This window comes from Anser brachyrhynchus (genome assembly GCF_964034855.1).
Source record: "Anser brachyrhynchus genome assembly, chromosome: 2".
Lineage (NCBI taxonomy): Eukaryota > Metazoa > Chordata > Aves > Anseriformes > Anatidae > Anser > Anser brachyrhynchus.
Window position 1 is genome coordinate 34,884,206 of NC_137695.1, and position 72,089 is coordinate 34,956,294.

The 72,089-nt window shown below is 41.8% G+C and overlaps 1 protein-coding gene and 1 long non-coding RNA gene across 4 annotated transcripts; both read left to right on the forward strand.

Moving 5' to 3' along the window:
- Nucleotides 1–1,719: 1,719 nt before the first annotated feature.
- Nucleotides 1,720–11,427, forward strand: LOC308190889. Of its 3 annotated transcripts, none has more exons than XR_013947553.1 (3): nucleotides 1,720–1,780; nucleotides 9,172–9,352; nucleotides 9,761–11,427. It is a non-coding gene; the product is annotated as an uncharacterized lncRNA (long non-coding RNA). The 3 variants fall into 3 exon arrangements; XR_013947554.1 differs by lacking the exon at nucleotides 1,720–1,780 and adding an exon at nucleotides 8,451–8,831; XR_013947555.1 differs by lacking the exon at nucleotides 1,720–1,780 and adding an exon at nucleotides 8,452–8,938.
- Nucleotides 11,428–30,406: 18,979 nt separating this feature from the next.
- Nucleotides 30,407–39,231, forward strand: NPY (neuropeptide Y). The gene is made up of 4 exons (XM_080582689.1): nucleotides 30,407–30,564; nucleotides 30,751–30,938; nucleotides 35,841–35,921; nucleotides 38,942–39,231. Exons 2-4 carry the CDS (start codon nucleotides 30,751–30,753, stop codon nucleotides 38,964–38,966), a joined length of 294 nt encoding a protein of 97 aa, XP_080438815.1. The 5' UTR covers nucleotides 30,407–30,564; the 3' UTR covers nucleotides 38,967–39,231.
- The last annotated feature ends 32,858 nt before the right edge of the window (nucleotides 39,232–72,089 follow it).

The window sequence follows — 72,089 nt, forward strand, 5'->3', positions numbered from 1 at the left end:
TTAAAATGGCATTTAATGACTTCTTTAGAAAACCTGCTGTATTTGAAAGAAGCTCAAGGTGGACTTAAAGATGCTTAAAGAGGTCACAAAAGAGGGAATTAGTAGCATAACTGTGTTGTTCAAGCAGGTTTTCAACTCTGTAGCAGAGTGAACTGTGCTGAACATGCCAGTGTAGGTTGCTTGCTTTGGGGCTGTAACCACAGACAAGAAGATGACTCTCTGAGGGCATTACCAAAATTTTCCTTGAAACACACTCTGGTCTTTTCATGCAAAGTTTCATCCATTAGCTCAGCTTGTAAACTGTTAAGCTCCATGGTTTGCTAATCTTTTCCCTTCCTTAGCTTTTTGTTTCTTCAAAGTAGTGGTTACAGAGTGGAACCTGCAAAGTGCTGAGTGCTGTATTCCACATCAAGCAAACCTCTCAATGTTAATCATGCTCTGAAAAATGCTGCGAGATTAGAGCTAAATCTCTGCACAACCCCTACATTTCTCCAGCTGGGTGCCTTTTTCATTCCTGTGAAAGTACAGCTATGCAGTTAAGACACTGAGCTTGGGCTGGGGGGATGCTAAGTCCAGTTTAATCTGCTACAGACTCCTTTAATCGTGTCTTATTTTACAAAACGGAGATGATAAATATTTTGTCCTTTTTATTCTAAACTCTTGGTATGGTATTTATTTCTTAGCCTTATGAGATCGTTAATACCTTATTTTCAGATCTTACACAGTGCTGTAAATGACTGCTATCACCTGTGGGGCAGACTTTCAAGCCCTGGACTGGCTCTGGTGAGGATTCCTGTTATCCAGCTTTGGAGCACGAATGTCATGGGAGGGCTTCTTTTCCCTGGCTCTGTGCAGCACTGTGCAATTGCATAGAAAATAGCACTGATGCTTCAGACAAGATTTTCTTCAAAGCCTTGTACTTCCAGATATGTAAAAGAATGTAAATTTCACATTGTCTTTATGTTTTCAGAAAGGCAATATTTTAGACCTTTTGAAAGATGAATTCAAATAATGAGTGTTCATTATGTCTACATTTTAAAGTGCCAGTTTCCAGCATCTGCATGAGTGAAAGTATATCTCACTTTGTCTCTCTACCTTTGTTAGTAATTGTTGTAATTGTAGGGTAACGTCTCACTTTTTGTAATTTTGTATATTATCTCTGTACAATTCTCCCAGTTGAGCTCCATACTGCCCCTGTGTCATTCGTTTCATTAAACATTAAATCAATGAACTTTAAGCATGCCAAGGTTAGTAATGTGGTAAAATAGTAATCCATTAAACATCTGGACAGTAAATATACTACCTATCTCTTTTGAAGAGGTTATAATATGCCATACAATTAATTATTCGGAGCTGGAATACACTTAATTTCTGCAAAGTGCAAAATGGAATTATTATATCTCCATTACGAGAAGAAAAGCAACAGCTTTTTAAGGCTTCAAAATCCTTTTAGCAGTATCTGATGTACCTTGTCTGCACAGCACCTTCTGTGAAATGTTTCTGCTTGTAAAGGCAAGCTCGTACCAACCGTTCTGGTAACAATGATTTACCGTGTTATCTATCTGTCTATCAGCGTATCTACCTAGGAGTTAGCCTCAAAGCTCTTCACAAACTCTACTTCCTTTTTCAAGCCAAGAGGCAAAAGCCTGATAAGCATCACATGAAGCAGCATGCTGCTAAACTGATGATGGATGGGTGAAGGCTGCAGGGCAGAGTTGAATTAACTCTCTGCTGGCTGACGTTTCTGGAGGCGCTTCCTCACCACCAGCAGAAGTCAGTGGTAAGAGCCCCAAAGACATCATTTTGCAATTGCTTGTGGTACTGCTGGCTGTGCTTACGCTGTTTTCCCCTTCATGTTATGTGAATCTGTGCTTGTTCGATTCTATGGTCATCAGAGGAGTAACGCTGCATAAAAATGGTGAAAAATAGACCCTGGAATTACGGGCATATCTTCACCATCTCACAAAGCTGTTACTCTGCAGTATCCCAGGAGGACAGTAACACTTTGTGGGTAGTATGTGAAATAATAGTTGTAGATGCTTAGCCTTTGGAAGAATTAGGACAAAGCTTGTAAGCAATATTGTTGCTTTAAAAGAAGAAAAAAACCAAAAACAACATGTGGCTTTCCTTGACTATTTGTCTGTTAGTTAATTCACACAAATTGTTAGATAGATATATAATATAGACAGTCATAAATACCAATGTATAAGAAGGCAAAGTTATTAAAATTATAAAATCATTTACGTTAAAACACATAAAAGAATATTGTTGTAAATGAAAAGTGAAATGACTCTTCATTCTTGTCAGGATTTTCTATAATTCACTACAGTCCCTACAAAGATCCTAAAGGAGAAAATGCGTTCTTTTGATGATGCCATTATGGCCTTTTTGAGAAGGTTTTACAAACCTGAAGGAATCACTTCAATGTATTGTTATCCCCTCTTTGTTTCAGAGTATATATCCCAGATTTTCTATTATTTAAATTTCCAGCAAATCTCTTGTCATTTTTTTTTTCAAAGGAAGTGTCCATAAACTATTTGAAAACAACATAATGAAAGGCAGTGTTGCCTGTGATATCTCTTACATGCATACACAACTGTTCTGTTGTTTTTGCTTGTTATCATCTGTTACCAGATGATAACAAAATAACTCTGGAGGTACTGATCGTTTAATTAGTTGGAGTTCTTTTTTGTTGCTTTTCTAAGGTCCTGGTTTGTAGTGGCAATTGCAAGAAGCAACAATATAATACATCTTTTATGGTCTTAATGATGTGGGCTTTTCTTTGCCACACATAATTAAAATTCATGAGGTGGTGGGTTAGGAGATATTAGAAGAAGGTCTCTGTGCAGAAATGTTATATACTACAATATAATTAAATAAAACAGTTACTGTTGTACTTCATTTGGCCATTTAATGATAACTTTCAAATAGAACTGCAGATTGCTGAGAATAGTCTGCTTTTAAAACAAAAACATTTCTTTTAAAACAGATTCTAAACAGTTGTAATTATGGATAAGAATAATTAATTTTGTCTTTAATAAGCAATTACAACTCTATGAAAGTCTCATTCTTAACCTACAGTGATAATGTTTGTTAAAAAATGTACTATATACTCTGTGAACTGTTGTGATTTTCCCAAACCTGAAAATATGTTCCCCAAAATAATAAAAATGTTAGGAACATCAAATACTACAAAAATCAGTGAGTCTTGCTTATGTTCTAAAAACATGTATTTACTGTTTGGTTGTGATACATTTAGCATTGTGGCAGGTGATGTGGTTAACGATGATGAACCAGACAGAAATTAGTCATCATCAGTTGAGGGAAACATGATAAACTTTCTCTTCACTGCAGATGTGGGGTAGAAAATGGTCCATTCACCTTCTGAATGGTCATCTGTTTGATGTGACTGGTTTCTAAGTTTCACAAGTTTCCAGGACAGAGGTGCCTCCATAGGCTAATTTCTATTTCTCACTCCAAAACTGCAGGATCTGCTCTCTACCTCAGATTGTTTGTTGGTCATGCTGAGACCATGAGGAGAACCAGCCACTATGGACTGGTACCTCAGCAGAGATTTCCCAGTGCGTCCCACCCCTGAACCCTACAGAGTACACATCTGTCACTGCAGGCACCTACTTGGCTAGGGAATTTCTGTGCTGGTAACTACATAACAGAACAGAAAAGATGCTCTGTGCCACAAAAGCATTATGCTTAAAGCATTGAGGGTTATATAGCTTTGAAAATAGCAAGAGATGGGACACTAATCTTTCTAGTATTATCTCTCATTTCCTGAGTGCCTAGGCGGTGCCTCACCTCCACATCCCTCCAACACGTGGCAACTGTGAGCCCTTCTAGCTCAGGGTAGAGATGTACGTGTAAGCAGGTCTCTGACTACCTTACATGCTCCTCTGGAAAGCTCCATTTCCTGCCCCTTTTTCATGGGGGAAAAATTATTCCAGAGGAATGAGAGTAATTTGAAGTAGCTGATGGTTCTCAGCTGCTCTTAAAAAAAGTATTTCTGTTTCCACTAGCTTTTTTGAACTGGATAATCACCTGGAAGGCACTGTAGTAGGTTGCTTTCAGGTGACCTTAGGCATTTATCAAATAATACAGAAGTATTTTAATGTCATTTAAGTTTTTATTTTGTGTATTCTGAAAGCAAGGGAGTAAATAAATCAAGTCTTATTTTGGCATGCTTATTTTAGCTGATCAGAACTTCAGACCATCTAGATGTTTAATGTCAAAAAGCCCCAGTTCTGTGTTATAGTAGGAGAGGGAAAAAAGCTAATAACTTGGTAGATTATGTTAAAATGCTGCTAGGACAGCTGGATATCTTGTCACAGCCCAGGGCAGAGCCTGGCTTGCTGCTGCTGTTTGAAGTTGTGTGTATGTGTGGTGGGGTGGGAGATGTGCTGCTACCGCTGCAGGCAACCTGCTCCAGCAGCAGACTTTCCCTGCTGTTCCCTATTTCTCCCCTGGCTGGTGCAGGAAGAGCCTGGGCCAGCAATCCCCTTCCCAGAAGCAGTGGGATGTCTCCCACCTTCCCCTTCCCAGAAGCAGTGGATGTCCTGGGAGGTCTCCCACCCTCCCTCACCATCCCCTTCTTTTTTTCCCAGGAGCTGCTGGGCTGAGGTTCAGCTGGTCCTTCAGGCATCCTAGGAGAAAAATACGGAGCACCCCAGAGAATTCAGGAAATAGGATGTGTGTGACAGTCAAAGGAGTTGTGCAATTCAGGTGTATGCCAGCCTGTGTTAGCAGATCTCTGAATTTTACAGTAAAAGGAATTGCATGAGCAGTTCACAGTACATTACGTACCCCGCACCATGCACCAAAGCAATCTGGTACCTCCATCAGCCACTGACAAGTGGTTCCTGCACACTAGCTACTGTTAGTTCAACACGGAGACTGAAGTTAGATCGGTGCTATAGCTCCTGGAAGAGTCTAATGTTCTCCTATTTTTTTTCCCCTTCAACTTTCTTTGTTTCAGTGTCCTTAACTGAAGTTTTCACTTATGAATACGTGAGCCAAAAAAAAGAGAGCCAAAAAGAGCCAAAAGCCTGTCAGGTATGAGGCATGATGCTAGTGAAGACATTTTGCTGTGAGGGAGTAGCACGGTTAAGAGTTTTAGAGAAATAATAGTGCATCTTCCTTTTAGGGGAAAACAAGAACAAACCACACACACACACGACAATAGACAAGATCTGTGCCTGGAAATATCTTTTATCTTCCCATGGAGCTCTCTCTCAATTCTTTCTGAAGAGTAATAGAATTAAATTGATCCAGGAGAACTTTGCTAATGATATAATCAAACTTGCATCTGTACTCCGCATTTCTCAGCTGAACTAATTTGAATGCTAAATAGGAATCAAAGAAGTGACCATTATGCATGAGAAAGAATGAGTAGTTTTAATCTTACTTGCACTGCATGTTTTTTGAGCTATTGATGTAACCGATCAACAATCTATATTTGATTCAGAGCAAAATGCCAGATTTTATGACACATGTCACAAGTCAGATTCTTCGGCTGTAATTTCTCACCCCAATTTTAAATACTGTCAGCATCATCTGGAATTAAAAAAAAAAGCAACTCATCACCATGCCAATTGAACAAAAAAATGCCGTATGATTTAAATACCTATAGCTTCATCATTTACCCAGTTTCATGCTTTCATTTTGCTAAGCATGAGGTTGGTGATTAAACTGGTGCATAATTATTAGCAACAGAGAGACTGTTGTCACATCTCACAGTTTTCTGACCAGGTGCAGGCTTCTCAGATTCAGTCGGAGCCTGTCTGTCAGTTTTCTGAACAATCCAGCAAAATAAGTGACTGATTTCCTGTTATCATCACAGAGGCAGTTTTCAGCAGATTGTCACAGTAAACCTCCTTTTCTGAATAGTGTAATGAACATTCTGGTGTTTGCAAAAGCAGTTTTTTATATATAGATGTGTATAAAGTGTGAATGTAAAAACATTAGAAGTCTGATCCCAGTTTCTGTCTCTCTAGCTCCTTATCTATATCCTTTCATTAATATCCATCTATTTTACTCTAATGTCAATCAAACACTTGTGGTAATGCAAACAGAACAGGAGCATGGCCTGCTAAATTAATCCAATGCGATGAGGACTTCAAAAGATTAAATTTCTTTGCTCTGCTTCTCCAGCACACTTTCATGTTTAGATGGCTGGTTTACCAAGCGTGCACCCAAATCGTGACTTTATTCAGGACAATGTGGGCTGTGCGTTGAAAGAGCGACAACTTCTTGCATCAGTTCCCTGCAAGGACAAGCTCATTCTGGATTTTGAGTGTCTCTGTGCAGCCTGAACCTCATCTCCCCGCTGGTGCTAGCTGAGGCATCGCTCACTGACTGAGCAGGTAGATGCAGAGCAGGGAGAGAACTGGAAGATGTCTTCTGTTCCTCCTGACTATGGGCTTACTTATGCTCAAGTCTCTTCTGAGTACATTTATCTTCTGTGTTTTGTACTGGCCAGCTGGTTAGCTTGGCTTGGACAAACTGTTTTTAGAGGACAAGGCTTTGTTTTGTTTTTTACAGTGTTCCCTCACCTTTTCACTTTCTCAACATAATTTTCTGCCTAGTTTTGTTGGATCAGTCTAAACAGATGTATAGAATAAGTATCCAATCTAAAAATAAAGGCTGTTCAGTGGGAAGAGAAACATTTTGTCAGTGTGCTTTTAAAGTGTTATTCTGCAGGATAAAAAGTACCATGCTGGAGAAAACAACCCATAAACTGTGCTTTCCTCGTTCACTATATTGCACTATAAATTCGTTAGTGGAATTGACATTTCTACCTCGCCTTGAAACTATTTATCTGCTGCACCAGTATTGGAGCTGAACTGGTGCTGAGGCTTTCAAGTGCATCCTGTGCAATAGAAACAACTAACCAGAAACTCATACACAATAATTACGCAGTAACAAGCCTGTTTATTCTTCATCATCTTTCAAAATCTGGCTATTACCTGTTATTCACAATTTTATAAACACAACAGTAAATAACTCTGAGTGTTTTAAAAATAGGTCATAAAAGCAGGCTGATTTCACTTAATGCATATATATACAGCCGTATCGCAGAGCGGGCTGCCATCTCCATCACTGGAGGGAAGCACAGCCCTGACAAATATGACTAAGACCTTACACAAGAGTCAGGTTTGCCAGGTGTTGAGGGAGAACATGTTTGGACTGAAAATGAAAGACTGAGATGTAAAGTCAACTTGATAAGAGGGGAGGAAATAGTTAAAAATACATTTTTATGAAATTCATTAACCTTTTATTACCAGTGGCAGATTCTAATGGAGATAATTTTAAAACCCAAATCTATGGTTTATCCTTACTTTTTCCTTTAATAACAGTGTCACATTGTTAGTTTTGTGGTATTGTGTTAACAGAGCAATGTTTTAACTGCCAGTAGTACCACTGGAAGTGAATATTCGCATTTAAACAAGGCTTCCTTCCTTGGTAGGAACAGGAAACCTTTTCAATAGGAGTGGGCTTGCAAAGCCATAGCCGTTGTGGCTATGAACCTCATAGCCATTGCAAAGCCCCAAGTGCCTTTGCAAGCCCCAAACCAATTCAGCCACAAGAACAGAACTTGCAGCTGGAACTGCAGCTTGGGAAGGGGTTGTGTGTAGGAATCACCATTTTAAAAGAAATGGCTTTGGCACCTTGTTAAGGGAAATATATATCAGCTACAATTTCTGCTTCAACTCATCAGTAATGAAAACATGAAAGGACAGGCTAGACAGGGAGCAGGGAGAGCTGCATGCCTTCTGATGTTCTCCTAAATACTCATGTTTGTAGTGCTTCACAGTTTTTCATGCAACATCCTTCTGAAGTGGAAAAGAGTCATGGCTCTCATTTTACCAATGGGAATCTGAAAACAGGGAAGCTAAACTCTTCTGGTTTGGATCAAGCACCTCACTTATGGACACAGAGAAAGTTTGTGGTGAAATGGGGAGGGAAGACGAGCTATCCTAAACCCTGGGCTAATGCTCAGGTAATGGGGCCATCCTGTCTCTGGGAAACTGTTGATTCTGGCCTTGGGCCCTAATTCGTTCTTATTACAGCCAATAATTTCCACCACTAACACAATGACTTCTCCTGGCCTACACTGAGAACATTAAAAAAGCCCTGGCAGATGTTGCCCTGACATAAGATGCCCTGCTCATAGATGGCTAATCCCCAACATACCTCAGAAAAGGTGAAGGAGAGCAAAGATTTACTTTATTAGAACAATAAGCCAGGTAGTCCAGTTTCATTAAATTCTTACTGAAGTTGGAAGATGGCAACCTCAAAGCTAACTTTAGCTGAAATTAACCTTATTTTCTCCTGGTCAGAGAAAGCTTCTGGGAAATTCAGAGCAGTTACTGCCCTCTCAAAGGGCATCTCTTCTTTTACTTGCTTTGATCAGGGGTTAGAGAGACCAGCTGTTAGGTAGCCCAGGTGCTGTTGATCTTCCTCAACAGAAGGCTGAAATCCAGACTTCCCAGTACTGCCTAACCCAGTGGGAAGCCAAACTCACTCACAGACTCTGTTTGTCCAGCAAAGTCCTGTGATCTGGGGCTCTAGGTGCTACCCCGTTCTGCTGGATACCCAAGCTCCTTTGTCACGCAGGCTGAGGCAGGGACCTACTTAAATCCTAACTCCCATAGGGTCATATGCATGTGCCATGGCACGGTCACCTCGAAGGGTGCAGCTGCAGCTGCTGTCACCACCTGCCTTCGGCATTAAAGAATGCTGGTCTGCAAAGGGCAGAGCTATTCTGACCTTGCAGCTACTTGGGCTGGTGGCAATGCCTCGACCCACCACCAGTTCAGGTAGGAAGCTCACAGGATCACCACGCTCCTGTCTCCTACTGACACTGGGCAGCTGGGCAGAAGACTTCTGGCTGGGCACACATGGGAGCCTGACTCTGCCCTAGAAGGTAGTAGAGCACGGAGGCGATTGGGTAATTCTGGTCCTTTTCTATTCTATGCAATGATGGACTAATGTGAGAAGTATTCTTTTCCGGGGGCTGAATTTGGACCCCAGTTCTGTACCCATGAATGTGAGAGTCTGGTCACCTTATTGCCTGGCTCTGTGGGATTTAAATTCTGGATGCACAGTGGTCCAGCCTCAATGGGAGGGGTGGTAAATGCCCCTCTCCATTCCTTCCAGAGTGCCTGGGAGCCTAATTAGGACATGCACTGAGAATGTGGGAAATGTAGCCGAAGAGGATCTTCAATTCCTTGACAAATGCTCTAATGGGACACTGTTGTTACTGCTACATAAAAAGAGCTGAACATCTGCACTAGTGTCTTTCTGCAGAAGACTAAGTTTGGATGCCAAGTGGAAGCAGGTATTTAATTTCTGCAATTTTTCTCTATAAGGTCAGCAGAGAGAGGTGAACCTTTCACTTACATAGCCGTGACTACTCGCAGACGTGTCTACCTTTTGCCATGGAGCCAGTAGGGAGTCTGTGGCCTATGTAGACCACTGTATGGCTGTGACAAGGCCCCTGCAGTGCAGACTCCACTGAGCTGAGCCTGAGTGTCTGAGTTAGGTGTCTAAATACATTAAGATGGATGTGATATGTCTTTCCTTTCCCTGTTGTGTTACATAGCTCCCTCTGGGATTTGAATTGGAGAGATGGCATGAGCCTGTGGCTGTGCATAACCTTATTGCTGAGGTATCCACAGTCAAAATACTTTGGTGTCTCTTCTTCAACTGAGAAGCCAGTTCCGATTTCTGATTCTCCTGTTTTCAGGGGTCCATAATTAGCAAGCATGCTGCTGTCCTGTCTCCTGGGAATGCAGACATCGATCGTCAGCCTAGCACCTTGCCACAGATGCAAGAGGGGAGGCCTTCACTCAGGTGTTCCCTGACTTCCAAATGCTGAACAGCCTCATCTTCCTGGTACAGTAACATTTTCTTTCCAAGGGATACTTCGTATGTTTAAAGAAAATGTGTAAATATTTTAAACCAAGTGTTGAGAAAACATAGCAAGTACTGGAGGAAAAGTGATTGACTTAACACTATTACTATTATTTTTATTCCAAAATCAGCATTATAAACAGAAGGTTTCACTCATTTCTTGGTCACAAATTGGCTTCCTCATCATCATTTCTATTCTGCTTATTCTTTGCTCTTAAGAGAAGAAAGCGGAGAAAGTTGGGAAGAGAGAGGGGAAAGAGGTTTGCAGTTGACTTGAACTGTTTTAAAGGATGTTTTCCTTTCCCCTGCTTGTCCTCTCTTGGAAAGACATCAAACACAGACAATCCCAGTTACTTTTACTGACTTGTGCCAAAATACTGGGGTAGTTGTACCTGAAAGGGGAGGGGTTGACATCACACACGTTTGCAGGCAGACATGCCTGCTCCACACCAGAATCCACACCTGTTCTTCCTTGTTCAACACTAAGTTTTAAAGAGATTATGAGAGCAATGCTTGCTTTAAAATATTTCAATTTGTCAACTCTTTTTTTTTTCTTCTCTCTTTCTAGTGCTATCTTTTTGAGATGTACGGTGATACTCACAGGTTGTATTGGGGGTGTGTTATGGTCTTACTTTAAGCCAAAAAAATAGAAAAAAATGACTGCAAACAAAAAGGAAGGTGATAATTTTTCTAAAAGACACCATCAAGCAATCAAGAAATTCAGTTCAGTTTTTATCTCTTAGTGCCAGAAAGCAGGCAAGGATCCATTTGGGTCAAATGTATGAGCTTCCTGACTGGCACAACAAACAGAAATTTTCAGTGGATTTGTAATTTACCCTGGAAACTGACTGGTCTGATTGAAAATAATGATGTCTGACTGTGCAGGGTCAGTGAGTTGCCCTTTGTTAATGCACAGCTAAGCAAGATCTACCATACACAGAGGCTGGAAAACCAATTAGCTATTCTAAGAAGCACCGGCAGATAAAATATCCCGATTAATCACACAAAATATGCGTATTCCCTTCATTCTCTAACGCCTGTTTGAAAATGATCACTAATAGTTCTGAATGAACTCATTTAGCTGCTGAATATCCCAGCAGGGTTTTTTTTTTTTCTTTCTTTCTTTTTTTTTAAGCCAGATATAATTTGAATATCATTTGATATATGAATCCTTAGACAAGAACATAGCTGTACATATGAACTCATGTCAAATATATTTGTACATATAAAATGTGTGTGCGTAAGCAATAAACGTAGATTGTTTACTCTGGTGTATATCATAAAAAGCTGAAGATTATTAAATTAGAATGGCTACAGTATGCTAATTTATTATTTATTATCAGCCTACTAGAACATTTTACTGCCGAATGTACTATTTTGCAGACGTACTAGTATGCTAATGCACTAGTGTTTAAATAATTTCAACAATAGAATTTCATCCAGAATACTTGTAAGAGTTCAATTACTCTTTCAGTGAATGGATGCTGAAGAATATAGAATATTTTATTTTTCTTCACAGAGTCAATAGAAAGTGCAAGAGAAATATTTCCTTAAAATCTGCAGTGAAATCATGCTCAGTGTTTGGGAAAGCATGATTATGCAGCTAAAGGTGAGAGAGCTCAAGAGGGATGTGCAGACAAGAGGCTGAAAACCTGTAGAAAGTGATAGCTAAGGAAGATGCACGGATGTGCTTGCTGTCAGCCTTGGACCAGAGAACAGGTCTGGGCTGTAGGGTTTGGCTCTCCAGCCACTCGGTTGCAGTCCAAATAAGCAGATAGGGAACAGGTAAGACTGGTGCAGAAAGCTCACAATGGAAACACGTTGATTAAGACCAAACTTCTGTGGTTTATTCCCTATTCTTGTGCTGAGGATTTGGCCATTCATGCATTTGTCTGTGGATGCTGCTGCCCCGTTTCTCTCCTTTATTAGGGCTGAACCTGGAGGCACACTGGGCAACCACCCAGCAAACAGCTCATGAACACTCACTGAAATATGTTCTGGTATCGTTATAGCCAAACACATCTGTCCTGCAGATACTGTTGAGTAACAGAAAGAGTTTGCTGTTTGCAGGCTGCCAGTTTCAACTCTGGACCCCAACTGTTGTCATTAAGGACTTGATTAAAAGGGTAATGTACAGTCCAGAGAAGAGAGAATGTGGGGAGCCTGTGGTGTCTGCGATAGCCTCCCACTCCCCATGTCTCTCAGAGAGAACATGAAGAACCTTTAAGCTATGACTGGGAGTGAGCAGATATAAAAATCCTAAACCCACCTCCCCTCCGCTCTTGCAGGATGCCTCCCAAGTCTGTCAGGAAACGTTGAAAGATACTTTGGGGGGTGGGAGCCAGCATCTAAAGGTACAAATGCAAGTGGGTTCCTGCAGCACCAGGACCATCCGCAGCCTTGTTTTCATCAGTCTTGCAGGTAGATGGCAGGATACAGTCACTCATGTGCCCTACATCTTCATGAAGTGTCACAGAACTTTGTTTGGATAAACAGTGCTATAATGTAAACAGCTCTCTGCCCTGGAAGCCTCTCTGCCTCTGTTTTGCAAACATAGCTGTTTTCCAAGCTATTGCTTAACTATGTGGGTGTCTGAGCTCTGAGGAGGAAAAAAAAATATCAGAGAATTTGAGCAGGTGTACATATGCCTCTATGCTTGGCCATGGCTTTAAGACATTAATGAAGTGATCCTTGTTTTTGGTTCAATGAAAACCCATTCTTTGTATTTTTGCTATATAAAACAATGTACAGCATGAGAGAAAATGTATTCAAGTACTCCGCACTCTACCTTAACATGAAATTGCTTAGTGTTATCTCTAATAAACCTAGAAATGAAGAAGGAAAGTACAGATTGCTCTGTGCAAGGTCTAATTTTTTTGTGTGCATTATATTAACCATGTCTGCCCAATTTTGTGATAATAAGGCAAATAAGGAAAAAGCCTCAGCTGAAAACCCCAGGATATAATCAGCAATTGCAAATGGGTAGTGCTTCATTGTAGGTGGTTTTTACAGTCATTATGGATGGTAAGAGTCTTGTTTAAATATTTGAATATAATTTCCCAGAATCAGTTAGGTACCTCATTGTAATGACTACTGATGGAGTTGTCTATACACTCACCACCCTGTTTTTTGAGAATGTGGCCTCTGAAATCTGTAATGTTAGCTTATCATCTGTCTCAGTGTCGGGCAGCTATCAGCCACAGGTAGATAATGAAGTCCCAGGATGGCAGCAGCACAGAGAGAGCTCAGTAGGGCTATAGGAGCAGTGATAATCTTCCATGGGGAGACTACAGCTTTATCTACAGCTCCTCAGTCTTTCACTTAGCAAGAGACGTGAAGGATACGACTTATTCAAAGTGACTCCCTTCCTCAAATGGGAGGGAGAAGGTTTGACTAACCCATGTTGAACCGAGGAAATTTGTGTGCTGCAAAAAGAGAGAAGAGAAAGTCCCCTACTTGTTTCACATTCATATTTTCTAAGACTTAACAGACCACAGAGAAGTTTATATATACTTTTAGTGTAGAAAAGGATTAATAAAGAAACTATCCAAAGTTTGAATAGAAAAGACTTGTGACTAAGGACTACATATGATCTAAGAAAAGAACGTAGTACAGAGAGCCACATCAGTCCTCAGGATCTCAGAGCATTAACAAACCTGTCCAGATTATGAAGGAGCTGAACCTCTGGTAACTATGAACACTGGTAACTTTGAATTACCAGATAACGCTGTGGAAATTGATCACTCCCTTAAATATCATAGCCTTTCTCATCCCTGCCTCAAGCATTTAAGAGACAGTACTATTAGTCAAAAGATAATTATTCATTAATTGATTTTGTAAAATTCTCAGCCAGAAGGTAATTTATATACTTGATTGGACTAGGGAAAAAAAAAAAAAAAGGAAAAAAGCAGTTTCTTTATACTAAATGCATAAATACTGAAGAAGAAAAAAAGTTTAATTTCTTTTTCTTTTTCATCAAGGATAAAGAGTAAAGTTGTCAAGAATGATCCTAAAAAGTCTAAAGAATGAGCTTGTGCACCAGGGGGAATCATGGTACTTTCATGCACCTAGGAAAAATTTTACGTTGTGTTAAAGAGTGCACACTCATGTAATATATAAGTCCAGAAGTCTAGGTAGATTGAACATGATTAAAATTGGCTTTGACTTTATATGATTGATAAAGACTAATTAATTTTGCCATATATTCTCTTGGTATCTTTGCATTCTGGCTGTATTTTTGCTTGCATCTAAGCATTTGCAACACCTTTCATCTCAGACTGAAGCTGGAAAAAGTCATGTGCTTCTGGGTTGGAGGACACCTGTAGCTAACCTCATTGTCTGTATGTTTCTGGAGTCTGGTGCTGTTATGAGAATGTCCGTCTGGGGGTATCCACCACCTATTTGTGAATCACATTATTCCTGCTGAACACCACCAGTTCAATGATTATTTTACTCTCATCAGCCATCTCAACGAGCACAGCTGTGGCAAGGGTAGGGGAGGCTTTCCCTCTAGTGGGGCCACAAAAATAAATAAATAAACAAACAAATAAATAAATATCATCAAACAGAACCAAAAGAAAGAATTCACAGTTGTAACTGGATTGTGCCCAAGCACTGAAGCCTTTAGCATGAAAGCAAAAATCATCTGCATATTGACTGAAAAGACCCGTACCTATAATGTACCTGGAATTAGCAAAAAAATCCATATGTTTCTCATAAAATGCTTTTGTTGGTTTTTAATGTGTGTTCACTTCCTGCATGACAAACCCAAAAGGAGACATGCACGTGAGGAATACACAGGCAATAAGCCGTCTGGGTTGAATTCATCTTTTGTGCAATTCCAGCAACATTTCGCTGTTGGATTTGGACTCTCAGCTTTTACAGAAAAATCTGGATTGAGTTGAACTTGCATGAACCAAGCCAAATATGTAATTATAAGGTCTGGCAAGGAATGTGTCTCTTTTCTGCTTATTTTGTATTTGACATTGTTAATACCAAGTGATTGCCTCAGTTATTCTCACGCCAGTCTTGAATCTATGGAGAATTCAGAGAGATGAAGAACTTGATCTGAGAGTCTGAAAACATAAGGCTCAAATTAAAGCCCTCTGCAAGTAAAGTGAAGGTTTTCAACTATAGTAATGCAGGAAACAGTGGGTGGCAGATAATATTTTCCCTCCATTTAATATGACAGTTTGGAATATCACCTATTGTTTTGTGAAAGAAATTGGTACATTTAGATTAGATCTTGAATTATATACCACACAACACAGTCTGTGGATATGACTTTTCCTTTTATTACCAACTGTTTCTATCAAGAATTACTCCTCCTACTGCTTCTTTTTGTTTCTTTTTCCATGATTCTTTTGTCCACACCGTTTCTACAAAAATCACCCTATATTTTTCAGTGCACATGCATTTTGACAATAGATACAAGAAATGTTTTAGTAATTTTTTGTTTATTCCTCTCTGCTTATCTGCTGCATATTATTCTCACAGGGCTAACAGTATTTTCCCTTCGTCATATAGCTGTGCTATGAGGGTAGTGGTAACAAGGACATAGTAAGGAAGGAATTGCACCCAGAATTCACTGTTCTTGTAGGGGAATGTGTAAGGATGAGTGCCCCATTGTAGCATCACTTTCCAGGATGGCGTAAAGACATCTTGGGGTCTTTGGATGCCTTAAAAACAGAAATAATTGAATACCTTTCTACAGCCTTATTTGTTTCCCCAGTGTGCTCTGCCACCTTGTTGGGGAGGCAGGTCACTGCTCTCCAGCAGCTCACTGCTTGCACAGCCATCTGCCGCACACCAACAGGAGTGTGGTCTTCTGTTTCACTCTTTCTTTCTATCAGATTTAAAACCTTCTGCTGGTGTTGTGCTGGAAACTCCAGTTCAGCGAGCCTTGGCATTAATGTTACTGAGCCTGGTGGCAGTGCTTGCCTCTTTGATTTCTTATTTCAGACTCTCTGCAGACTCACAGAGACATCCCTATGTCAGTTATGCTCAGTCTTAGCCCATAAATAGGTAGTAAGGAAAGAAATAGGTCCTAGGGTTTGACCTCTTATGTATCACAGGCTTCAGTACTCTGCTAAGTTGATTTGCATTTGTTCTACAGTACTGGTTTTACATCAACGTTCAGTCTTTGTTTAGAGATTGCTATTGCCAGAGATTGTGCTTCAAGAACTGTTTTCTACCAAAACAGTTCTTCCTGTTTTGCATCTTGTTTCTATTGTAAATATCACCAGCCTTAGCTTTCTCTGACTTGCTATTCTTTGTCTGATGAACGAAATAACACATTATCAAAGTTATGTTCCTTTGCAGGTGCTTACAGACTCATGAAAATATCTTTTAACCTTTTCTTTCATTAATTAAATAGATTGAGTTCTTGCACTGTTATTAATAGATGCTTCCTCTATTTCTTTAATCTTTTTCAGTGCTGCCTTGATCCATCTCAGTTATTAATGTCCTTTCCAGGTCATGATACTCCAGTCATGGCTACATCGATGTTCAGAGCAAAACCAGGACCAGCTCCTCATCCTTTTGCTAGATGTGAGGTTCCTTTTTTGGCTGTAGAACTGAGCTAAGAACTCATGCTTCTTCCTGACTAATGCTCACACTTGGATGAGATCTCATATTCTTAAGGGACTCTGTTTCTCCAAACTGACTCCCCAGAGATGCCCTCCTTTCTTTGTTTCTAGACATAGGACTACCAGATGGACTTAATACTGTATTTTCTCTTCTGTTCACCTTGCCATGTGGTAAAATCTGGTTAAGCCCTGAGTGTTTGCTTTTATGCTCCCTGTTTTACATGCTTTCCTGCTGGCCTATATGTACGTGCAAGAAAGCATGTGAGCATTTTTTATGTGCAACAACATACACCACCTCTGATGCATCATAAAGCACCATAAATCCCCCTGCATCAGTCGTCTATCATCTTAATTACATACTTCTCACCCAGTCCAAAGACACACAAATGTTATCTACAGTTCTCATCAATGATGACTTTATGTTTCCTTCCACATCTCAGGCAGAAAAGTTAACTGATGTAGGACAAAGACTGGATCCCCACTGAACCTCACCAAAACCACACATCTTTACAGTGATGTTCTGGTATGTAGCTGTTTGCCAGTTTTAATCCATTTAATGTTTGCAGTGTTGATTCATAGCATTCTTCAATCAATGGTTTTTTTTTTGCAATATATGGTACTGACTGCATTAAATGTCTTGTAGAAGTCCAAATATAGTGATACTACTACCTCTATCAGCAAATTTGTAATCTCATCAGAGAAGGATATCAAGCTAGTTTGACAGAATCTATTTGCCAAAACCCCCGCTGAGTGACGATAATTATACTAACTCCCTTTTATTCTTCATTAACTGGGTCCTGTATCAGCCATTCCTTTATTTTGCCTGGGATTGATGTTAGTCAGTCTTACAAATCTTGTAATTACCTGAGTTGTATCCTTTATTCTCTAATTTATTTTTTATTTTTTAAATACTATCATCACATTACTTTTTCTCATCTTCTGGAACTTCCCTGGTATCACAAGTGTTATTGAGAAATCAACACTAATGGTTTAGAGGGTTTTTCGTGTAGCTCCTTTTAAACTCTCATATGCTAGTTTTGAGACTACCTGCTGTAAATATACCTAAAATCAGTAGCTCTTATTTGACTTCCTTCTGATATACTGCTGAAGTGAAAATTGTTCCATGATTTTCTTACGAAATGGTTGCATCACCCGATCCTTGGCCAAATACACAACAGTTACTTATTGAATACTTCCGCCTTTTCTGGATTATTTTTGGCAACATTATAATTTTCAGTTCTACTCTTAGGATTCCTTACTCCCTAATCCCCTGAAGTTCAAAGTGTTCTTCTGACTATTGTTAGCCCTATTTACCACAGATTTGCATATTTTTTCATCACCAGTTTTCTTGTGTTAAAATTTCTAGTTTATAATCTACAATCAAATCTACATATTCACCCATTTTCTTTCTTTTGGCTTTTCTTTGCTTTTTATTTTTTTTTTCAGTCGTGGCCTTCACTTTTTGTAATAAGCAAAATTTGATTTTTAGCTGGTGTAATCTTGAACATCTCCAAGTGATCATTCACATTTTTCCCATTGATCCTTTTATCCTTAGTGATATGGACTCAGGAGGCCTAACAGCTTCCTTAAAAACTAATCCCAATGAATAAATGAAATGATAAATGAAAATAAATGAAATGAAATTAAAGCTAAGACTTCTGTAAGTGGCTTCCAAGAGGTGGCACCTGTCAGAGACTACCAGCACAAGGGAAGACTGTTTGTACAAGACTGCCCTGTTTTAAGGATGAGGAAACAGTTCAGCTGTGTGGACAAAAGTTGTGCTGTCCCCTTGGTTTCATAGCCAGAGAATTGCCCCCTGACCATTGTAGTTACTAATACAGATGTGGCCACTTCTACTATGTGGCTGTAAGCTATTTCCCTGCATGTGTCCAATGCCATTAATTGTGGGCAAGCAACTCTCAAAGATAAGCTTGCTGGATCTCAAAAGACATGACTTCTTCATAGGGACACCCCCAGTGTCTGCTGTCTAGGTAATGTCTGAGGAGAAACTCTCAGTGACCACATCCTTGCTGTTCCAGTCTGGCAGCCAGAATTTATCCTCACAAATTAGTATAGAAATTTAAATAGCAGGGTTTGTTTGAGCTTACTGTGTTTTGTCTCTACTGGTTTGTAAAAAGAGGAAGAGAAAGGGTGTTGATGTTGAGGCTTAGCTTGGCTTGTTTCTCTGTCAGAAGGGTCCTTCTTGGTAATGTCCTAGCAAGATTTATGCTACCACTATAAAAACAGAGACAAAAAGCAACATGGAGGTTTGCCTTCCTCTGCTCCCTCCTCTTTCCAGGAGCACGTTCATCAGTGCCTCATGGGAGTGTATGTGGAGGTGACATTATATACTTTAATAAAAGTTAAATGGGTCCAGGCCAAACCCCTGGAGACAACACCTTCCTGAGGGTTGCTAATCAGGCCCAGGCACAGACTTTTACTGGTATAAATGATGCAATAACTGTTTTAATGTTAAGAACAGAACAAAAACCCAATAAACCATGTTGGAATGATGAGAGGAGCTTGGGATTAATTACAAAGAACCCATACAGAAATTGAGAAAAGTTAGATGGGTGTTAGTGGGTGTTTACACAGACACCGTGACTTGGAGAGAGGTGCTTTGGGATGCTATCGTGTTGCATCTCAATACCAGTGGAGCCTGAACACAGCGAGAAGAAAATTCATCCATACTGTCACATAAATATTATTTCAACTGTTGATGATAATATTTTAGACCAAAGAAAACCTCACGTGTTAAGCTGGGAGTAATTCTGGATTCACCAATGGGGACAGCTGATCTCAGGTGTAGCTTTAATTTAGTGGGCTGAAAAAAAGCAAAAGTCTTGGTGCCTCAGTACCGCCTAAACTGGAACTGAGGCGGGATATGGGGGGCTAAGACATTGGTTGAGATTTAAATTGTGATTCTTTAGCAGTGGGGCTGAAAATGCTAAGCCGATCGGTGGCTCCATTTCAGTAACAGCAGACTTGTCAGTGCCCCTCAAGTTCCCCTGCAATTTGGAGCAATTGCAATTTCGTTGGGGTGGTGGTTAAACTCCTCCTGAGTCCTAGAAAGTTGGCACAGCGGGAGTATGCTGAACATGTTCACGTGCAGGTTCACTGTGATGACCAGATTTTTAGTTTGGCCACTGCTCAAAGCAGAGTGAGTGAGAAAATTAAAGAATTTGACTCTCCAGCTCAGTAAGAAAGGCATTCTCTATAGGGAGAGGGACATCAATGTGTTCTGGATTTTGCTGACAGTGGATCTTTAAAATGCAAGAGGCATTTATATTTTTGGCATGCAGAGCATAAACCATCCCTGGAGCAAGGGTCAAGATCGAGAACTCTTCACATGTGTCAGAAGAATTTCCTCCTCCTCGGGAATGCCATTCATCCTGCTTTCCTCAGCAAGAAATGAAAAATTCTGGTCCTTTGATATCACCCGCTATCTCACAGTAAATCAATCCCAGCCAAGGGATTGCATTTTTACTGCATTCCAGCCCAGGGCAATTTGTTTTGGGAGCAAGTAGCTTCTTCCTGGCGCTGGTGTTTCCTGGTGCACCATCACCTCCAGGCTGTGCAGTTCCTGTGGGACCATTCATTCACTCTGGCAGTGACAGTTTCAGGGGTTGTGCGCTGAGTTTCTAGTCCACAGAGAACATGGTATAGCTGGGGATGCCTCTGAACTCCTATGGAAGACATCACAATTTTTTCTTCAAAAGGCACTGCTATTTGACTTTATTAGAGTATTTGCTTTTGATGGGGAGTGGGAGCATATTTTCCCCTGGCTAATTAAACACTTGGAGTTGGCATTTCTATTTTCATTCCTGCCAGGGCTCTGCAAAGGTTTGCCATCTCCCTCAGTTTTAGTTACTTATCTGCCAAACATAGGGCTAGTTGTTTCCCCCTTCACAGGGTATGGTGGAACTGAATTCATTGCTGTTTATGGGATGCTTGGCTACTTCACTAATGAGCAGCGCAGACAAGCCAGCAGAAAAATATGGTTTCAGTGAAATATACCCAGAGTCTGATGTGTACCAGCACTGTTTTATCACATCAGCATTCAAAGCAGTTGATTAATGAGACTTTGGGAGTCCATCATGGGAATAATTTGTTCCTAAAAGCTGCACAGAACTAGAAAGCCTCCCCAGTCAGATGGTGATGCCACACAGTAATGGGGATGCTTTTTTTGCACAGATCCTCTTCAGTAGTTTACTTGGCTTAGGTTACTTTTACTTGAGCTCTCTAGAAGGGCAGGGAGAAATTCTATACATTTATGAGTTTTAGAAGATATGTAGAACTGGACAATCAGGCTCTGAGAGCCCCCTTTTTGTTTGTTTCCTATACCATACTTTTATCATCCTTCTTAACATCCTTATTGGGCCTAGATAGTCCGAAGGTGGAAACATGCTGAAAGCACTGGTTTCAAACACAGTAAACACTAAGATTAAGGCTGCACCTGAAAATATATCTGAAACTATTTTTTAAACATAGTTGATAGGAGTCTGCCCCTGATATGGGCTGAGCAGGTAGCCATGCTGTAATTAAACAGGCTAACTTGTCCTGTTACACCGTATTTAAAGCTATTTCCATTAGCAGTTGCATAGTCCAGGTGGCAGATGAATTAGTACGGTCTTTTCCAGTAGCGAAAGCAGCTATAACCACAAAATAAGCTAAAGGTTTTTCTGTGTGTTTCTATCTGTCTGCTTGGCTTTAAGGGGGATTTTCTTTGACTTTTGTCCACATATTGCTGCTACCTTACTAAAAAAGTCTAAAACATGATAATACAAATTCAATAATAATATCATCATGGCAGTAAAAAAGTAATGTCATATTAATTTTGCACTGCAAAGTCAATACATTAAAAGCAGATGTGCTAATCCATTACGATGGTGAATCTGCCACAATTCAATAGCACCGCTGAGTTTGAGGAAGTTACAGTAGGGACTAGTTTGATCTAACACCTTTAAATAATAGACCCTCTTTTGATCATGATTTTCTTCTACTCTGTAAAAAAAAAAAAAAATCATCTGGAATCTGGAAACTTCTGAAGAACGGGGAACCACTACTATTCTCTGAAAAATTAAGAGCAGAAGAAAACTACAGAAGTTATCCAAGCAAATCCCAGATGTATTTAGGGATCATGTCAGTTCTTATAACTGGAGAAATTTTGACTGGTTTTCCAAAGATTTATCCGGTCTGCTATGAACCAAATAATGTTTGGAGAATTACATTGTGCAATTGAGATTGTGCTTCTTGGGAACAATGTTTTATTGGTTCCATTTGAACATACTGTAGTGTGCAAATGATCACAGGTTTGGCAAGTTCTTCGCAAGGCTTTGTATTTATAAGCCCAGAAACAGATGTACAGATAATTTCAGAGACATGCATACTTTATATGGTTGCGGACAAATACTGTGGGGACGGGTACTTTAGAAAAAAATCAGATCTGTGAGTATCCTGGACATCTTTCCTCCAACCTCTCTTCTTATGCTGGAAACCAACAGAATTCATTAAGAATCACTAAAGTATACCGATCTGCACTGCTTTCCTATGATATTTATTTGACTAGGGATTCTTTGATCCCTGTGTAAAAATGTGAGTTTTGTGCTAACAGACTTGTTGTGAATGAGCACTGGCTCTTCTGCAGTGAGGTGACAGTCTCAGGTTGCCAGGGGCTGGGAAATTGCTGGGGGGGTGTGCAAAGTGCTGGTAACTGACAGCTTAATCACATCAGTTGCTTCAGACACTCACAGGCAACAAATGGGAATGGAAGGATGAAGCCTGTGTAAACAAAAACAGTGCTATCTCATGTCAAGACCTTTCAAGATTCAAAGGATGGACACCCTATGCAGGAAGTCTGTGCTTTGCCAGGTGTAGTTTGCAGAGCAAAGGCCAAAAGCTGTACCAAAATATTCTCCTGTGAAGCTATTGTTTGAAACTTTCAAAGATCCGAGCAGGGTCATTCCCTGGTCTGGAGTCTTCTCTGCAGGCCATCCCTCCACTCTCTGCAGAGCCCTGCTATTGCACGTGTAGCACGGCTGGCGGCATGCCACCTTTGGCTTCCAGCCTGCAGCTGATCCCTCCAACCTGCCCACACTGATGCTCCCCAGAATTTGGCTCCCTTTCAAGCTCTCCAGCTCCAGTAAAGCCGTTTGTCTTTTCCTGCTTTGGGTGGAGGTTAGAGTTATGCAAAGAGGGAGCCAAAAGTGTTTAAGGCTGTTCCTTCTCTCCAGGGAGAGTGTACAAAGAAAGGCATTTCCGCGAGATCTTAACCTCAATTATAGTCAACATGATTACGAAGTGGGAGACTTTCTGCATTTACTTATGCGGTCTCTCAGCAGGCAACAATTGACAGGTGAGGTTACCGACAGCACAGTGGTAGGCTGAGGGGCAACATATCAATTCTTGCGTGGTTGCTTCTATTTGCATAAAGAAAATCACTGCTAATTTTAATAAATAATGTACAATGCTAGTAAATAGCCACATATTGTCAAACGACAAGCAAAGGAAAAAAGAGTGCATGTATGTACATCAGGCAGAATCTGTTTTCAGTCATGTTCATGGAAGATGTGTTTTGATGTACTTTATTGGGGCTTTAGTGCCTGACAGGAAGTTGTGTGAGTGGATTAAGAGGAGATAGCAAGAACTAAAATATGAAATGTATAATTAGTTGTAACACTATGAGAACTTTTAAAAAGCAGTATGTTTCAAGGCTAGAGTTTGTAATCCTTATTCTTATGCCTGTCCATATAAAAATAAGCCTGCCCTTGCCATTACAGCTGCCATGCTCTTATGCTCCAAATTGCACCAGTTAGTGAGAAAAAACACACAACACAGAATAACGGATAAACAAGTCTCTTTTTCTGATGTCAGAATTATTGAATTAATGGCTGAACTTGGAATTTATTTGATGGAGCTCATCCATTTAGGATGAATGGAAAGCTGCTAGCTAAGCTACAGGCAAATTGTCCAAGGCCGGTGAACCCCTAAGACCATTTGGACATCTTTTTAGGGGAGAATCAAGATGTTTCGATTTGTCCCTGCTCTATGAGACCAGCACAGACTGCATGATGCTATCCTAAGTGCATGACCCTTTCCTAAATCCTACACATGTCATTTCAAAACTGCATGTCAGGGTATAAAGGAAGAATGATCTCTAATGTGGACAACTGTTGTGGTCGTCTGTGCTATCTAAGCCCTTGTGATCGCTGAGGATTCCCTGTCACCAAAGCGTGTTTTCTTCTTGGTTTCTTTGACTGTGCTCAATTGGGTAGTCTACTGTCTCTGTGTTTTTGGACAAGGAGAGAGGAGCATCTTCCAGAGGGGTCCCAGTTGTGGTAAATGGTTATCTTAGGTGAAACGCTCTGAAGCTGCCTGCCTTTTTCTTGTTTTGACCTTAGGGCCTGGACCACTTAAAGCAGGAGCCTTCTTTTTAGATAGCCAAAGCTAGCAAATCCCATCCTGTATTCCCATTGAATTAATCAATCTATCACTCTTGCCTCCAAGTTTAGGTCTGCTTTTTAAAGTTCTTCAACTTTGGCACTGGTGGTTTCCTGTGCTACACGCCATGACAAGTTATAAAGCATTCAACACATACAAAATTATGAAACCATACGGGACAGTTTACTCTCAGCTGTGTCAGTGTTGCAGGACAGGAAGCAGAAGTGATTCTAACTGTTCTTGGACTGTGAATCTGCTGGGAGAGATTTATTTTTTTGTCTGTATAATATCCACATTTTAAGCATAAGGATGTTTTTCAGCTCCAGTGCCTTGGATGGAGATGAATTCATTTCTGTGCACGTATCAGTAAGTGGTAATATTCTACAAATGAACACACATAGGAGGGTTTTTCAGAAGCCTTTGCAGATGTCTTTCGTATATCTGCTTCTCTGATTTACTCCCTGCAGGTAAGATGTGTGACAGTTCTCTACATGACTGTGATTGGATTTCTTCAGTCCTTGGCACAATCCCACCAACCTCTGCTATCTCTCATGTTTCAGGCAAGTCTTTGCTGTTCCCTTTTCAGGCAGAGTCACCTCAGCACAATCTTATAATGCAGCCTGTTTGGACTTCTCTCACTTTTTCTCCTGTTTCCCTCCTTAACAGGATTGAAGTCAAGATGTACACCGCAGCAGAGAATGGTTATTTCTAGTAGCTCTGGTTGTCTCTAAGTCATGACAGCTTTGCCAACTTTCTCATCTAACACGCATGAAAAATCACTTTCTCTCAGTGAGGATATTTTTTTCTTTCTGATGTAAACACTGTTTTTTAAACTGCTATCTTCTTGTAAGCTGTTCCTTACTGACTTTGGTCTCAGCAGTAGACGTGTTGCCAGAGGTCATGTTCTGATCTCCATCCCACTAATCTCTCCGTATTTTTCTGTTGTCCTGGGGGAGTGGGAAAGGGAAGAAGGTATAGCAAAATGAATGTCATTACAGTTGTAAAAACTGTTTCTGGCTTTGCAGCTTATGTGAGTATTGTTGTGTTCCTGTCAAAACTGAGTATTGTACCATGTGTCCTCAGGACAATTTCTGATGGCCCTCTGACCTTGTGGTGGCATTTCAGAAGTCTCTCTGGTTCTGTTTTCAGAAGTAAAAAACAATCAAACATCAACTTTAATTTTAAGATTCCACTGAAACCAGGTTTTATTTTTCCAGTTTCCAGTCATATGTTGCAATGATTGAGAGTCAAATGTTTGCAGGGCCCTTGATGTGAACAACGTGGATTTAAATAGCAATGAATTTATTCCTGTTCCATCCTGGGTCTGCAGCTCACAGTCAAGGAGCTGTATGGGAGCTGTTCACACATCACCAGAAGTGGCTTGTGTCAAGGAGAGCCACCTTTCCCTTTCCCTACTGGAGACCAGGAGGTGCCAGGCAGATGTGTCTGTGGCTCGGTGGCAGTGGTGCTCCTCAGCTTGGTGCCTTAGTACCACTCACCTCCCCAGAACCCAAGAGCTGGACCGCCTTGGGGCTGGGGAGAGGGGACGTGGGGGCAGGTAGTCATGACAAGGCGGTAACAGAGGGACAGTGCCAGCTGATGACTTCTATTCCTATCCTTTTTTTGGACTGACTCTCCGTGGACACCCCCAAGTGAGTCCTCCTAGGCTTTAAGCTTGGTTAGTTCCCAGATCTGCTTCCTTGTGCTGCCTAAGGATGCTGGTGAAAGACGAGAAGGGGACAGAGCAAGAATGAGCAGCTGTGAAAGGATGGTACTGATTTTTTTTTTTTGGGTGCAGTTTTGTTTTCAGCTGGCTGGAAGAGACTGTGACCAACTGAAATGCTTAAACTGATCTTCGAATCCCTGGTGGTATCTCTGGTCACTTATTATGGACACCAGCTCGAGGAAGTAGAGTTCAGTTCGAGAGAAACCAGCTGGATGGTTCCTCACACCACCTGCAGGAGGGCTGTGGGACTGGCACAGGAGCCTGGTGACGCTCAGAGTTTACGATGATGTGCAAAACCTCGGCTGCTAGTTAGGATGTCCCTAACCGACAGTTTTCTGGAGGATGTGAAAGTGTACTGAGAAAATAGTGTAACGTGTTTTTCCTGTCCTGACAGTCTTAGGAAGCCTGCTTTTTAGGAGTCACTGAAGACAAGACAGACAGGCTATTGGCTTGATCGATGGATTTTCCTTTCTCTTATGCTTTCATGTAGTTTGTCTTTAGCCAGGGCCCTAATTTTGGTGGAGCATTATGAACCCCCTTAACATTTGCTGGATTCACAAGGGTGCCTCTTGAAAATGGTACTACTACCAAGCAGCTAGGAGGGCTCGTTGCTCCAGGATTACAGGATGTTCTGTTCAACTCGTAGGGATATGTACAGGAGAGGTGAATAAAAGCACTGAAAGGAGCCCATAAAATTTGGAAGTGTGGGGATTGGTGTGATGCATCAAAGTACAATGAGAAGCTTTTCTTACAGTGTTCCTAAGCAGACTGAAATCAGCAATACTGTAAAGTGTGTGAGAGCCTGATTCTGTGAGATTAACAGGCCAATTTTCTGTCCAAATAGGTTCAGATAAATTCATGTGACTACCAAGTAATTATACAGTGCTTATCTGACTGAACTTCCAGTCCTAAAGATTCAGCATGTCTGGAAGGTTTGCTCAGCTATGGAAACCTTTAGTGAGACATTTCAACTGCAAGAGCACAGCCAACATCAGCTGATAACATCTGCCATTTCCAGGTCCCTAGCATCTCACAAATCTTTTCCTCCTGGGGCTCCAGTTTTTAACACTTTCCTTGTACCAGCAGATTAGTCTTGATCTTCTATTTACAACAAGGACTATTAGTGGGCTATTAGAGAATGATACTTTAGGATCACTGATGCCACAATACTTTGTTTCAGTGCGAAAATGACATTTTGTATATTTATAATAATTTTTTTAAAAAAATAAAAATAAAGCTCTAAAAAAAAATAAAGCTCTAATTTGTTGCCTACCACAAAATACACGCTATAAATAATATTCTGTCCAAACTTAATCACACTAATTTTAGTTTTAATTAAAGCAAGTATCATGGCTTCAATGCAATCATATATATTTCCAGTAACAAATGACTTGATTTTTCTTTCACATTTATGCTGTTTCTAGAACAAGATTTTTAAATGTTGATATGTTCTCATGAAGTGTTCATGTTCGTAGTGTAGTGTGATGTTTGTAGGCTAAACGGCTGTGTATTGAATCTGTAAATGCCATGGCACTAAAACATAGATAAAATTTGATTGTAATATTCTTTTTCATTTTTTTTTCTCCCCAGTGATGTACCTGGCATTGATACGTGCTAAGAGCTTTGAAACTCCTGCACTTCTATCCAAAAATTGGTTAAATACCAAAGGAGCTCTTGACAGCCTGGCTGTGGTGCTAGGGGTAGCACAGCTGCAAGCCTGGATTGTTAAATAGGTAGTGTTGGTGGCCCCTTTAGCTTTGTAGCCCTGTGCCCATACTAAACTTGCTCCCTGATGAGGGGAAACGATATTATGCCAGGTTCATTCAGAAAGGGTGAGAATGCTGCACAGAGAAACGTGGCTGCATTGCTGAGGGTGGTGGTGGGCATATCTGGCGAAGATAAGATAGGCGTATCTAAGAGCTGCCATTCCTGAGCTAGGTCTGTGTCTTTCATCTTTCCCTCCTGGGCTGTGTTTTTCAACCCCATTCAGTTCTTCCTGACTTTCTTTATCAGCTCTTCTGAGTCTCTCCCCTTTCCAGCTACTCTCACTGCATTCTTACTCACCTTTGTAGCCCATCCAAAAGCTGCTTGTGGTAAAAGCAGCTCTGCTGTTTGTCAGAATAAAAATGCCTGCCTGCTTTGTGTGAGGGCAACAACACTGGGCAAGCACCCATGTGGAGTAATCATCAATGGGTGCCAGCAAAGGTGCAGGAAACCTTGATTTTGGAAACCACTTATAAGACACCCATTAATATCCGTGAGACCCAGGGATGCTCAGTTTCAATGAAAAATCAAAGTGTGCAGGAGCCTGTGTATGCCTGTAACTTTAGCTGTAGGGGCTGTTTCATCAAGTAAAAAATGCCAGTGTTTGCTGCATTGGGATTATACCAGCTAATATACAAAGGATCCAAAGTACGCTTTATCCATGTTATTTATGCTTAATAATGTTTTATGGTAGTAACTGAACGAGCCAGTATGGACTTGTGGTTTTCAATGCAGAAGAAGAGAGAGATTTTTTTCCTAATGGAGCCAAATGAAAATTTCCATACTCAAGAAAGCTGTAAAGTGTCTGCTTAATCTTAACAGATGAAATGGGACATAAGCACACACCTGAAGCTGAGCAGTGCCTTGATACTGTTGCAGAAATTGGCACAGTGTAGGGCCGTGTTTCTTTCCAGACCATAGCCTTTGAGGCGATGCTGAGAGCCGCTTAAAGCAGCAGCAGAAGTTAACACTGGAGTCATTTCCTGCTAAACCATTTGGATTGCAATTTTGGATTCAGTGTTTTGGGTTTCCTAAACTGAATGCTGGAACTGCACAAGAAGTGTCACTCTGAAGTTGTTTCGACAAGAGTGGGGAGGTTTGGCACCTCATAAACCTTTACACCACCCAACACAGGGGTACGAGGCCAAACTCAGCACAAGCCAGGAGGCAGTACTTCATCCAGAGGTCAGAAAAAAACAGTGAGCTGGTTGGGGTCCTGTTGCCCCTAGGAAGAAAAGCTCTCCATGGGTGCGAGGTGGCTGAGGCAGAATCAGGCTGGAGCTTTGAGTGCCGCAGTGGTGGCACACCTTCCCACTGCTTCAGTGCCCAGCGCTGCCCCTGCCTGTCCCCTGTGTCCCATGAAGGCAGATCAATGCCAGATTCAGACTGGGCAGCTTGTTGGATTCAGGGCAGCAAAGGGAAAGTGAGGGAGGGCATCTGCAGTGCCGCCAATGTCAGACCGCTTCTGTTGAGTCAAGAGGACAATGTGAACACCGACATCTTCAGTGGTGTTGCAGGAGTGCTGCTGGTGGGAGGACAAGGCACAAGGGGCCACTTGGTGGGGTGTGATGTCAGCCTGTCCCCAGATGCGCTGAAATTAGGAGCTAGACTTGCTGGCTGTGCCATGGAAAGTTCTTCACACGCATTAAAATTCTCCAGTCAGCATGTGATAAAAGACAGCCTGCAATCTTGCTGTAAGGTTTGCGGCCAGTGCACGGTTGAGTCATGAAGAGTTCAAAATACCTCGACATTAAGAGCTCTGGGATTTTCTTTGCTTCTGTGGCTTGAGATGGACGTAGTCCAGTGAGCTTTCCTGCAAGTTGCAAGAGCCATTTATTTGATAGGCCTTCTTGGGGCAATGTTGAAATTAAGTTTTTGGAGTGATGAAAATGATTTCTGGCTTTGCTCTTGCCTGAATATAGTTTTTCAGAATATGCTGTATTACTGTTATTAAAGCAATAACTGCATATGTTAATAACCGTAGCAATTAATATCTACATTTGTAGTAGTATGTATGATACAATTTTAGAATATGTCTGTATTCTGTCAGTATGTCTAATATTCTTACTTATGTGGTTATTTTACCTTCAAATTACAGTAAAAATAAGATCTGTTCGGAGTCATGATTTGTCATTCCAACTGGAATTAGTCATTGGTCACCAAGATGCTAATCAAATTGCCCGTTTCTAAAGAATTAATTTAATTTTAGTAATATGTATGAATAGTTTCCAACTCCACCGAACTCTTTAGCAAATTCAGAAACTTTGTTTGGGTTGGGTTGATCTTATCCAACTTCAGGCACTCAGTTAGTCGGGTGCCTCACCCGGCCCCATCACCCAGGCTGCAGGCAGTGGACAAGGGCATGTCGCTGGGAGATGCCCCCACTGTAGGAGGCCTCAGCTCACCATAAGGATGCCCATCTCTCCGAAAGGACTCGAGGTCTGGACGAGATCAGGCAGACACCTAGATGGGGCACCTCGGCCAGATCGGCCCCTGTAGTCCCACACCTGCGAGAAGCTGCTGCGTAAAGGATTCAGCAGCGGTCACCCACCATGGGTCAGGACACGATCCCATGGCTCTGGTGGGCTTTCCTGCGACGTGTTGCTCAGGCACATAAATAAAACAGAATAAAATCACTTGAGAAAGCCCCCTGGACACGGGTGTATGGGACCACCCGGGCAGAGCGAGCACCGAGGTACAGCTTCACTGCTGCAGCAGGTGACCCTCAAGACTGATCTATTTAGTAGGTGTGAGACTGTGGCACCGATGTGGCATTTCTGGACGCCCGAACCCTTCTTATAAACCTCCTCACATACTTCCTTGCCTTTTTTTTTCCCCCTCCCTCCCTGCCGGGGCGGCGGGGGCGGCCGCCCCCTCGGTGCCGCCGGGCGGGGCCCTCCCGGGGCAGGGCGCGGGCGGAGGTTTGGAGGAAGGGTGGGGGGGGGGGGGATAGAAGGGGGCCGGGGCTACCGAGACGTGATCGCCCGAGGCCCCTCCTGCCTGCCGGGGAAGCCTTAAAACAGCCCGGCGAGGCGCGGAGCCCCGCACTCGGGAGCCCCGACCCACGGGCACAAGCGCCTCGCCTCGCCCGGAGCCGCTCCCTCCGCTGCAGCCGCCGCCGTGAGTACCGCGACGGGGGGGACATGGGCATGGCGATGGGACATGGGACACGGGCATGGGGATGGGGACGGGGACGGGGATGGGGACGGGGGTCGCGGGGCTCGGCGCCGAGGGGGCGTCCGCGCTGCTCCGCCGTCGGGGCGGGCGCTGACGGCGGCTCTTCCCCCCCCCACCCCCGGCGTGCAGATGCAGGGCACCATGAGGCTGTGGGTGTCGGTGCTGACTTTCGCCCTGTCGCTGCTCGTCTGCCTGGGCACGCTGGCAGAAGCGTACCCCTCCAAACCGGACAGCCCCGGCGAGGACGCCCCCGCAGAGGACATGGCCAGATACTACTCGGCGCTGAGGCACTACATCAACCTCATCACCAGGCAGAGGTAGGTGCCGGGGCCCTTCTCCTCGGCGAGGTGGAAGGGAGGGATGTGGGGTGTCCCCTCGGAGCCGGGGGTCTCGCCCTGCTTCCTTCGGGGTGAGGGGGAACCACCGGCAGGGGAAGACGCAGGGGTCGGGCACCCTCTGAAGAGTGCGAGTCCTGGGACTGGAGGTGGATTTCCACCATCCAAGTTGGCAGAAAGGGCAGGGTGTCCATGTCCGCAGGGCAGCGTGCATGCGGAGAGCCCCCCAAAACTGAGGGAAAATGAAACTCACCCCAGGGAGGGTGAGGTAGGGCAGGAGGAGCAGTTTCGCGCTTCTGTTGCTGCCGCTGTCTCTAGTGAAGATTTTGCTGGGAAAAAAGTTCCCCTCTGTCCTTGCTGAGGAGTTGTAGTAGTTCCGATGCTTTATAGTTTGTCAGCTACTTAATACAGCAGCGAGTGCCAAAAAGCCCGTTCGTCCTAACAAAAACTCTCTCAAGACCACAAACAAGAACCCGTGCCCAAGCTGAAAGAGGAGTGAGTGTGACCCAAAGCTGCCTTGCTCTGAGCTGGGTTTCTGAGGATGACTGCGCTGCATACAGTGGTAGTGAATGTTCAGTCTGAAAAAAGTGAAACTTATGCTATAAAATCATTTTCTTTGGGAGCGTCTGTCCAGTTTAGACTGATTAATAGAAACATCCCCTAAGGTCCCTGAACAGTGTGTGACCTAGGAGAGCTTTGGTGTATTTATTTATTTGCTTAATATCAAAAACAGATGAGAGATCTATAATTAGGCTTTCATTTGTCCCCGTAGCAGTCTGAGGAATTAAATTAGAAGGGAGGCTATCGTGTAGCTGAGAGCTTTCCCAGCAAACCCATGACATTGTCTGCCAGTGTGCTAATGCCATAACACAGATGAAGAGGCTGATAGAACAGCAGCTCTTCAGTCCTGGACTTTTAAAGCAATATTCGCAACCAGCTCATGTGTGCGGCATGCTTCTGTGCATTAGTCTCTGTTCTCATAACTTTTTGTCTAGATAGCTGCTAAAATAATCTGCTCTTCAACTTCTGCCCCTGCTGCCCTTTTCCTTTGCAGCACCTTCCCGTGCGGTGGGATCTCCAGGCTGGGTTCACATCTCTTCCCTTATTTCTTTCATTTCTGATTTAAAAGGTGGCTTCTGTCTAAAACCAGGTTGCATTAAAGAGCAAACAAAAGCAAACAAACTAACCCCCCCTTCTATATTCATCTGCCACTGTGCATTTGCTTTAATTTTGACTGTGCAGCTTTCTTTTCTCATGCCTGGGGTGCAAGCCCGCAGCTCGGAGACTGAGACTGCTTTCAGTCTCATGGGTGTGTTTGGGTTCTGAAGTGAACCAAAGAGTTGTTGCTGATGGATGAAACAATTCAGAATTTCAATTCTATTGTTCAGGTTCAACCAATATTTCCTCCTCCTTACTCCCCTGCCCCCGTTTCATATTTAAGAGGAACGGAATTGACCTGGAATTAGAAGAACACTGACAGCTAAAATCACCAACTTCGTGGTACATGTTTTAAAGTTGCTAGATAGCTTAGCTTAAACAAACAAACAAACAAAAGCGTGTTCTTTCTGTTCTGTGGTGAATTAACAGCACAGAAATAAAGTGACAGCTCCTGGGGTTTCGCTGTTTTGGCAGTGACAGTCACTTGCAAAAGGAATCAATAGTTTTATAAGCATTTTGAGCGGATCTAAAAATTTGATTCATTCAGTCTGTTTCAGATGTGCTCGAAGCTTGCTTTTTTATTAAAGCTTCTTTGGCTCTGCCTTTTGTGCTTGGTGCCACTTGGGAGCCCTGTAACAAGGGGAAATGGAGGGTCCTGGGGGCTGGCTCCGCTCCTCCTGAGGACGGGTGAGCCCAGAGCTGAGCAGATAGAGCTGGTGAGCTGGAGCAGTGAGAGCACGCTGGGAAAGGATGAGATTGATGCTTTTTTTTTTTTTTGCTCTCTTCAGCTTCATCTGTCTAGTCTTCTTTGATGTGTATGTGATTATGAATAACCTTCTGGCACATCCAGACTGCTGCTTCTGGCCTAACAACAGCATTTGAGTGTCATTTCCTGTGAGCAGCCGTGGCCCACAGGGTCTTCACTCCAGCTTCCACGAAGCTCGTTCCAAACCATCTTTCTGTTCTTGTCTTTAGCCCTTGCCTGTGTGGCTGCTTTGCTCCCTCTCTCCTTTAGGGTCCTTCTCCTTCACATCCATCTCACTTGGCTTTAGACATCTGGGCACATCAGCTTTATATCCCTTTGAGGATAGTTGAGGGAAATTGGTACTTGTAGCCCGCAAGTCACCAGGCCTCTTTCAGTCCTGGATGAGATCCGTTGTTCCCTAGGTGCAAGATCTTTGCTGTTGGTAAGGAGAGCCTAAGGTGACCAGCACAGACTCCTGCAGCCCTGCAGATGTCCATGTGTCTTTGGATTAATCCCACCTCTGTCCTAAAAAAATGTCCTTGCCACATACCGCTCTGCTGCACTGTTGAGGGGGCTTTCTTCAGAGCACACGTTTCCTTGAATAATTCCTCCTGCTGCTTGGTACTACCTCTAAACCCTGTCACCAACAGGCCCTCTTCCCTTCATGTCCCCCATAGCTTGTTCTTGCATCTATAGCTCCTCTGTGTTGTAGCAAAACAGTAAGGCCACTCCTGCTGGAAACAGCTTGAACCAGAGGCAAGGCAGGGAATATCTGAAAATGTGTCTGACTCTGGCAGTACTGATGCTCCCACTTCATGTCAACACCTTTAATGTGGAAGGGAGCAGATCCTAAGCTGAGCATAAACCTGACCAGGTGTTTTCAAAGCTTTGAGTCTGACTCTTCTAAAACAGAAGGTACTTGATAAAAGTGTTCCCCAGATGCCAAGTGAAGGCCTGGCTTTCTGTGTTCATATTATCTCGGAGCTGTGCAGGGTAGACAAGGAGCAAGCACAAAGCAGCTGGAGCAAAGATCTCCGGAGGCATCTGCTTCAACAAGAAGAGATCAACTTCTGCATCAAGGCATTGCTTTCAGGGCTGTTCACAACCTCTTTTTATTACGGCTGTAGCATGGTTGTTTCCCAGTGGCAAAATTACAGGGCAGACTGGAGGCTCGGGAGGAACGGCTGCTCCATGAGCACTCCAGTTAGTCGCAGCCAAGTGTCACCTCGTGTGCAGCTTTGTGTGAGGACAGCGTGGGTCTGTCCTGCACAGGTAGCAGCACTACTCTTGCCATACTAAAGGGACTCATATAAAAGGCAGTAGTAGTTCTTCGCAACTGAGTCTTCTTCATTATTTGACCAAATCTCTGCTCTTCTGAGGGTTGCTACCCATTTCTTAATCAGACAAAACTTTCTGAGAGATTAATAGAAATTTTGCCCAAGCATAAGCTGCTGGAGAAAGTTTTGGGTTTGTTAAATAATGTTTTAAAAACAATGGCAAATTAGATTCCCCCTCAGTTGAAGCCCAGGTTGCATCCATATTAATTGAAGTAGGGTACTAGAAGGAAAGAAATTTCTTTGTGGTGATGGAGTGCAAGGCATTTTATTCAGCATTATTCTGGATTGCAATATTGTAACAGCATTTTACCTTCTTTTGGTCAGTTTAGATTAAGAAATTTACTTTAAAAATCTGAAACTTATACTTTGTCTTTCGGGGGGACATGGGAGGCACTAAAATGATCACGGTGAGGCAAGAATACAAACAGTAATAAAATGATTAAGTGAGGTACGTTTCCACTTTTCAGAAAGATGTGACATAAATAGATAAAACTGCTAACTTTTAAAATATAGTTTATATTGGGAAGTTTTTTCCCCCAAAATCTAGATCAAGCCATTGGAGAAACATCTTGATAGCCATGGATAAAATCTAAGTCCTTAATTACACCTTTGACTTCTCTGGAGCCAGAATTTCACTCAAGTGGCGTTCACAAAGCTATTATCTGTTAATGTACTTTGTGATTCAGACTAATTACATACACAAGTTACAAACCGTGATCTTAATTCTTTCCAACCAGGGGAGCGTTTGCTTACAGTTATCACTGTTAAGCTAATGAATCCTTATAGTGATGAAGTGTCTGTCAAGCTGGCTGCTCAGTGTTGCTTCTGTTTTCTGAGAAAAAGAGAGCAAATTCCTTCCTAGAACCTGGAATTGCAGTATTTTATCTGTTGAGCAATGTATGATGAAATATCCATGATTAAAACAAACAAACAAAAACAAATAGAAGGACAGCCATTGTGTAGGTATAGGACATAGGTTGCAGGTGATATCTCATTTAAGCAAATTCTGGTTCGGAGAGTTTTCTCTCCCATAGGCACATAGTTCAAGAGTGGTTATTGCCTTGGTTAGCTTAGTTTTTACGACTTAATGTGGTATGTGGTAGGCATCCCCAAATATATTAGCTGCCTTTAAAAAATCTTGGCCAATTCTTTATATACAATGGCTTATCTGAGTTTTGTTTACTATTCACAAAATAGATAAATTGACTCCTCATTTATGTAATTTCCGATGAATGAATAGCATCTAAACAATGATAAAGTTTATGAGATGATGGAACCGGGTTTGTAGGCAAAAATGATGTGCTTGGAGGTCATGTCATAGTTTCCTTCCCCTTTCTTCACGCTCACATCAGTAAGGTGCAAGGTCCTAGAATATCCAGGAGCAGGGTTTGAATCAATAAATATTCAGAGTTTCTCAATACTATCATATAACATGATAATGGAAAAAATATATTGAAAGAAATACTGAAGAACGAACATTTTCTGACATGACTAAGTCAAGTTAAGTTAAAATACTTGCTGTAAAGTTTCCTTTATAGCATCTCTATTGAGTTTTTCTGAGATTTGCCTGACGGTTCTCTACTTAGTTTTCATTTTTAAATACTGAAATATACAAACATATACCTTTTTTTCCTCTTCCCTTAGGTATGGAAAGAGATCAAGCCCAGAGACACTGATCTCAGACCTCTTGTTGAGGGAAAGCACAGAAAATATTCCTAGATCCAGGTATGTATGAAGATATTTTGTGGTGGCTTTCATTTTTCACTTGCATATAATAGTTTTGTCCATTATCAATAAACATGTTTCACAGGGAGAAAACGCTTGCCACCAACAGCTGGATAAGCATAATTAAATCCTTTGTTTTTAAGAGCTAGAGCCATCTTATGAATGCAAGTAATGCCATACCAGATATGATAAAGTCCAAGCTCCTTATTTTCCTGTTTTGGGAACAGGCAATACTGGCTGTCTGAACAGAGGGAAGCATTCCCATAAAAGTTACCCCTTACTGGGCTTTATTGCAATAGAAATTACAGAATTGTACATTGATGCCTGATGGTGATTCATTTACATACTGAATCCCCAAAGATGGCATATATTTATTCATTTGCTACTCAAATGGGTTTACATTTTTGCTTTAAAGATGTGTGAGTGGTGAGTATACAGATATATTAACTTATACACAAATACAAGGCTGTGATTGATCTTTCTATTTCACACTACTTTTGTACCTAATGTTTTGCAAAGTGAAAAAAAAAGGCCTTCATATTCCTAATTGCACTTGATTTAAAAGAACAGTAGCGTTTCAAGCAACAGTGGGATTTCAAAGGTATGTACTATATTTTTCTAGGTAGGGAACGACACATTAGCTGTAATGTAAGATACTATATTGGTGACTACAATTTACGCAGCTGTGAAAATTTTATTTCCTTTTGCCTATGCTGAAAAAATAAAATACTTTTTTTATTTTTTTGGCTTGTGAAAGAAAACCTTAGTTTTAGTCACAGGAAAGCATGAATAAGCTCAGATTAAGCCTTTACTGAAAGTCTGATGCTTGCTGATAATACTTCTGCTGCAGAAATAAATGTTTTATGCAGTAGTTATCTCAGGAGTCTACAATCTCTGTATTTTCATCAGTTGAGCAAGGCTAGATTAAACTAGTCGAATACTTGACCGGAATAGTTTGTAGCAGCGAACTTTTGGGCATGATCTTGTCACTGAGAGGTGACCAAAATTTTGACTGCCATCAGTGGGTTGTCCATGAGACTCACAGTTCTACACATAGGGAAACGTTGACTTGGGTTTGATGACTAACCACAGCTGTTGGGAAACGGTTTTCTCTGCAGATGCTTATATAAAAAAACTGCACAGAGTGCAGTGAAATGTTTGAGACTATTTTGTATTTTGTAATGATAAGGCAGAATCCTCATATAATGGGAAATTTCCGCTGCCATGAATTTGAGGCAACACAGAGGGTAGTACAAAGTCTAATACTCTCTGCAATTTTCCCTCCTTCACAACAGAACTTTATGGTTGTTATTGTTTCAATAATGCTATTTATAACACGCCAGGGAGCGAAGACTCATGAGCAAACTAACAAACTAGTATGCATTTAAGATCAAGAATTGATGAGAAACAGATTTTTATCTCATACCCCCCTGTAACAGCACTTTAAACTGAGAAAAAAACAGGGTGTTTGTCATTCGTCGATGACAATTATGTGAGTACTGGGAACAATGATGTCTAGTTTCCTATGGATATGTTTTCTAGGATAAAAGCCAACATGGATTCTGAACCTTGCTCCAGCTTTCCCCCCCATGTGAGGGTATATCTTATTTCTGTACAGTCCTGTGTTTGATGGCACATCGGGAACTTACTATCTCCAAGATATCTGTACCTCTCTCTGACTTGGTGAAAATTGTCCAAAGGGTTGGACAGCTCGTGGGGAAGTTAGAGGAGCCCCGCAGGGGTGGACACACATCAAATTTGCTCAAGTACAGTGTGGTTGCATAAACATTCCTCCTGGAGGCATCTAGGCTAAATGAATTAAAGGCAGGCTGTTATTATTCTGAACTTAAATTAATGAAGTACATGTTTTAGAAATATTTATACACAGCCAGTTATGGTGCAGATGTAATTTCCAGTCAGTGAGTCAGCAGCAGAAAGACACATTTCGTGCAATCCCTGAAACTGAACATTGAGGTGTTAAGAAACAGCTTAACTGTATTCAGCCTGGCTGGCTGAGTTCAACCCTTCACTTTCCCCGACTAAAATATGCCCCATAGCATTTTCCAGTCTAGGTGTATGCCTGAGCACCCAAAGAAAGTTTAGAGAGATTCTTATGGAAACCAGGTGGAAATTAGGAAGTTTAGGAATTAAAAAAAGGAAGCACCTTCACCTAAGTATAAGTAAGTTTTTATAGCAAAAGTATGAGGAGATGTCTTTCTGATCTTGTGTATCCTATGGAGTCATGACAAAATTTCCAATTCTCAATAACACTATGCATCCCCTCTAATAACTGCCTCTTTGAAAGTTAAGTGTCTAGTGCGAAGTAGCTGTCTAGGCTCTCTTTGCAGTCAACTGGAGAGATGACTATCTCCAAAATGAGCCATTCCATCCCAAAACAAGCAGGATTAGTAGCCCTCTCAAGGTGCCAGTGTCTCTGCAGTGACTGTGAAGGCAGACTGGGTCTTAAGACTAGACACCCAACTTTTAGATAGCAAAAATTATGGCAAATCCACTTCTCCAAGTCTCTCTCCATGTTCTCCCACTTGCTGGACATCTTTCTACATAGTCAGAACAGCTATTTGCAAGCAGAGGACCTCTAGATCAAATCCTGCACTCAGGACCCCTTTCATATATTTCAAATGTTTGATGTTGAGCAACAGAATATGACGATAATATTTTAGGATGGTTTTAGGATAGATACTTTGGTTTTGTTTGAGGGTGCTAACAGCATAACATGATTTTGTTTGCCTTAGTGTATTCCCTTTGAAAACCATTTACTCCTGATTAAAATCTAAAAATCTCTCTTAAAAATATGTTTGTATTTCAACATATCATAGTTTTCTAGATTTTGGCCATCCAAGATTGCTCTGTTTTGATGGGAGTCTTCAGCTGCAAATGTGAATGAGTATTCCTTATTGGTACTATTATTAAAATGAAAATTTTAAGTAGTTCTAACTTTGGATTTCCCAGAAGGGACTTTAAAATGTGTTTAATAGGTTTCTATTCATAATATGTTACAGGTTTGAAGATCCTTCGATGTGGTGATGGGATTTTCAGCACACCGTCAAAACTTTTCCTAGTTTTCAATTCACACTCCACTCCTCTGAAGCGAATCATAGTGTCATTCCCAGTGCATGCAGCCATTGTACTGAATTCTGTAGAGTTTTTCCCTCGTCATATTTGTATATACCTTTATTTAAATAAATTATTTGTGCATTCCAAAATACAACATACTAAATGAAAACAAGCACTCCTGTCATTGGTATAGCAAAGAATGGTTTTAAACAATTAAAACTGAATTATAACCTCCCTGCAGTCTAAAGTAGTATGGACAACAACACTGTCACAGTTAATACAGTAATTAGTATGCAAAGTAATATAAAGGCATCATTTACAGAGGCCTCAAACTCCACTCAGCTGTTGGATTTATACAAAACTGTTTAAAATAATTTATCATGTACCACATAATTTAGGAAAATACTATTCCGAGAGGAGATTACTCAGAATCACCATACTAAAAACTTATTATGTACATTGACAAATGTATTAAAATTAAATTTCAAAATACAAAGGAATGAAGTGATGGCTTAATTCTCCTAACTCCTCCAAACTGGTTTGAAGCCTGGGTGTAAGCCTGAACCAATAATTTTAAATGAAACAGGTATAACATTTTTGTTTTGGCAATATGCAAAGCAGCAGAAAACAGTATCTAAAGTAACTCATAACATAGGACAATTGTACAGCCACTTGTGCCAAAAAGGAGACATCTAATATTGCTTAAATTAATGGGCATGCTGCTTAATCACAGGAGCATGCTGGTAAATTATAAGCCTTTGGGTACCTGCACTCTGAGCACTTCTCTCATTTGGAGATATTCATAGTTTGTTTTCACCACAAGAATGTACCTGGAGAGGGACAAGGGGAACTGCCTCCAGATTTTTTTTTCTATCTTTTTAATTAATTTCATCACTAACCTACTAAGGAAGTTACTTATATGTAAAGACTTCTGAGGAATGCCCCAATGTTTCTGTTCAAAGTAACATAATATAATGGAAGTATGCGTTACCCTTGTTCTTAAGTGGTTTTAATTCAGAGAGACTCATCTTGCAGTATGATCATATGCAACATGACACAAATGCTGATTCTTGGTTCCTGGTATAGAAGCACAATTCCTTTTCTTTAGACACCAGAACTGGATAATGTGTAATAAGGCACATTAAATGTTCCAAGTTGGAAAAGAATCAGCATGAAGGTTAATGCATTTCCATCTCATTCCTGATGTTTAAATGTTTTCACATGGCTGTTGCCCCCAGGAAAGATGCATCAGTGCAAGTCAGTTCCAGATCCTTAAAAATGCACGCTGGGTGTATTCACAAAGCATTACCAGGTTCCCAGGACTTGCCAGTTTTTGTGATCACACTTTCTTCAGTAAAACATAAAATATTTTTTTCATTTTTGTAAAACATCTAGATGTCACTTGAATGGGCGAATTTTGCCTTCAGCAGCAGTATTTTCACTTACAAGCTTGGTGATGGGTTTCACAGTTAAAATCGAGAGGAGTAAGAGCAGTCCACCAGTGGCACTAATGGACATGGTTTAGTGGTGGGACTTGGTAGGTCAGGTTTACGGTTGGACTTGATGATCTTGAAGGTCTTTTCCAACATAGGCGATTCTATGGTTCTATGATAAAAATGTTTGGGGCCCCCTGTATAAACCACTGCCACCAAAGGCAGTGAAGTGACGCTGTTCAGAGGGACTCCAGCCACAACTTGCTGGTGCCACAGGAGTCTACCAGCTGCAGGCCAGGACCTGCTGGCTGAGAGGCCACCATATGGTGCTTCTTGGAATAATTATTCAAAAGAAAACTGGAGATTATTGAGGTACCTGCTATATGTTATCTCTAATTCCTGGTTATTCCAAGTAACTATACACATATATTAATGACTGCGTAAATGTTAAAATCTGTAGGTGATACACTAAACTCATGTTGCTCAGCACTGTCATTGCAAATGTGCCCTAGTGGAGAAGGAAAGAGTTAAAGGAGAATTAGTGCATGCTAATTGCTCATGCTGAGCAGTTTCACTCCATTACCTGAATTATCTTGAACTTAAAGAACACCCATATGTGTAGAAAAACTAGAAAACTCTAAAAAATGCCAGGTTTATTATTAATGAGCTGTAAAAGACAGAGGTGAGGCAAGGCAAAGCAGTCACACAGCATACATCTATCCACACCATGCTATGATTTTCTTTCTAAAACCTTCCTGTCCTGGCAGACACAACCTCAACAGAGAAGGCCAACGTGCTTAGGGCTTACTTTCCTTGTGTATTTCATATACCATTCTTGACAACCACGACATTGAAAATATTGGATCAACTCCCCAAACTGCAGGATAGGCTTAGAAAAATGAGCTGTGAAATGAAGATAAATGCTGGATTCGTTTGGCTTGGCTTCCGTATTTTGACTTTAAGCTTAACCTTTTCATCTTTTTCTCTCTAACCATGAGAAATAGAGCCTTGTTTCTAAAACAAAGGCTGAAATTTATGTCAGACTCTGAGGAAGTGCCAGGAAAAACAACAAAAAGTGAGAACCATAGAAGCATTCTGTTGTTTATTTATTGAGGGTTTGAAATTGTAAGTAATGTACATAGATAGGTGTAAAACATTTAAAAGGCAGTCCACCTTTACCTTTGGCAATTTCTGTAATATATGTCCCTGAGTTACACCCAATTTTGATTTAACAAATGAGGGAATCCAGATACTCCCATAAAACCGTATATTGTCTCTTCTAAGACAAGAAATTCTCTCTGTTCTTTTCTCTCTCCATCCCCAGAAAACCAGTCCATCACTATGCTTTCAGCTCTGGAAATCTTCTGTGCCAAAATACACAAATGTTTAGTCCTCTGATGGCTATTCCCCTTCTCTCTGGCCATGGAGTGAAACGTTGTTCCTGTGGCTGGTGACAGACCCAATTGATATGGTGTAGGTGCCCATTACTCAGCTACTGTCCCCCTTCTTGGTGGGAAAGAGTCACCCATCAAGCTGAACTTTTCCGTACGTGTCATCCAGGAATTGGAAACCCTGATTTGGTGGTGGGCAGAGAGCATGGACAGCTTTCTGCAGGCAGGGCAGCTTTGCTCTGCCAGAGCATCCTGAACAGGGTGGCTGTGACTGGCTAGGGAGGAGAAGACAACCCCACCACAGCTTCCACCACGAGGAAGCAGGGAGGTACTGGTGCTGTAAAGCTGGAGGGAAGTGCAAGCACGTGAGGTAGACGAGGTAGGAGTGATCTTGATAGGTATCCTGCCCTCAAACCAGACCCTAGACAAACATTTTAAAACAAAAGTCAGAAGAAGATATGCCAGAATTTATTGTGACAGAGTCTGTGTTTGTCTTTTGAGATTTTTCATTTACAGCTTGTGAAAAGCTGAGGTCAGAGAAAGGAGAAACAACAGCATACCAGAAATGAGCAGCTGTGGCTGTGTAATGGCAAAGTCGAGAGAACGGTGCCTTGTGTACATTTCCAAAGCAAACTGTTACGGGAAGTGGTACTCTTTGCTTTGCTCTGAACAGGTGCTTTACAGCCCCCTCCCTTTAAAAGAGGTAAACAGCACTAGGTTAAAAATACATGACCAAAAAATAACCCTAGTAAAAATTAATTCCATTTGGAAAGGCTTTTGGTTTTTGAGTGTTAAGGAAAAAAACAAACATAAAAATCTTAGGAAGTATTTCCCAGAACATCTTTTCTTTCATGAATTTGTGTTTTCTCTTGAATTAAAAAGCATTTTGATTACTTTCAAGGTTCATAATATTCTTTTCTAAATCGTAACTGAGAGGAAAAGATGCCTACATGCTTCTTCCCACTGCGCACAACTGAACTATTTCACAAACTTAGAAAAACTGGACATTGATACTGTTCCAGTAATACTCAGCAAGGTACTTAAATTAATATTTTCTAAATTTAATCCAATATTAATTTTGCAGTAATTTTTTTTGGTCAAAGAATCCAAATCTGTCTTGAGATCTGCACGTTGTATGTCCAGGAATAGGAGAAGGTAAAACTACATGGGACTGTGCTCATTAGTATATACACAGCTCTGCAAAACAGCTTTCATGGGTGTGAAAGTATTCCCCTTACAGGAGACATGATTTGGCAAAAAGCAAGTGGTTTATGTCAATCTCTGTGCTGCCATCTAAAACAGATGGTTCTCAAAAGCAAACCAAAATTATGCCAGCTGTAAGATAGCTGGGATATCTTGTGTGTGAACCAAATAGATGGACTGTGACCAAAGAAAGTGGTCCATGTGGATTTCAGCGAAATAAGAAAACAATGCAAAAATCTATCCCTTGGGGCCAGCTTCTCACGAAGACCCAGGGTTACAAACACATGTCAGCCCTCCAGCCCATAATTCACAAATCCTGAGTTATCACTGAGTTTGAAATCCTGTCAGATCTGGTTGTTTAATTTAACATTTAATAATAGTTTCCTAATAATAAATTATCAGAGTAATTTAACACACACGACTAATGTAAATTAAAAAAAACTCCTGCTTCATGTTGGTGGTTTAGGACCGTGTGAGAAATTGCACCTGAGTGGAAATTGCCTAACTAATGCAGCAGTTCACATCAGGCCAGCGTATTTTATTATCTGGCAATATTGTTATCAGTCATTTATTTATCTGTATTACAGAAGCACCTGGGGACTCCAGATGCAGGGCTCATTGTGCTGTGGTCTGTAGAATTAGAGTTAAGAAAAAAAAAATCATCCTACACTGGAGAGGTAATTCATCCAAATGCAAAGAAAGAAAGTGGGAGGAAACTCGGGCTAAGAATTAAATATGATGGGAAGGATATAGTGGCCCTACTTTTAGAGTCACTGATTACAACAATTAACAATGTGCTATAATACATGTAGCCCAACATTATCTTGTTTCCAGTTCATATGTATGTTTGCTGAGCTCTTCGTAATCCAAGTTATTTGCTTTTCTCTAACGACCAGCTCTTTGCAAGGCCAGAGCCCTTCCAAGCTCTGTTTCTCCTGGACCTGCAAGCAGCTCCAGCCTCTGCCCATGATGAACACCCAGCCCCAGCACTACACTCGCTGCAGGCTGTGAACTCGCCCTATGCTCTGACCAAATTCCAGATTTTAAACACACCCCAGGGCAACCCAGTCCTGAAGGCACAGGATGAGCCCTGGAGGCGTCCTGCCATCAAAAAAATGGGGTTGATGGGAGCAGGAGAGCCCGGAGAGGGACTTGTGGGAAATGCTGTTGGTGCTGCAAATCAGCAGCCTCTCCCACAGCTACGAGGATGCAAAGCACTCTTTTTCAAAGGGGTATGTTCTTTTCAATTAAGAATGAGGGTTTAGGAAGCTCAGTTGTAAGTATGTGCCTGGCTGTTTAGGAGATCTTTCGTGTTTCTCTTTCCACAAGGCCCTGCGGCCCATTTTTAAGCTTCTTTCCCTTCAAAATACACCTATTTATTTTCTGTGCTTGGATTGGTTTCTTTTATATGGAAGAAAATAAGGATTGCCATTTAACGTTTTTCTGCATTTATGATGCAAACTCTTCTTTATATTCAGGGATGATTTTCTTGTATTTATCCATGCATTCACTCTACCATGTAGATGACAACTACTGTTGTTCAATTTTTTGCAGTGAAGTCAGCTGGAAATACAGCCTTGTACAAATCCTGTTCCATGAGCAATGGTACAGAGGGTTTTGCTCAAAACAATTGCACTGGTACTTTTTTCACTTCATTGTAAAACTTGAGGGTAAATTTTAATGAAGTTATCTAAATTAGGAAATAAACTTTGTTAATTGAATGTTATAATCCAAAGGCTTGGGCACCTTTTGATATGATCAGTTTTCTTCTGAGCATGAAGAGTCAAAGTTAAATAATGAGATCAGTTAGAGATGTTAACTTGCTTTTAATACGTCTGTATTTGAAACCTTTTAACTTCTACCTCGGTCATTTGCTGCCTTCACATCAGCAATCAGGAATGTCAGAAAATTACTGACTTTCGACATGAGGCTTTGCAATGCTGCACCATGGCCTTGGTGTAAATCTGCTTTTAAAAGATGAATTGCATTGAGAACCGCTTAAAAACACATCTTAAATTGGCTGCCTTATCTGTCTTAGCCAGATGTTTTACATTTCTTTACACATGAGTGGTGGTACCTAGCTCTGCTGCAGCGCAGTGCACGTCAGAGTGTTTGTGCTTCAGCACGCATGGTGACTGTCACAATAGCGTGTGTGGACTGAAATATATTTCCTGTACCGTGAGTCAGACCTGGTTATTAATAATGAACTACATTTAAGTGGGAAGAAATCAGTTTTCATTCCGTTTAAATGTCCTGATTTACCAGCTCCTTAAAAAAAAAAAAGAAAAAAAAGAAAGAAGGAAAGAAAGAAATTCACCAGCAACAGAAAAGGTGTTTCAGCCTTACGTTCTGTCAAGGAAATAGGCCGAGACAACGAGATGCTATATTTAAATTTTCTTAAGTGTGTTTCTTCCTGACCAGGCGTACCACATTTCCTCTGGTGTTCAGAGGGAAACTCCAGGCAGTTGGTTAATGCTGAATCTCTCTGTTACCTCCTTCTCTCCTTAGACTCTCTTCTTCCTTTGTATCATTTAATCAGGGAACCAACCTAAACTTCAAAACTTTTCAAATGTCCATTGTCTGTCGATACACCACATTGCACAGAAACATCTGCTACCCTACAGCAGAATAGCCACACATGGAAAAGTACAAGCCCTTCAATACCCACAGGTATATTTCTGCTTTAAAATTTAGTTAAGGTACCTTAGATGGATGCTTCTCATTTCTTCACCAGCTGGATGACTGTTTCCAAAACAGGCTGGCTTACAGGCATTGCCTTTACCCAGCCCACCACCTCTCCTGTTCATCCTCACATGGTTCCTAACAAAGAAAGCAGTTTTTACAGGCAAAATATGTATGTCTGTTGCACGTTTTTACCTCTTTCTATGTAACCTAAGAAGGCTTGATTATGTGGTTTTGCCAGCCACGAAGGGTTATATACTACAGCCATATTCTTTAAATTTTAAGTGCTGTACTCCGCATACGATACCATAAGGTGGGCTTTTCCCTCGTGCTGTGCCCCCCAGCTGTGCCTCTCCTTTGATAGCTCTGCTCAGAGATTTGACTACAACATCTCCCTGTCAAGTTTGCAGTGTAACGATAATTTGCATTAATTGATCTAATTAGATAACATGAGTCAACTCTAAATCAGATAAAAACTTTGTCATTTGGAAGTATCATAAATGAATGAATTTACAAGATTTTTTTTTCTTCTAAGGGCGTTGTGGAGGATTTTACCATAGATATTAGGTGAGTGCAGGTCTCCCTGCCATATCAAGCAGTAATTAGGGACCTGTGTTGGCCCCTTTTCACTACAGTGGGAAGTGGAAGTGACTTACAGGGTGAACATTGAGTTGTGATGGTTGCCAGAAGTGGCAGAGAATCACGTCTTTGTTCTAATGGTTTAACAGAAGGTGTCTGCCTTACTGTCTCAGCAAGAGTTTGGCTTAGTCTCCTTGGGGGGGGAAACTACAAATTTCAGGCAGCTGGCACTGGAAAGGTACAAGGATAACTTTGACAAATCCAGGTTGCTAGCAGCTCTTAGTAAATCAGAGTGAAGATTGTAGTGGGAGCTGTCAGAAGTCCTCCAAGCTGTAATACAACACAACCCACCTTTGACCAGCAGCAGTGCAGGTCATGGGGACCTTGTGAGCAAAACACACAGAAAGCCCATGAGAGGGGGCATGAAATGATATTCTCTGTAAAAAAAGTACTTCTAAGAAGCCATAATATTCTCTGATTTTTGGGAAACATGTCATTTTTCCTTTATAAACTTAAAGTGGGGGGCATTTCATTGAAAACGAGAGTCTTCAAATACCAAAGATGAAAATGAGACTAGATATAAGCTGGGATGACATTCTTGAGTATCTGCTGAGCCACTGGCAGGTCAGAGGGACAGAAACAGGAATCAGCCCCTTTGTGATGTTATTGCCCTTCTCTAAATGGTAGTTAGGGTGTTTTCCTACCAGCACCAGTGTCTACATTCACATGGACTTATGCAAATCAGGAGCAGAAGATGATCAGTCAACGAGGCCTTTCACCTTCCTGAGAATAGCAAGGGTATTTCTATCTGGATGTGAAGGAAACAGTGAAATGTGCCCCTAGATGCCGAGGCAGAAGAAACTTAAGAAAAGACCCTGCCTGCTACTTGCTAATATGTCTTGATTTTTAATTGCACATGGTGAATGGGGAAAGAAGGGAAAAGGAACTGATTCAGGATTTTTGGCTGCTCAGAGAAAAAAGACATTTCCATTCTCCCTTCTATCCTCTCCCCGTGAATGCTTTTGGTCAGTTGCAAAGAAAGGGTCCCAGAAATTTTTCTTTGACAAATCCATGCCAGCACAAGAGAGGAGGCTGCACGCAGCCCAGACCTCACCAGAACCTCTCCAGCTGAGCAACTGGCCAAGGTGGGGCCTTTGGTATCCAAACTGGCACTCTTGCTGAATCCCTACATTTTGTCAGCAAAGCTAATAGCAATTCCTGTTCTCACATCTTGGGTCCTTGGAGTTTTTGAACTGTCCTAGCCTACACCATGGATGTGGTACTGGCTCATGGGGCTGGTTTTCATGCTAAGATGATATATAAAGTAATGGGATTTTTGCTTTTTTTAATGTTATTGTTTTGTTTACTAAAATAATTGTGTACAATAAAACAAATACAATTCTAGTGGGATCATTCACTGAATCAACTAGAGGATGTGAAAACATATTGGCACACCTCAGGGGGTTTATGCCTCTTCCTTAGTCTATCTAGTGTAGCCCACTGTTAGAGACCCAGTACTAAACTCAGCTGACCATTTGTAAGCCTTGCTGTGACAATTCTTCCCTGTCTCAGCAGTTTCTTTAATCCTGTACACGCTGTATGTAAAAGACCCTGCTTTCTTCCCATCTCTGCTCTATTAAATGCTGGTTTGAAAAGTACAGCTCAGGATAAGAATGTAAAGTATTAAAAACTGACCTCTCACCATGCTGTAAAATAAATGGCATTGGGAACATTTTCATGATGAAGAGATTCTTCCCAAAAAAGGTCTGTAATGACATATAAAAGCCACTTCACAATCATTTTACATGCCTTCAAATATTCATCATTCTGCTGGACCCTAATGGGTATGGAACTGCACTGCATGCTGTGGAGATTTTCTTTGCAAGCCTGAGAGACCGATCTCGGAAAACCTCCCCTGATGGAGTGGATTTAGGTTTTGTCAGGAAGAACCTCTTAGGGCTCCCAGTCTCAGAAGTGACAGCCTTGAATTTGGCTTTGGTGCTTTCTCCCTTTACATTTTACGCCTCATTGGCCTGAGCCCTTGGGAACTGCAGAAGGAGGGGGACTTCAGAGGAGCAAGGTGAAACATCGGGGTGATGTTATATATCCTGGGGTGGGATTTGCTTGGAGAGAGACCACAGATCTGCGGCTGACTTGCTGGGGAACTGTCAAAGCCGATACAGCTCCCACCTGAACAGTGAAATGGTGAAGCGCAGCCTAGCAGGGAGCTGAAAGTAAATTTTACACAACTTCAGGGTGGATATAATAGATGCAGCCCATCAGTGCTGGTTCAGCTGGCCCAGCACTCCTGCACCACCAGGCAGCACCCGAGGATCCTCAGGGGAAAGCTCCTTCCCTTCCTCTGTACAGTGTGGAGTATCTATTGCCACTGAGATAATTAGATTTAATTGTCTTTATGCTTGCATGAAGTAGGATTTTTGCAAAGCCCTCTGTTATCAGCTTTGGGGAAAAAATAACAAAACAAACAAACAAAAACCTGTCTGTTCACATAGCCTGGAGCTTAACCTAAATATTTTTGGTGGTGACATTACTGTAAGTGATGTTAACAGGATCTGGATGTTACACCTCACTGGTCAGGGAGCGGACGGCATATTTTGGCAGATTTACTCACTTCGTTTATGCTCCTCGTGAAAGGAATTTGATTAGACATTTCTTCTATACTGCTCAGAGAAGAGCTCGGAGGGAAATACTTGGAGAGCACATCGACCTATTAAGTTGCCTGATTTGTGGCCGCAGCTGTTTCCTTTGTCTGAGCGCAGGCAGGAGCGGTGATTCATACAGGGGAAAGGAGCTCCACCACGCTTGGTTTGCTGTGAGCTGCTCCTCGGTACCCTCCCGCACTCCTGGTGGCACTGGTGGTTTTGGGGCACGCAGCCAGAGCATCCCAGTGCTGCGGGCGGGGGCACAGCCGCACTCAGGCCTTGGGAGAGCTGCTTCGAGGCAGCTAAAAGCAGCAAGGTGCTGCATTTCTAATAGTTTAAGCCAGGAGACCAGAAGCATGACGCTTTAAGGAGAATCAGCCAAGTTCCCGTGTTTTGATGTGCTTCTTATGCAGCCCAATGAGCATCACGTATGAAGGCACCGTCACTGCTGGGAACACCGTGTGGATCACGGGGCTGTACACGCCTGTGCTCAGTGGTAGAAGGTGTGGATGATTTATATGGACATTGGGAGAATGGCAATCTTTAGATCTTTTCTGGAACAAAACCAAAAAACTGCTAAAGTACTTCAGGCAAATTATAACACCCACCTTACATTTTAATGCCACCTTAAATTGTATTCTGCAACAGTCAGCTGTGGGAGGAGATGACATAAACAGACAATTAATGTTTCTTTTCACTTGCCAGTTAAGACTGAAAAATGTGGTCACTGAGCTGTCTTTTTCTGACATTTTCTTAACAGCTTCACATTTTGCAGAGAAGTTGCCTTCTCTCCCCATGCTGGAGCTGTGCTGCACGCAAAGCAAGGAGTCTCTCTCCTTCACCGAGTGGACCACCGCCCTTTGTGAGCACCACATGTGTTTCCATCGGCTCCAGAACTCCCTGCTGGTTGCCTGGGACCATGTGTTTTGCTGGATGTGCCAGCACCTGGGTCCCCAGGGGCTGGAGGAGGGTCCCAGTGGCTCCAAGCAGGGCTGCCCTGCGCTCAGGGCCACCCAGAGCTAGGCAGGGCTAGGAGAAGAGCTCTTTGGTGTCAGGAAGCTGTGACAGCTGGTAGTTGCACCATCTGAATTCCCCTTCGGGTCTATTTAAGTTGTGTTTGTACTTGAAATATTCTGAAAATACATATCACAACCTCTCTGCAATCAAATATTTGAGTACATCATTTTCTCTGGAGCAACCCCCCTGGTGCCCATTGCAGCACAGACCTGCCTGCGAGCTTTGAGCTCTCTCCCATTCACCACTGCATTTCAGGCACCCAGCAGCTAGTTATGCCAGCCGCCTGCTATTTTAAGGTGGTTTTTTTTGAGCAGAACTCCTTAAAACAGCTTCAGGTTTCATGGTGGTAATCTGCATTGTCAGCAGTGACTTTGTGGGTACTGACAAGCTGAGCTCGAGATGCATTGTCTCACAGGAGGTGGGTGGTGGGGAGAAAAGATCTGTCTTTTATAAATATATTTGGATAATTGCATTTTCCCAAATCGCCTTTGTGTCCTTTCCCACTCCCATCTGAAGACAAGAATATTAACAAAAGGAAGTCTGATATTTGCTATTGGGATAACCAGATTTCTGACTTTTCAGTCATAATTTAGTTTTTTTTTTTTAGATGTCGTACATATTGAGTGTGATTGAATTTCTGCCAGAATTTTATTAGATAACTGGCACAGCACTTCTCCCAGCAGTAAGACACTAAAGAGAAATGCAGCGAAGGAAAGGAAAATAAGAAGATGGAAGTAAAACTGGAAAGAAAAGAAGTCATAATCTAAAAGGCAAATAGTTTATTTTTATTTTTATTATTTTTATTTTTTAGTAAAATGAGTGGGAATCACAGTGCAACATCAACTTTACTGCTCAGTTTCACTTAGTTAAAGCTATGGTTAGGGAAAAAAAAAAAAGCCTCCAGGTGTGGTTTGGAACTGATTGAGTTGCCCTGCTCTGGTCCCTCTACATATATGATTCTTTTTAATTAAAGCACTCTTATTTCTGATCATAAATGTCTGGACTAAACCTAATTTCAATCAAATCCATCCACAAAGCACCACTTATATCTACCAAAATCCAGGTGTGTGCTGGCAGTGCTGGAAAGCAACACTGCCCCTGCATAAAATGGATTCTCCACTTCCCTTGATAGAACTGGGGCAAGCTGTTTCCCACAGCTTATGCTATTTAAACTAATCTAGAGTAAGGGGGGGAAAAACGAATGTGCCACAATGAGGCAAAGCAGCCTGCCAGCCCTCCTGCAGCAATGGCCTGGGTGCATGTTTTTTGTCCACAGAGCATGGAAAAGGCACAACGAGCTCTCAGCTGCCCCATGTGGGTACAGAAATGGCCAGAGGTAGTGACCGGGGGCTGGCTGATGCCCTCATGGCGTAGTAATTGTTTATTTGCATGTAACCAAGCCACTCTTTCTGACGGAAAAGGATTTGCCCTGGCTGGGCTGTGCACATTTTCTACAATGGAAAAGCAGAGAGGGGTATGCAGCAGCTGATCTTGCCAGAGCTGTAGTAGTCAGAAGATAATTGAATGAATCTAAGTAAATAAGCTTGATGACTACCTTTAACAATGCTGCAAACAGGTATTAAAAACCAGTGGTGGAGAAAGGATTATGTGCCTGCATGCATATATTGTTCTGCTAGAGTGAACAAACACAAGATGAAACCAGGCCAGAGGGCTACAAACACAGATGACCACCTATTGATCAGTTGAAATGCGACCTGGAGAGGAACTGGTTTTAGAGCATAATTACAATAAACACAGCTTATTTGTGCTAATGGAGGCATCAGTCATAATATCAGCAAAATGTTTTAGAAAGAGCGTTAGTGAAAACAGAAATCTCCTTTCTGAGAAAACTGTACGTCTTAAAATGGTGTTAAAGAAAACCAGGAACCCTCATTTTGTGATCATATAACTTGGCTATGTATAGAACTATGTAGCAACCTATGTAATCAGAATTTTGTATTAAGTACCAATCATTTTGCTCCATGTGTGGGTATATTTGCAGGCATGCAAGCATATTTTTTTGTATACATGTATGTGTATATACACATAAACACACATACTTACATATATATTTGCATGTAAATATTATTTTTTGGCATCGAGGGGACACATACTTCTGGTTCTGTTTAGTCTTGTGATCTCTTGCTTCTTCTCTTGCTTGCTTTCAGTGTCCCTGTTTGGTCTTGCTTCTTTTCTTGCTTGCTTTCAGTGCCCCTGTTTGGTCTGATGACACCTTCCTCCCCACCAGCACCCTTGCAGGTGCAAGAGAGGAGGTTTTGTTTGGCAGCAGAAAGAAAGGGGAGGAATGTTCAGCAGTTTTGCAGAAAAGCTACGAAAGGCAGCCTGCTTCCATCCGCTCTATATTCCCCTAGATTCTCCTTCTTTCCTTCCCATACCTTTAGGTGGGCTCTCTCAACGACTTCTGTTTCTTATTCTTTACGTTTAAAAATTTGAGTATCTATTTTTTGAGGTTATGGGCAGAGAAGACATTTATAATAAGTAGGAAAAATAATAATCACATTACTCTAGGAAGCCAAACCATAGGTCTTAATACTTTCAAAGATCACTTTATCATTTTGTTCACTTCCCCCTGAAGGGAATCAGATTACTAACCACGTCGCTGCTCCATGGGGCTGCACAGCTTTTTGTCAGTCTCTTTCTGGTTAACCTCTTTGTCATAATATTGATTTTTAACAAAAATATCCTTTCTGCCTTACTTAACTTTGATATGCCACAGAGCCCTATAACTATAGCTATCTTTAGATCATTGTCTAATCTTAGTATTTGAAATCAAGTTACTATGTCTAATCAGTTCTTCCCAGAAGTGCTGTACTACAGCCATGCAAGGAGTTTATTAAGAAACTCACCTGACTTCAGCTTTGCCTCCTGACAGCACCTCAGACCCCAAAATTGCCTCAGCCCACCTTCTCAGCCCACCAGGCCAGAGGGACTCGGACAGGACTGACTGGAGACCTTGCTGCTGCCCTGGTTTCACGGGGCTTCTGGGAGGCTCATCATGGTGTGTAGGTTTGGTGAGTGGCTTATGTCTTCTCCTGTAAGACCTGTGCCATCAGCGCTAAAGTTGTCTGGGGCTATCAGCTCCACCTCATGGACATTGGGACTGAATTCTTGGGATTTTGCTTGGGTGCAATCATGCAGAGTCTGATCTTTTCTGGGAAAGTCAGGAATTGTGTCCCTGGTAGCTCTGCTCCTTGCAATGCAGCTCAACCCATACACCCTCCCAGCACTTCAGCACAGGCCACAGGAGCACATCCCATGGGCTGGGTGCCTGCTCTGGTCTCAGCTGCCCCCAGACACTGTGGTGGTTGTGCCCCCTGTTCTCTTCTGTCCCTCTGAAGAGATGGAAAGGTGTCTGGGAGTGGAGTGAAGCTCCCCTGGCCCTGGTTTGCAGGGCTTGCCAGGAGCTGGATTACGTGGTTGCCTGCTGCTTTGTGCAGAGGCCTGGCAAAGAGTGATGATCACAGTGGTCCTGCCCCAAAACCAGCTCAGGCACTGGGGCAGGATCCTGGTTCAGGTCAATATGCAGGCTGGGGCACCAGGCAGGTATCAGGACAGCCTTCTCCAGCCATGGCTTTTTCCTTGTCTTGTCCTTTTGCACGTGCAGGTGCACACACACTCTGTCAGTCAGAGACAACAATGAGGACAGTGACTCAGCTCTGAAGTCACCTTTCTTCACCCAACGGTGGGTTATAAGCACAAAGGATAGTGAGGAGTGTTGCTGGAGGAAGTTCACGACCTTCGTAGCCTGGAGCCTTTCAGTGGTGTGTGCCAAGGGACAGCTATGAGCTCCCTGCCTTGTGGATGATATTTCGGTGGCACTGTAGCCTGGATGGCCCCAGGTGTTTGTGCCAGCTTAGTGACCAGCGACTGGCTGTGGCAGCAGCTTCTGGTCAAGGCCAGCGTTGTGTTTTCTCCCGTGGGGACCTCCTAGGAGGACGTTACATCTATGAATGGTAAGTCTGAGCTCCTGGGATTGAGTGCAGAAGGCTGGAGAGTGCCCAGACTCTGTGGTGTGCAGGCTGTGGCCCGTATTGCATTGATGTGGCATGTTGTAATGGCATGTGGGAGAGGAGAAAGTACTGGAGCGAAAAAAAGTACTCTGCTTTCTCCCTGCTTGTGATTGACCTTCTCACAGAATCACAGAAAGGTTAAGGTTGGAAGGGACCTCTGGAGGTCATCTGGTCCAAGCTCCTGCTCAAACAAGGACCCCTAGAGCAGGTTGCCCAAGACCGTATCCAGGAGGCTTCTGACTATCTCCAAGGAGAGAGACTCCACAGCCTCTCTGGGCAGCTCAGTTCTAGTGCTCAGTCACCTGCACAGTAAACTAGTTTTTCCAGATAATCAGATGGAACCTCTGGTGTTCCAGTTTGTGCCCATTGCCTCTTGTCCTGGCACTGGGCACCACTGATAATAGCATGGCTTCAGCCTCTTTTCACCCTCTTTTCAGGTATTTATACACATTGATAAGATCCTCCCTGGCTCGCCTCTTTTCCAGGCTGAACAGTCCGAAACCTCTCAACGCCTCCTCATAGGCAGGGTAATTTTGGCCCCTTGGTATTGGCAATGCCAAGCAATTCCTGAGCATGTCAGGATGGTTCTTCTATGCATTACGTTTGCCCAGTGAAGGTTTTTTGGGACAGAGCTGATGTTCTGTAGCACATATGCACATGCACAGTCTCTTCTCTCCCATCTGGCTCTCTGATGGAGCAAATGCCTTGTGCATACTGGTCACAATGGAGCAGAAAGTGGCACAATGCTCTGTCATTCTGGCTTTATAGAAGCAATTATGTGACTCCCTGTTAGTGTCTACTGTGTCATTACCATCATAAGCTTTGTTTTGGTGTCCTTTTCCAAGGAACATTAATTAGGAGTGACAAACTTGTATGCCAGGCAAAGGTATTGCATCAGTTCAGCAATTTGTAAACATTTCTGGATGGAGTATGTAGTGCTTTATGAAATGCTGGTAATTAAGTCCAGATAATAATCCCTCCAGCCCTTCAGAACAATCAAACAAAATGTTAATTAAAAAATCAGTGTCCTCCATGTAGAAAAGAAGTAGTTCAGGTCATGGCAATTAATTATATTTTTCTCTATCCCCAAAGCAGTTTTTATGGCTTTGGTCTGTGAATATTAAAAATAATCTGGTGATGAGAGACCAGATGGCTAAGAAGGCTGAAAATGGAATGTGTTGCTTTTTGCTTGTGGATGATGCAGTTCATTCAGATGTTGTTGCTTCTGATGTCTCTTGAATTGTGGAAATGAAATGAATTGGTGAACCACAAAATTACCCCCAAACAGGACATAATTTGCACCAGTAAGGAAAAATCTCCATCAAGGCTGGTGAGGATTTAAAGAGCTTTATAACTGGTTGCGTTTGGCTGTAATTAATGATTCTAGGCATCATCCTATTTAGGGATTATTACATTTGTTATATATTTTAGGAATGCATTAACTTTGGAATAATTCTATTATTCCTATCTTTTCTCATTATCTCCAAATTATTCATTATTATTTAAAATTACACATTTTAATTATTTCAAATTATTCCTGAGTATTTTAGAAAAAATTACACTTAGTGTGGATTTCCAAGTTGGACTAATCTGGTGCAAAGACTTAACTGACTTCTGTGATTTCTTGGATCAAGCTTTTAGAAAGCAATATGATTTGCACAGCTTATTTCAATTCTGAATGCTTGTGTATTTCTTAGCCTACAAAATTCACCAAATCCCTTACCTTTTACAGGAGTTAGATATATTTGAGAAAGTATTACACTGTTTGTGATCTCCCCATCTTCTGGGAGCTTCAGGTTCTAATGCGGAGACCTCAGCACTTCACAAGGAAAATGTATTTTAAATAGAATAAGAAGTGGAAGAAACCACTCTCATGCAAGTAGTATCAAAGCAATAAAACTGGGTTTCATAAAAGTGAAAACTGGCAATGCAGCACAATCGTATATCCAGACTTAACCCCTTCATTACTGAAGAGGATAAGCCACTCTCAATCCCCATTTTACCTCCCTGTTGCACTCCTAGGTTTGTGAACATCTGTGTGACTAAGGCAGTTTGTGTTTTACTGCAATTTCCTGGAAGGCTCTTTTGTACTGCAAATTGACTTTAATGTTTCTTCCATCAAAATTTTTGTTAGGCTTAAAAAACATGCCTTGAATACATTTCTAGGAGGAACCGGAGGTTCCCTCTTCCATACTCCCACTGCAATGACTCCTAATAAAAGAAAGGAGACTAAGTTGTTCCAGGGCAATTCCTTGCCAACAGCAGAAAAGCACTAGAGATCCTTTGCCACACAGTAGTGTGCGCTAGCTGGGGGTCTGTATCATATCTAAAGAGATGTTGGAGTAGGCCCTCCCTCTGTCATTTTTAGGATTCCTTTTCAAAGACCTCTTCAAGAAAAAGCCTTTGACAAACAGTGCTTCTCCTCGTCCCTTCCAAACCAAATTTTTCTATACTAATTTTGGCATCTGCATGTTTCAGGGATGTTTGAAGAGAGGCTTGTTCATCACTGAAGAAGACCCTGCTGTACTTGAAGGGATGCTCTCCTCTCCATTACACCAGTAACGCTACCTAGTCTTAGCTTAAGTGGCCTCCTTGTTAGAAGAAGCTGAGATGCATTGATTTGCTCCACAGGTCTGAGATAAGTAGATCTGAAGTGCACTGGAGGCTGGTTCCATTTCATTGCTGTTTCCAAGCTGACATCCTGAAGAATCATAGAATCATAAAATGATTTGGTTGGAAGGGGACTTAAAGATCACCTAATTTCAACCCCCTGCCATGGGCAGGGACACCTCCCACCAGACCAGGTTGCCCAAAGCCCCATCCAGCCTGGCCTTGGACACCTCCAGGGACGGGGCATCCACAGCTTCTCTGGGCAGCCTGTGCCAGTGCTTCACCACCCTCTGAGTGAAGAGTTTCTTCCAAATATCTAATCTAAATCTAATCTAAATCTCCCTTCTTTTAGTTTAAAGCCACTACCCCTTGTCCTATCCCTACACCCCCTGACAAAGAGTCCCTCCCCAGCTTTCCTGTAGGCCCCCTTTAGGTACTGGAAGGTCGCTGTAAGGTCTCCCTAGAGCCTTCTCTTCTCTGGGCTGAACAACCCCAGCTCCCTCTGCCTGTCTTTGTAGGAAAACTGGTAACTAAATCTGGTAACTAAAAAAACTAAACATTTCTTGACCCTTACACTTTCTCTGACAAGCCACTGGCAATCCTTCATAGCCAACACTTTGTGAAAAAAGTCAGAGAACAGTAACAGCAAATGTGTAAATCATTCTTCTACTCTCACTTGAGTAATTGCAACATGCAGTCTGTACAGGAGTGGTAGACAAGAACTAAATGTCAAATATATCTGTCAGTTTTTTATTCTGCTGAGAAACATGATTATGGGAAAAAAAAGAAGGAAACTAAAGCAAGCTGCTTTTCATAGAAAGAAATAATCACAAACAAAATATTAGAGATAGAGCCTACTGAGTTCTCTTGTTTGTCTCACCATGCTTCTATTGCTTTGGAAAGTGTTTGAGGCTGAGATTTATTAAGTGTAATTAAGAACCTAAATGAGATGCTTAGATGAAGAGAATCATCACCGAAAACCCTTTTACTAAAAATTCCGACTCCTCTCTCTGCGCTGGTGACAAGATGGTCAAGCACCTGATGGTCAGGAAGGTGATTCTAGGCCACCACTTCTGGAGACTTCAACTGCCCCTGCTATGAGATGGAGGTGAGAGTATTTCTCTATATCACAGACCTACTGTGAGGGTTGACATTTTTGAAGCATATCTGAGTGCCTCAGGTCACTTTGTATTGATCATACGATTCTCTACTTAAGCCAAGACATTTATACATTAATTTATAGATGTAGTGCTGCTGCTTTTCTCTCAGGGCTGATATTTAGTACGTTTGAAATAGCAGTCCTTCACACAAAATCAGTACATTTATAAATCCTATAATTCCACTTTAACTTTTTTTTTCCCCTTTATTTATTTTTTTCCTTTTAGTACTTTTGTGACTTTTCAGTGAGATGTTTGCCTGCTGCTAGGTCACAGGAAGGTCACGCTTCTGTAAAAATGTCCAGTCAACTCAAACGATAATTTTCTCAACAGGACTGACAATGTTATTTTCCAACTTCTAATATTATGTAAAGCCTGTCATTTCTCAAGCTGTGCTACTGCTAACGTTTGATTAACAGGGAGGACTTGTTGCTTCGTATATATCTTTGAGTAGCTAACTGAATGTCTGTTATAAATGACTCACCTCTTGGGTAGACCAGCCTTCAGGATGAATGAAACTTTGGGTGTCAATCTGTCAGGGACCCTTCTGCCACCTGGCAGGTGCCTAGTGTTCAAAGACTGGCCTTTTTTACTCTTTAAAATTCCGGTGGTTCAGGTCACTCCAAAGCAGAGGAGCAGTCTGTTGAGACCTGCACATGCAGGTACTGACTGTGAACTGGGGAGATCCCAGTTCAATCTGAAGGCCGAATTGTGGTTACAGGAATCAGTCCTGGCAGCAAACAGTTTGTAACTAATTCAACATCTGAAGTGTATCTACGTAAACTATAATTCAAATATTTTAAGCAAGGAAGAAATGCGGATACATCCAATCTGTTCATCAGTGATATCCATATAGAAAACTATTCCAGGAGAAAGGTATTTTTGGTATCAGGCTATCCAGCTATATTTTAGATAACCCAAAGCTATGTTCTCATTGTGGAGGTGTATGTGCCTCCAATAGCTAGAAATAAATACCAGATTTTTTAATTATTATTTTTTATTTTTAATTCTCACCTTTTGCATAAAGCTGAGTTCATACCTTCTTCTTCTCAAGCTCAGTATGTGAGTACACAAAGCAGAGTACAAGTGGCACAGTCTGATGTGAGGAGATGTGGGCCTCTCTATTGCTAAAGATTTCCGTAGAATGTTTTTTTTTTCTTTTTTTTCTTTCGATTTGCTTCTGATTCTGTTGTTGGTAGGAAGTTCTCGTGATTCTTTAGCTTTTGTTTTGTCTCCATACTTCAAGGACACATTTGAGTTTTGCAATGATGGAACCACAAAACTTAGAAGCTGTTGGATATTCTCCTGTACAGGCTACAGAAATACTCATCTTGTGAAGAGAGACAGAACTAGCTTTAATGCCAGGACAGAAACCCAGAGCTAGCCATGATGTGCAGCTTGTTTACTTCCCATAGCTATGAGAAATGTTGGGAGATAGGCAGTCTCTATGAAAGAGATAATTTTTATGTTTAGTCATGTGTAGTCTTTGGTCCTGGTGGCTGTAACCATAAATCCTAGTATGATGATGACACCAGACATTTGGAAATGGATTTATACCTTTGCCTTGTACAGTGCCACTTAATGAATTACCAGATCTGTACTAGATTGTCTGATCAGCTGTCAGTCTGGTTCCAACTGAAACTAGCAAGGACATTGCATATGTAGGGTCATGACTTAGAGCAGGAGGTTCCCTTCCCAAACCTTCTCCCAGGTTTCCCTATCAGCCACGTTTCTGCTTCAGAACCCTACACACCACTGCTGGTGGTTTTGTGGCTAGCATTAATGAAGCACCCTTGCTCAGGATTGGAAAGTTTGGAAATCCACAAAACACCTGAATCCAGAAGCATTACTGGATGTCTTGATATCTTCTCAAACACGCACAGAAATTCAGAATCATGTATATGCTGTGGATCAAACCCTGTAGCCAGATCCTCAGTTTCAATCTACAGTGAGTTCTGGCCAGATGAACAGCACAAAACCCAGCACAAATACCATCTAAGGAAGATTTCTATCTAGTCTTCCACCTTTGCTGCAATCCTAAAGAGACAAACAGAAGCTACGAACTTTCTCTTTAACCCTTTTTTCCTCCTATATCTGTCCCTCCTGCAACAGGATCATCCACCTCCGTTCAGAAAGATGCTCAATCATTGCTGAGTTCTGGATATTAAACACCATTGCCAGCGGCTAGCTGAATTTGTCTGTGTCTTTGCTGCCCTGAAATCTATCATCTGCTCTATTTATTCTCAGAAATTTCTCTCAAATGAGCCTGGTTTGGCCGAAAGTGAACTCTGTGCAGGCCTTGACTGCAATAAAACTCAGTCTCTTGCACTGCAGAGATAAAGAGCGAAGTTTTATGGGGATGATTATGTTTAATGCCAGAACAGAATGAAGGGTAGTAATGCCTAGCAGACATAGAAATCCGAATATTTTCAGTGGCTCAGAGTCAGAATTGATTTTAAACTCAGTTTCCCTGACCATTCAGAAAAAAAATGTTTCTCTTGGCCTCCAAAATGCCTACTACTATATACCTATCTAGGCATCTTTTCAGGAATATCTTTATTTCAAAGTGGTTGAGCAATTTTCTCTCATTTGGACTCTGCCCTGCTATCTCTCCCCCCCTCCTCCCCCCCCCAAGGTAATAGTAATGTCAGCTGCTGGGTGAAGCAGGATGCTGGCCAACTGGCTGATAACTGGATCATCTCAACCATAGAGTCTATTGTTTTGTGAGAGACTGTAGCTTTTCAAAAATTTGAGTTTAAATATGTCTCTTGAAGTTCAACAAAGCAAAATGCAAAGCCTGAATATGGAGTGGAATAACCTCAAGCAACAGTGCTGGCTTGATACTGGCTGGGTAAAGAGGGACAACAAGTTGAACATGAGCAAATGATGTGTCCTGGCTGTGAAGAAGGCCAACCACAACCTGGGCTACATCACTAAGGTCGAGGGGAATGATCCTTCCACTCTATTCAGCGCTTGAGAGATCCATAGCTGGAGTGCTGTGTCCAGATTTTGTGTCCCCTCTACAGGAAAGACATGGACATATGAGTGATGGGTCATCATGATAATCCAGGGCTGGAGCATATGATGTACAAGGAGAGGTTGAGGGAGTTGAGTTTTTTCAGCCTGGAGAAAAAAGACTGAGGCAGAGATCTTATTGCCATATTCAACAGCCTGATGGGAGTGTGTAGACAAGACAGACCCAGACTCTCCCCAGCAGTGTATGGTGACAGGATAACAGCCAAGGGACACAAGCTGTAGCAAGAGAAGGTTCAATCAGCTGACATGAAGAAAAAATTATCACGTGGACAGTAAAACACTGGAACAAGCTATCCAGAGAGGCTCTGAAATCTCCATCCCTGGAGATACTCACAGTGTGGCTGGGCAAGGATCTGAGCAGTCTGATCTAAGCTGTTCTTGCTTTGAATGGGGGGGTGGACCAGAGGACCTCTGGAAGTCCTTTTCAACCTAACTTATTCTATTTTTTTATGACCCATGTTACCTTTTTGCATCTTTGAACTGACAAGGAGAATGTTGGTGCCTTCCATCTGTGACCCACGTACGCAGGTCTTCATTGAGTGGTTGCACCTTTAGACAGCTACTAAAACAAAGTCTTTTCTGAGCCTGTGAAACAGAATTGAGCACGTATACAACAATCGATGCCAGAGAAAACATAATTCTACTGCTGAATTATCTGGAAGAGACTGTGTTACATAACAGCCATTGTTGCTTTGAAAGCAAGCTATTTCCTGCTGTGATTGCAGTTGATTGTCAGTGTGGCCCTTAGATAGCAAGCAGCAAGCATAAACGTGTGAAGTCTCTGCTCCTCTGCAGAGAAACAGCTAGCAGTGTTCAGCTAAATGATCATCTTATCTGCTAGCTCATTAATTGCTGTAAAAAATAAATGGCAACTGCCTAAATAAATAAATAAATGAATTTTCTTAGAAAGTCGTATTGCTCTAGGTAGACATACATTCGGATTTGTGCCACAAACATCTATACTGTTTGTGGTTTGAAAAATGCCACTAGGAAGACCATGGAGCCTCTGCTACTTATTAATAGCCTCAGTAGCAGAAGTTGCAAAATGTTTCTTCCTCATCCACTTGAGTTCTTTCAAACTGAGAAATCTTCTCCCTCTTTGTTACTTCATCTCGTGTTTCAAGGAGCATCACAAAACAATTGCTGTCAATAATATTAATGTATTCTTAAGTAAGTGGAGTATACCAATCCATTAACTGTAAGACAAAAATATTAATCTTTTTCAGCTATTCACCATCAAAACTGCATGTACTGTGATTGTTCAATTTCTTTCCCAAAACTAGAATCACCACAGCATATTAGGAATTTCTTTTTTTGAGAGAAATATGGTCTATACAATACTCTCTTGTAAGCTCTTATTGGTACTTTCTTGGGAGACAGGATTTGAAACAAAATTAGATTGTGAGATATTGCAGGATTGTACACCAGTACTTTTGGGGGGGGGGGGGGAAACAAACAAACAAACAAAAAACCATAATTTTTACTTTTCTCTGTGGTCAGCTGGAAAACAGCCTTGTTTTACAATATTTATTATTGCTCTAATTTTTTCTTGGTGGATGAATTGGAAGAAAAAAAAACATTTCTGAATCATTATTTTCAGGATTACATGTTACTAGCAATGAGGTAGTCAGAGCTAACTCTGCCAGTATTTCACCAATAAATGCCAGTTTGAAATCATCGGATGAGCTGGAGTGGATGGATTAGGAAAGGGAACTGCGTCAGCTACCTTTCTTCCCGAAGGTTACTTAATGAATATAGACAAAATGCACTTAGCCTTTGCATGATATGGTGAGGTATGATCTTCTGTTCTTTCACAGGATGCTGGGTGCCACCAAACAAGACAAAATAGGAGCCCTTCTGCACACTGTATCTTCTGGGGATCAGAGGGTATTGTCGAAAGGAGTCATAGGCTTCAAAATTAATTAATTAGCTTTTATCTCAGCTCAGCACACAGGAAGCCCTGGTGCCCTGTAGCTGTTCAAATGCTGCATATTCCTAGTCTGAAATTTCAATAGCGACAAGGCAACAGGTAACAAAGAAAGGAGTTTCTGTTGAATGAATATAAACTACATTTTAATGCCCTGCATCAAATTTTAATGTATTTTACTAACTCAGTCACATGCTATGAAGCAATACTGCACTGAGAAGAAGAGGAAAATCCATTTAGAAAGCACATAATGAGGTAAGCTTTCTGGTGGTATACATTGCCGAGGAACAGAAAATCGTCGAGATATAAAACATGCATGAGAAACATGAATGATAATGTTCTTGTTCAAAACTGTAAAATCAGTGTTTCTATGCTGAACTCTATTTTCAGGAGTTGTTCCTGAAAAAAGTTGTTTTGAACTGGAATATAGCCATGGGTATGTTAGTCCTGGAGAAGGATTTTCTTGTTCTTCTGGTTTTGTTTCCTGTTAGAGGAATGTAAGAATTTATTACCCGAAGATCTATTCTAATGCTTTTGCCCAAATAATAAGTACTCAATTTCTAATTATATTAGTATATTATCCAATCCTGTGCAGGCAGAAAATTGTGTTTGGGAAGAAATACAGAAATATGTTAGGGAGTGCCACCTAGCATGACTGTGACAGTCAGCATCTGTCTCTTCCGTGGCTCTGGCATTAAAACCAGAGGTTGTTTGTCTCCATAGTACTTGGGCTCCTTTGTGGCTTGGTCCCCACTGCATGTGGGGCTTAGATATCAATGGCACTTCGTGGCAGCCAGTAGTTTGGAGGCTCTTGCTGGCAGTCAGGGAAACCCAGGTAGAAGGAGATGTCTCTCTGCAGACTGGTGGTGGGACCTACAGAGCCTCTGTCACCTCTGAAAAAAGAGGCAAAGCCACTCACGGTCATTTAAGGACAAGTTTTTTTTCTTAAAGCATTTAGGTGTCTTAATGTGGGAAATTAAGCTCCAAGGCCCTCACGATAAGCTCGCCAGATGCCCATCTGCAACATTAGTTTGTGAACTACCTTATAAAATCAGGCCCCTTGGCAGAACTGAGCAAAGCCAAAATTTCTAATTTGGGACATGCATGCAGTGACAGGAGCCAGATGTGTCTGTACGTGTGCTCCTCTTTGGGACAACACCTCCATCAGAGGACATTCAACCTTACCGAGAAGTGCATGGCCTGGCCCCCATGATTTCCTTTTCCTTTCTGATTCATAGCAGGAATGTGTGAATAACACAAGGAGTCTTTGGAGCGTGTGTGTCAGCATCATCCTGGCAGCAAGGAGCTGGCAGAGCAGTGGTGAGGGGCAAAGGTATGTGACGGAGCCACTGCAGTTGAAGGTCTGAGGAGAAGGCTGGTGCAGGGGCAATCTCCGAGCCTGTCCCAGTGGTAGCACTGAAGAAACGTGTGCACATTCTTTACCTTGGCAGGTCACACGCATTCATTCTCATAGAAGTCTATTGTACAGATATTAATATCTGCAACCTACCTTTAATTTCTGCTGTAATGATGCACTTTTATTACATTAGAGTGACCTGAAACTGTGTCCTAATCTCCTGGATCCCATTTTCACAGCTTGCACTGGAGGTTTAATTTCACAGTTTTTAGTTTCTCAGCTTAAAAATATGAACAATTCATGGAGCAAAATTAACAGTTTATTAGAAATATCAGTCACTGCAAAAGTCCTAAGGGTAATTCACAGCTCTATAAAAGGTCGTGATATAAATAATTGCTTGATGAATATGGACTATGTCTGTTTGTCATTAAACACCAGCAGAGAGCTAATGCACTTTAATAGTCCCACTAACTGCTATCTGACAGGCATAGAAATCACAACCAAATACAGCAATTAGGCTAAACAATTGGCTCTTTTTTTTTTTCTTTTTTCTTTTTTTTCTTTACACAAAAGGTAAAATAATGACATATGCTGTTTTCTTCACACTTCAGTAGTGGTCATGACTTATATGCCCCTATAAAATACTGCCACCAATAGCTTAAATATTACAATGCTATTCCACAATTTATCAAACAAAATGTCGCATTAATTCCGCCCCTTTAAATGTTAAAAAGCTGCACTCACAGTGTGCAAACTCATAGTGTGCAACAATGAAAAACTGTTATTTCCCTTTCTGTTTGTAGGGTGCATATTCAAGGTCCCTGATGTAATCAATATGTTTGTAATGTATGCACAGTGCTGCCCTGATCCAACTATACACCAGTAGGCTCTCCTGATCCACATACATCTCAATGTAGGGTTAGAATATATAGATTTAAACCATGTTCAGAGCAAAGCAGCACTGTAGTGAGGTTTCTCTAATGAATGCAATGATTTATTTATTTTTTCATTAAGGGGTTGTCATATTCAGTTGTGACTGAACCTAATCACAGCATATCCAGTCCTGCCAGTAAAGATGAGGCCACAGTCTGCTGTGGTTGGGAATGAGTGCAGAAGTGATAAAGGACATTGACAGAGGGGGATTCCCCCTTCCAAAATGCGTGTGTCTCTTTCAAATTAATTCCTGCTGTACTTGACCAAAGGGGCTAAAAGGAACCGCTCTCCCTCTCTCCTACTTGCCTCACAGCATCTCAGACTCCAGGGATACTTCACCAACGCCTCCCCCCCCGCCGAGCTGCCCTCAGAGAGGCTGCTCTACAAACCACAGCACCCTCAGGACTGCTCTAGGCACCCCTGGATCCCTTGATCCCATCACACAAAGGCCCATGTCAAGTTGTTTTCAGCTCTTTCTGTCACTAGGTCCCTGGCAAAGCTGACCCTGTCACATATGACTGAGTTGCTTTATGTCAAGAACTTCCCACGGATGAGCTGGCTACTTCAGCTGCCCTGTGTAATAAAATGAATTAGAAGATAACCTATTTGTGTAAGAAATTATTTAGACCAGGAGAAAACAGGCAGTACTGTGGCTCAGTTGACAGGAAATAAGGCTTTAAGATGTGGTAATTTCATCACTTACAGTCAACCTTTCAGGCCACTTTTGGCACCTGAATCTTCCAGTGACTTGAGCCCTAAGAGGAAGGCAATCATAGAGAACCCTTGAGAATATTAACAAATCTGTATTCAGTTTGGGATTTGACACATGTGCATGAGGCCACATATTAACTGAGACAAAATAAAATTTCTGATTAATTGATCACTGTCCATTCAGGGCAATAAGTCATCAAGGAGTACCATGGACAGAATGGTATGTGACATTGTAAATAAATGTTGTATCATGTTGAGCATGAACAAGAGCATGTAAAAATGAAGTAACGTGGTCATGTCCCTGATTTTGGAAGTTACTGGGCTTTGCAATGTTGGCAAAGTTTGCCCAGTGCAGTTTTTTGGCTCGTATACGGCAGGTGTTTTAAGTGAATGTTTTAAAATACAATCAGTTTAATAAGAAAAACAACTGATGGGAAATAAGATCAATAATGGCATGGAGTTAATCTTTTGATCAGATGAAATAACATCAGGTAGAATTCTTCCTGTTTTCATTCGCAAGACAGGACATATGGTGTCATGATAAATAATTATGCGTGAGAAATTACGACCTGTTTGCAAAATGTGGTTGCTCTACCATCCTTTGCTCAAACAGGATGAGCAGCCTAGGGGAAAGAGAGACTTACACCTTTAATGAAAAGATTTCTTTGACGTTTCTTTTCCCTGGATCTACCCTGGGAAGTGACCCTTGCTCAGTTAGCAACAAGCAGCTTCCCAAGATGAGAGGCAGGCTGAGCTTCTCCAACACGTTAAGAAGTTGCTGCCCTTCCAGTTAACTCCCTGCTTCTCCTTGACTGTGAGAGCTCACCAAGTCAGTAGGGTATTTTAAGAAATGCTCTGAGTCCATGCTGTAATTGATTGCACATGCACAGCACATCCGTACCTGCCTGCAGCTTACCCCTGTGCAGGGGTCAGCAGGGACAAGCAAAAGGGATGTTGATGAACCCTGTACAAAGAGGTGACTGAGAGAACCTTATTTATTGTTTCTTGCTATAAGCTCTCTAGAGCTTTGCGCAGCTCAGAAATACCAGGCTGGCTTTTCTACCTTGGTCAAGCAGTCTCAAGTGAAGTGTTTACAAAAATGTTGATTTCAGAGTTGCATATCTGTGCAAGCAGTGGGGTTACACAGCTGCCAGGGAGAGTGCACAGGCACTGTGATCACCCAAATATGTTCCCTGGCAAGAGTTACTTAAAAGAGCAAAGAAAAGGCTCTGGATGTTGCTGCCTGCAATTGAATGTAATGGAGAAATGAAGATACCTCAGGTTGGACCAGAGTCTGTCAGAAATGGTAGGCCAGGTCGTGCCAGTATTGATGGTGTAAACAGAGGATGGATACTTTGACAGAAATGTCTGGCACACCAGCAAGCAGAATTGTCCTTGTCTGCTTGCTCAGAGTGTACGGAGAATTAGGGTAAGGGGAAAGCGTGTGAGGATCCCACCATTGCCAGGCTGGAGGAAAGAAACATTAGCTGCAGTCATCTTCCAGATCTGAGTTACTGGGATGTGGGAGGCTTCCCTTATTAAATATACTTCATGTGATGATGTAAGCAGAACAATGTATTTTTCCTTATGCTTGTGATGAATGTTGTTTTGCAGAAAGATTTCCAACCAGTTCCAGCTATGTCAAAAATCCTTCGTAGAAAACTTTCCTAACACTGGTCAAAACTCTTTGATACCTGAGCTTGCCAGGTTTCCTTAAGAGCAAGAGGGCATTCTCTTACCCCAGACAGCATGACGCAGACTTGTTTCATTCTTGGTAGGTGAATGTCTAAATCATCCTTCAAAATGTCTAAAGATAGAGAGTCTACATCGTCAGTAAGCACCAGTAAGCACTGTTCAAGGCTTTGCCTGCCTTGCTGTTTTTGCTTGTATCCATTCTAAATTTCTTTTATTTCAACCCATTATTACTTTTCTTTTTCAGAGTGGACATGCAAATTAGTTTACTTGTATTCTTTATGTGGCAATCATACACATCTGTGAACTGGCATCATTTCTCTTCAGCCTTGCCTCCCCTGGACTAACCAGCCTCATTTTTTTCAATCTTTTCTCATAGCATAGGTCGTACTTTCTAGACTTCTTTTTACCCTCACAGTTCTCGTCAGTCCCTCTCCAGCTGACCAGTATGACATAGCCATAGCTAGTGCTGTCCAAAACTGGACCCTTATTAATGCCACTTGCAGACAGAAGTTTCTTCATCTGGCTCAGAGGCAGAACCGTTGCTCAAGTACAACAGGATGCTGTTTGCCTGTTTTGCAGCCCTGTGATGTTTTTGACTCACGATGGGTTTGTGATTCACTGAAAAGCTCAATGCTCTTCTGCAGTACTGCTGCCTAGCCAGGCATTTTCCATCCTGCGTTTGGAGAAATAAATGTAGAACTTTGCATGTCCTTATTGAATTTTGGCCTATTACTTTCAGGCCATTTTCCTAATTTATCTAGAATGTTGTAGTTCTAGTTCTGTCCTCCATCGTGCTTGTAGCCTTTCCAGCACTGGTGTTGCTTGAAAATTTAATAAAGTATGCTTGTTAATTCATCATACAAGTCATTAATGAAAATATTGAATAATAGTAGATTGAGGACAGACCTCACTTGATACATCCTTCCGTTTGTGAGCTATTGATAGCTATGGTCTAAGTGCGGGTTCCCCAGCCACTTAGATACCACCAATAGCTCTGTCTGCTAGTACACATTTCGCTCACTTGCTTGACAGTCTGTTACATAGGCCAGCAAAGACAGGGTATTGACAGTGAGGGAACTAAAGCTATGACCAGAGGAGCCTCTCTCCAATCCACATGGCTTGTTACCTTGCCCCTCTTTTTCTCCCCTTTTCTGAGAATGCCACAGCATTAACCCTCCTCTAGTGTGAAATCTCTGTTATTAGCCAGGTTCTATGGAGCCTTCAGTCTGGGTCTGGAGGGTGACTGCCAGGCAGAGCCTGCAGCCTCATCCATCGGCTCCTGCCCCATCATCTCTGCTCCACTGGGCACGGCTGAGCTGGGAGCTGGACCGGGGACTGTGTCTGGGCTGAAAAACAGCCTTTTTTTTTTTTTTTTTCCCCTGGGGACATGACAGCAAGAGTGCATTGCTCAGAGCTAGGAGGAGGAAGGAGGGAGAGCTGTCAGGGGGCTGTAAATGTCTACACAGGCTCAAGCAGTGCCCCCTCACCTGAAACGTGTGGCCAGAGCCCAGTACGCTGCTGGGTATTTCTGAGCCACCGGCTCCGAGTGCCTCTGGCTTGTGTGAACTCTGCCTGTTCCCTGCTATCACCTGAGTTCTTGCTTTCAGCTGCTGATGTTAGCTGCATTGACTACCTGATCCCAGGTGGCCCTTTTAGTGACAACTGGTGATACTTCTCACAATATAATCGGTAGATAATTTTCCTGCTCCATTACAGATCTGGACGACTCTTGCCTTAGTCATTTCCATGTTACTAAAGCATTAATACATCCTGTTTACCAGTGTCTGTGGGGAGTTGTGTCTTGTTTTGCTCCAGAGTTCTTCTAGCTGCTTCCCTGCACAATTACCCTTTGTATATGCCCATAATAACATGAGGTTTGGGGAGCTTCCTTCATTCCTTCTCAGGATGGCAGAAGAGCTTTGGGTGGTGATGCTGGTCTCTGACCATGCCTCAGAGCCTTCCTGTGCGAGGAGGGAGTTTTACGCTTCTGCCCTTCACATAGTTTCTTCAAGGAAATGCCAAATCCTGCAAGCTTATTTCCCTCCAAGGCATCCAGCAAGATTTTACTTACCTACAATAGGTTTTTACTTCCATGAAACTCATCTCTTTACAGTACCAGTTTCTCTCTTCCTTTTGTAGGAGTTGTGAACCCCCTCACATTGCCCTTTGCCTCCCCTTTTTCACCAGGCTCCTCCTGCCTTGAACCAATGTCTCAGGGCTTAACTGTGTGCTACTGATGGAGAGGGACAAGTTGCTACCATAATAGGAAGAGTTTTCAAGAAAAAATAGGGACTACTTGAGGCATAGCACAAGAGAGACATTGTGTGTGTGTGTGTGCACATGTCTGAAATGGATTCAGGGATGATCTTAGATCACAACTAGGACCACAACTAGTTTAGTTTCCAGGACAGCCAGATGAAGGCAGATGCACCAGGTGGACTTCTCCCTGGTGTCATTTTGATGTGCTGAAACTCAATCACAGCTTATGAATAAGGAGTGAAGATAAGGATCCTACTCCTTTAACTCAATCCACCATTTGTCCCATATATATATGTGTGTGTGTGTATATTTAATTCTGAACAAGATTTCACAACTTTCTCCCAAAGCCAGGCTGGTTTTAGTTGGCTTCTTACTGTTGAAGCTAGGATGACAGTGTGGCAGTAGAAGAATGCTTTGCTCATGGAGCTAAATGACAGATTTGTAGCTTACAGTAAAACTACCTACAGGTTTATTACCTTGCTGTCATGCATTTCAAAAGCAACAGTAGATCGAACCTGAACAACCCCTCTCAGCCACGACTTGCCGTATTTACTCGATGATAAATGTCAAGTCACTGCTGAGTTCAAGCATCAGAAAAGATAATGGTAAGTAAAAGAGCTTGGGTGAAACAGCATCAGCAAAAATCTGTCTCTGTTACCCTTCACATTTTTTCATAGCATGAAAGATTTTCCATGACGTCTGCAACCACCCCTATAACGAAAGCTAAAGGAGAACATTCTCCTTCTGTTCTTGTGCATCCAGGATCTTCAGGACACTTACCAGGATGGGGCTTACTTGTATTTACCTTCACAGTTTGAAGACTTAGTGTTGTAGTTTAAGGCTTTCAGTGAAGCTCCACAGGTGTTCAAAAGGATTTTGCTGGTGGTTTCAAAACGACTGGATTTTCATCATTTTTGGCATAAGGGAGCATTAGCACTTCTAAGTAAACACCTTGCCATAAGAGTTGTACTTTAAAAATGGTAACAAAAGCAAACCCCTTAGTATCTGGATACTACAGTGAAATCACAGAAGTTAACAACCCTGCAAATCCTATCAACAGCAACTTAAACAGTCTGAACAAACACAGACTGGCTCTTACATTTAGTTATGGAGAGCTGATCCAAGATACCAGATACCATCAAACAGGGGGAAAAAAAAAAAGATTGCTTTGCAGGATAATATTGAAAGACAGTGAAAGACATTCAATATTGAAAGACATTCTTCAGCTCCTTGCTAGGGGAACTTTCAGGAACTTCTAGGCTCCTTTCAGGAAGCAACCCCTAACAATATTTTCTATTTATGAATGTTATTTACATGCTTATCACACATGCACAAATGCAGCATCTTGGATCCATCATTGCAAAGTGTTTCAGAGTGTCTAAAAAGAATTGGCTGTCTTCAATATGCAAAGCATTCTCTAGCACGATAACTATTAAGTATTAAATCACGTATTCAGGATTTATATTGCTAAAGCACCCTCTAGTGGGGCAATAACAGAAGAGTTGCTTTTTACATATGCATGATACCTGCTCTACACGCTAGAGAACAGCAAAGCAAAAGTCTGGACACTGGTGAGGATAGACAAATACACTAAATCTCTAGTTTAGTTAAGGCTTTTGCTGTCCATGCAACTTGCAGCATTCACCACAATAACTGGAAGGTGGCTGTATGCTTTTATTGCATGTAATCACAGAATAATAGCATCATTTTTGCCAGAGGAGACCTTTGGATGTCATTTCATCTAGCCTCCTTCTCAAAGAAGGTTTAGATAGATCAGGTGGCTTGTAGCCTTCTCCAACCGAGTCTGGAAAATTTCCATAACAGACATTTCCCAACCACTCTGTGCAACATGTTTCAATATTTGACCATCCTTCTGGTGAAAAAAAAAATCCTTATGGCTAAACTGAGTCTCCCTTGTTCCATCTTCTGGCTGTTGCCTCTCAGCCCACAGCCGTGCACCTCCAAGTATTCCTGATTGTTCCTCAGGGTCTTCATGATGTCATCATCTTGAAATATTTGAAAAAATATTCACAGTCACCTCTGGATATTGTTTGCTCATAAATACCTTCCTGAATGTCAGTGAATTGCTGGACATAAAGGATGATACCATTAGATATGATACTCCTGGCACAATGAGGCAGATTACTTTCTGGTTTCCTGCTGGGACCCTCGTTCTGCCAAGTTCATCCTGCCAAGTAATTCCCCATAAAGTTAAGGATATGCATTAAAATGTCTAAGACATAAGCTTGCACAGCTGCTTGTGGGACCCGGACGAACTACCATAACTGCAAAATTCTGATGTAGGATTTTACTGCTCCCCAACTGATTTTGTCATTTATCAGGTGAAAGAGAAGAAAATCCTAAATTAAATTTTAAAACAACCTAAGTATTGCTAAGAAGTGGTTAAGC

What these genes read in the sequence shown, in the direction of transcription:
- NPY (XM_080582689.1), top strand. Translation starts at nt 30,751, where the DNA reads ATGCAGGGCACCATGAGGCTGTGGGTGTCGGTGCTGACTTTCGCCCTG. An exon ending in AACCTCATCACCAGGCAGAG is followed by an intron (nt 30,939 to 35,840) that starts GTAGGTGCCGGG and finishes CTCTTCCCTTAG; the next exon opens with GTATGGAAAGAGATCAAGCC. An exon ending in GAAAATATTCCTAGATCCAG is followed by an intron (nt 35,922 to 38,941) that starts GTATGTATGAAG and finishes AATATGTTACAG; the next exon opens with GTTTGAAGATCCTTCGATGT.